At 51.8% G+C, this 68,568-nt stretch overlaps 4 protein-coding genes across 9 annotated transcripts in view; all 4 read right to left on the bottom strand.

Moving 5' to 3' along the window:
* Positions 1 to 3,521, bottom strand: part of LOC105816042 (cytochrome c oxidase assembly protein COX14) — a 9,387-nt gene extending 5,866 nt beyond the window's left edge. For both annotated transcript variants that reach the window (XR_001137777.1, XM_012651355.1), the window contains exon 1: positions 3,313 to 3,521. The gene's annotated coding sequence lies outside the window, so the exon portion shown is untranslated. The remainder of the gene's footprint in view (positions 1 to 3,312) is intronic.
* Positions 3,522 to 4,317: 796 nt separating this feature from the next.
* Positions 4,318 to 11,270, bottom strand: GPD1 (glycerol-3-phosphate dehydrogenase 1 (soluble)). Its single transcript, XM_012654051.1, has 8 exons — positions 11,046 to 11,270; positions 10,357 to 10,534; positions 9,419 to 9,559; positions 8,682 to 8,820; positions 8,328 to 8,440; positions 7,465 to 7,698; positions 7,147 to 7,253; positions 4,318 to 6,173 (listed from the first exon to the last, which is right to left on the bottom strand). The coding sequence occupies exons 1-8, from the start codon at positions 11,150 to 11,152 to the stop codon at positions 6,077 to 6,079; spliced, it is 1,116 nt and encodes a 371-aa protein (XP_012509505.1). The 5' UTR covers positions 11,153 to 11,270; the 3' UTR covers positions 4,318 to 6,076.
* A 2,681-nt stretch (positions 11,271 to 13,951) lies between these two features.
* SMARCD1 (SWI/SNF related, matrix associated, actin dependent regulator of chromatin, subfamily d, member 1) lies at positions 13,952 to 26,839 on the bottom strand. Of its 4 annotated transcripts, XM_012653888.1 has the most exons (14): positions 26,499 to 26,785; positions 25,678 to 25,865; positions 25,354 to 25,396; positions 25,140 to 25,262; positions 24,537 to 24,659; positions 23,344 to 23,460; positions 21,642 to 21,743; positions 21,220 to 21,381; positions 21,030 to 21,127; positions 19,706 to 19,841; positions 17,054 to 17,176; positions 15,840 to 15,941; positions 15,100 to 15,178; positions 13,952 to 14,622 (listed from the first exon to the last, which is right to left on the bottom strand). In XM_012653888.1, the coding sequence occupies exons 1-13, from the start codon at positions 26,673 to 26,675 to the stop codon at positions 15,107 to 15,109; spliced, it is 1,566 nt and encodes a 521-aa protein (XP_012509342.1). In that variant the 5' UTR covers positions 26,676 to 26,785; the 3' UTR covers positions 13,952 to 14,622; positions 15,100 to 15,106. The 4 variants fall into 4 exon arrangements, with proteins under 4 accessions (XP_012509342.1, XP_012509345.1, XP_012509336.1 ...); XM_012653891.1 differs by having other exon boundaries at positions 13,952 to 15,718; positions 26,499 to 26,839; XM_012653882.1 differs by having other exon boundaries at positions 13,952 to 15,178; positions 26,499 to 26,786.
* Positions 26,840 to 27,642: 803 nt separating this feature from the next.
* Positions 27,643 to 51,776, bottom strand: ASIC1 (acid sensing (proton gated) ion channel 1). Of its 2 annotated transcripts, XM_012651063.1 has the most exons (12): positions 51,494 to 51,776; positions 50,253 to 50,630; positions 49,449 to 49,644; positions 33,765 to 33,915; positions 33,006 to 33,133; positions 32,561 to 32,717; positions 32,165 to 32,221; positions 31,214 to 31,367; positions 30,684 to 30,775; positions 30,092 to 30,171; positions 29,904 to 30,008; positions 27,643 to 29,743 (listed from the first exon to the last, which is right to left on the bottom strand). In XM_012651063.1, exons 2-12 carry the CDS (start codon positions 50,612 to 50,614, stop codon positions 29,639 to 29,641), a joined length of 1,587 nt encoding a protein of 528 aa, XP_012506517.1. In that variant the 5' UTR covers positions 50,615 to 50,630; positions 51,494 to 51,776; the 3' UTR covers positions 27,643 to 29,638. The 2 variants fall into 2 exon arrangements, with proteins under 2 accessions (XP_012506517.1, XP_012506511.1); XM_012651057.1 differs by lacking the exons at positions 49,449 to 49,644; positions 50,253 to 50,630; positions 51,494 to 51,776 and adding an exon at positions 36,531 to 37,190.
* Between the last annotated feature and the right edge of the window lie 16,792 nt (positions 51,777 to 68,568).

Genomic DNA, 68,568 nt, shown 5'->3' with positions numbered 1-68,568 from the left:
GGTAGTAAACAAACACCTGGCAAAGAGTCCTCCAGCCCGCAACCTCCCCCTTGCTTATTCTTTCTCCTCCCATCCCGCACTACCCTGGCCAGATGCTAACCAATTACAGGACCACCTTTTCGAGGGGCTGGAGGAAAAGGGCTGGAAGCATCCACCAGCCAACAAAGAAACAGCTTGGCTAGAAGAATGATACAAGACCAACTAACACATAATCCTGGGGTCTAGAACCTTACTTCCTTCTCTTGTCTAATCCATGCTGAGGTTTCTCCTAATTTTGAATTAGCAAAAACTCCTCACAGACCCTGAGCTAAAGCAGGGGCAGTAGAAATGGAGAGAACAGGTGCAGAAGTTATTTTGGAAGTAGAACAACATTTATGAACTGAATGGATTAGGGCAAAGCTGAAAATACCTCCAGTTAAGGAATTTTTGCGGATTGGGACTTATGATAGACGTGAGAAGTGCAGCATATATACTAAAACTGGAAGGATACAGAGAAGATTAGCATGGCCCCTGCACACGGATGACATGTAAATTCGTGAAGTGTTCCATATTTTTTGAAGGACACCTGAATTACCCATGCTGTCTGGCGGATGTCAGAGAAACGCTCTAATGGGGGATAGCGGTTCCCAGAAGTGTTACATAATAAAACAGAAGTAGTTTATACAGGATTATACTACCCGGGGAGTGCAAGGAGTAGATACTCATGAGCAGGAAGCCTTTTTCCCCTAGGTCTGACTCTGGAACTGGATGTGAGGAGCTGCTGGATTCTACAGTGCCCTATAAACAGCTCTCAACTGACTGAGAAAGAGATTCTTGGTTTGTGGATGGCAGTTTCAAGGTACACTGGCAACATTCTATTTAGAAGGATGCCCCTCTGATCAAAGAAGGTAAAAATAAACCAGCTTGGTGGGCTAAATTACATACTGCTTTCCTGGCAGTGATGGAAGAATTGAACAGTGGTAAAAGCCCCTATGTTTGGGTTTTTACTGACTTGTATGCAGTGTCCAACAGCCTGGCCACATGGTCAGACAGAGTGCATTGGAAACCTGGTGTTTTAAAGGGATGCTCATATGGGGCATGGTCCTATGGAAATATGTGGGCTTCATTAAAGTAGGACATGTGATGACCATCAGAAGAGCCCCCTTCTAGCTTCGGAAGGTGACTGGAATCAGCAAGCAGATATCCCTGTATGCTCCCTTGAGGTGGCCACCTGGGTCCATGAAATGAGTGGATATGGGGGTACTGCAGTAGTGCAGAGATTGGGCTGAATCTAGACATGATCCTCTTGCACCCTCTCAGGCACAAAACGCCAAGGAGAACTGCTGTGTCTGCCAGCATGAGACAGAGACTGACTGCAGAAAGACCAGGACAGGATTAGAGCAGAGGTAAAAAAAAAAAAAAAAAAAAAAAAACACTTGGCATTTTTTCCCCTCAAGTGAGGTGCAGGCATTTGAGACACTCCAAAACCAAAAAAGTTTACTTATTTTAAAACAGACTTAATATGTATGTTTTCAAAAAACCAATCTCTCATCCCATGCCTTTTTTAGTGTGGAGAGTGTCTATATCATCTTTCGTTCTTTTATCTTGTGTCCACATAAACCAAACATTTCCAAACAGAACTGTATTTGTGACTTAAAAAAAAAAGCAAGAGAAGAAAGAGGTGTCACTGTATATACAGGGTGGTGGCAGTGTCAATCAACAAGATCAGGACTTGGGTTTGGACGTGTTAAAATTAAGATGCTTAATGTAACATTCATGTGATGTCTATCAGGCAGATGGAAATGCAAATCTATACAGATCTTGGGAGAGAAGCTTTCAGAAACAGATGGATACAGCAAGCGACACCGAAGCAGAGGATAAGACCAGAAAGAGAGGCCAAGGGAGCAATAGTTTGAAGAAGGGAACAATGAAGGAAAGAACACAAGAAATTCCAGAAACTTGTGGGGGAATTTTTATTTTAACTACATCTCCCTTGCTGGTTGAAAATCACTGCTGTATCAAATCACTGCCACTGGTGGAGGTGTGCTGGATCTTTCCAGTGCGTTAAGCTAGAACAAAAATTGGGTACCACTACTGCAAAGTTAACTGCCACGACAACTGGTCAGATGGGACCATTGGGTGGGAATGGGCCACTAGGTCACTGGTAAGCCTAGGGTGTCTAGCATTTTTCCAGCACAGAAAGAAAGAGATCATTAGAAGGATCATAACCTCCTCACCCAAAGACAAGAACTGATGACAGTGATAGGGCAGTAACTTGAGAAGGTAACACAATCAAGAAAATTCTAGTTTTGTTTTGCTTATTAATAAGGAAGATGTGAATATGTTTTAAAGGGGAGGAAGCTGGTGGCTAAACTGCGGCTAAAAGAGAGGTGGGCAGGATGGAACCATATAGAGGATGGCCCAGGAAAAGATGAAATCTCATGGAGTGATGGGGTTGGGCTGCAGGTTTCAGAAAACAGAAAAAGACATAGAAAAAGTCATTCTGAAAAATGTCATAGGAGTGCAATTTCCAAGGGCTTTGTGGCTTTTCTGTTTTTTTCTGCCCTGAACATGGGAGGACTTCAAGGTTCAGGTTACTCCCCTAGTAAAACTTATTCCCTCAAATGGGTCTATCATCTCAGCTTAGATTCACTCATTCATTTATCGTCTTCACGGCACTTAGGGCACATCATGCTATGAAGGACGTGGAAAAGAACATGGCTTCCGTTTCAAAGGAGCTTACAGTGTGATGGGGATAAGCTACGTAGCCTACCTGTATCGTTAGACAAAGTAGAAAGTGCGTGAGAAGAGACACTGTGAGAGTTCAGCGACAGGGTGGAGGCTCGAGAAAAGTTAGCAGAAAGGTGTAGGAGTGGGATGGGGTGGAGGTGTATTTTTTGAAGGGTAGGCAGGATTTACACCATTTAAAGCCCAGAAGAGAGAAGGGGAGAGCATTCCGGAGTGCAAAGCAGCAAAGAGATGGAGCTGGATAACCAATATGCACGAAGGGTGACTGGGAAAGCCACGTATCAGGGCTCAGGGGAAGCAAGGAAGGGGCATTTGGAGTGGGAGCGTTGAGGGCCAAGACGCCAAGCAAGACTCGAGGTTTAACAGGATCAGCGATGTGCTCTAGCAAGGCTGACCTACTGCCGCAAGGGGGTTGGGCAGTACGGACCGCAACTCGCAGTCTGCTGCGCAGCATACGCCCGTGACCTCAAGGGCATCGAAGCCTGAAGACTAGGGGATGAGAGGATGCGGTAAGCAGAGCCTGGCCCAGATGGGCGTGCACGCAGCGGGATCGGCGATCCCTGCTCTGCCCAGCCGACAGCGTACCTGGATGCTGCAGCTCCTTCGCGTCCAACCGAGGCCTTCGCAGGAAGCGTCTTACTGCCACGGTCTGCGCAACTTCCTACTGCGACCGAACGCATCAGCCCTCGAAACCAGACACGTGAGGGTACCGGCCCAGGAACAACCCTAAACGCCTCAGCTATTGGTGCGCAAAGCGACCTTCCTCCCACTTGCCGGTTTCAGCCTCTAGGACTCGGCTCCCGACGGGCCAGGCCCAGCATAACACCACCCACTAAGGCGGGAGCCCGCGCCTGCAGCCACTCCAGATAGTGGCCGGCTTTGGACTTCCGGCTTCCGGGCCAATTATCCTTAACTGCGCATCCTCAGACGAACCTTCTTCTCGGAGAAGCCCGTTGAATTCTGGGGGTTGTGGTTTTTATGCTCCGTTGAGAAAGGATGTTTGGTAACCCACGCTCTGGAACCGGAAGTTTTAGGACGCTGTCAGAGTCAGCCAATCCCCAGCGTAAGGCATGGTGACGTCTCCAGTAGCTAGGTAGATTCTCTCGGGGCCAGCCTTGTGGCGGTGGAGCGCGCGCCCCCTAGAGCCGGCAGCTGCCCTCTCCCAGGTGGCTGGGCTGTGGGCGGAGCTCAGGTAGGAACCCGGGTGGGAAGGGTGGGAAGCGCGAGGCCTGGACGGCCAAGGATGTGGCGGGTTGAGCCATGACCATGGAGTGGGCACGGGGGGTGAGTTTCTAATGTCTCTGTCCCGTGTGTGACCTCCCCGCCTAGCAGCCGGTGTGATAAAGCCCCTCAGAAGCGCCGGGAAGGCGGGGTGCCAGCTTGAGGGGAGGAGCGTGGGGGGTGCTGGCGGGAGACAGGACGGAGGGGACTGAGTGGGCACCTCTGCTGAGGGCCGGGAGTGGCTGGGATTATCAAGGAGGGACCTTTTTTCATTTTTTCCTACGGTCAGAGTGAAAACATACATGCAGTGATACACAACAGCACACGCACCGCCATACTCACTAAAGCTCCCTTCCCCAACTCTTTCTGTTTCTGGAAAAACCATGCTTTATTGGGTAGATAAGTAGGCCTGACAGGAAGGCCTCAGATTCACAGTTAACTGTGGAGTGAACAAAAGTAGGCAAAAATGTTTGAAGCTGCCTCTGTGCCCCCACCTTAACCTCCTGGGGAGGCAGCTCTGGATTCACTTAGTGCCTCCACCTGGACCTTTCGCTTTTGTTGCCCGATCTGGGCAGCTCTGCCCTTCGCTTGTAAGACAGTGAATTCTCAAGGGCTAGGAGCAGAGAGGAGCCTGCCTCCCTGGCTTGTCGGGAGTAAGGGAGGGTTAACATAATGCTGGCCAGAGCCACAGTATGCCAGGTGCTGCCACACAGGAAGCTGAGACCCCTGCTGGACCTGGACACAGGAGCCTCTCAGGCCCTCGGGGACTATTTATAGCTGAGGGCTTAGGCTGCTGACCCATGACATTCCCCTGCTGCCACCCCATCCTGGAGCAAGGCCAGTGCAAAGCACACTCCTCACCCTCCCCCTTGCTGTTCTTCCCTCACCCCAGAGAGTAGGCTGGTTTTTATTTTCTTCCTCCTCCTTGAGTTTCTCCACTTCTGAGGTGCTGATGTGGTCAGTACCTTGTGAGAAGGCCCTCATTGAACAAAGAAGAGCTGGCTTTGGAATATCAGGACCCACCAACATGGGAACCTGCTCACCCTTCCCCACCTCTGCTCAGCTTTTGGACCACTCCGGCCCCCTGGCCTCCAGACGCCAGGTGCTGATTAGCTTCGCTGGCTGGTCTGGGGCAGCTGAGAAAAAGGTACAGGATTTGGGAGGAGGAAAGGGGTAAGAGTCAGGGATGTCCTCTGGGGAGACAGCAGCAGGAGGGGCCCAGCTGAGCTACTGAGAAGAGAGGCAGGGCAAATGCAAAGGTCACAGGGAGCCCAGTGATCTGAGCCTACTGTGAAAAGGAATAGCTCTGTCAGCAGATTAAGTTCCTGCTCCCCAAAGAGGGTGCTGGCGGGGAGGGTGAGGGAAGGCTAGGAAAGGTCACACGGGGTGGGAGGAGCTGGCAAAGAACTAGGAACCAGGAAGTCCCTGGGGAGAATGGTAAGCCACAGGGCCAGAGATGCCAGCATGGCAGCCACTCTGGTGCCAGGGCAGCCTGGGGGAGGGGCAAAGGGGATGACCAGAGGTTTCTGAGGACGCAGATGTTGCTAGGAGAAGCTAGAAGGGGGTTGTTTGAGATCTTTGTATTTTGTTAACAAACACTGAGATCCATTTAAGCTGTGTGGGGCTTGGCAGAGGTCAGTCAAGGGGTCCCTGGGTCCTATGTCAGCTCAAAAGCCCAGAACCCTCCCTGGCAGCCCTTGCCTCATCCCTCCTTTGGCTAAGGTACCTCATTTAACAGGACTCCTGGTCTGTGTGAGGGAGCAATTGGCAGCCCCTGCCCTGATGCCCTCTTTCCCCACCCTGCCCCATACACACACAACTGAAGCAGGCAGCACAGAGGCTTGCTTCTACCCCTCCCAGAGGACAGGGAGAAAGCCCCACATCTGGAGAGGGACATGGCAACTCCATTTCTGGCAAGATGTGGTGGCAGGAGACTGCAGGCTGCTTGGCAGTTCAGGATCTCCAGGTGCGTAGCTGGGCCCACCGCCTCCTGTCCTCCAGTGAGAAGCTGAGAAGATTCTGCTCCATGGAGAGTCCCAGAGATCCTGGTGACTCGATGCCCCAAGCTTCTGCCGGTCTCCATTGGGGTAAAGAAGCTGCCTGGCCTGGGCCCTGGCCCCGGCCCCACTCACAAATGTTCTGGATGATTCTGCAGGCAGCGGATGAATTCACCCACTGGCTGGCCCTCATAGCACACCCTGTACACAGCCATGAACAAAGGGAACCTAGAGTGGAGAGAGAGAGGCTCAGCTTAGGCTTCCATTCCTGGTCCACCCTCTACCCCCGCCCCCAACTCCCCATTCACCATCTAACCCTCCACTCCCCTACTCTCCCACCCTGGAGCTCAGGCAGACTCTGGCTCTCGGTTTCCACCTGCTGAGAATCTAAACTCCCTAGCCTTGGGTTTTGGAGTCGGGTTGCTAATTACCCTGCTCCTTAACATGTTGAACTTGCCTGCATGTTTCCCTGGCTTGAATTTTTGTTCCAGTTGACTTAACCTCTCTGAGCTTCAGTATCATCAATCATAAAATGGGGCCAATATAACAAAGTTGTGAAGATATGATTGTGTATGTGAAGACATGATTATGTATTATGTGAAAGTGCTCAATAAACAACAGTGTCCTTCTTCCTATCCTTTTGCCCACTGCCCCCTTTACCAGGAGGCTTTACCCTGACCAGCCATGAGCTGATCTTCTGAACCTGTTTCATATGCTCTTCTTGGATTCTTTCCCAGACCAACAGAGCTCTACTCTGATCAGCCCTGTCACCCCTGCTGTCTTAGTGCTCCCTGAAAAGGAGCACCTTGAAGCAGAGCCCATCCTTCTCCTCACACCTCAGCTCCCAGGGCAGGATTCAGAGGACAGAAAGGTTGGCCTTGGGGAAGAGACTCAGACTAGGGGTGATAGAGAGGGGGGCAGTCAGATGAGCTGCCTCAGAGCTCCAACTCCCAGAGCAGAGGACAAGGAGGAAAGGATGCAGAGGGGTGCAAGTAATGTAGTATAAAGAGCACTAGACTGGAAGGAGCTCAAAGACCATGAACTAGCCAGGGGACAATGGGCATACCAGACTCTCTCCAAGCTCTAGTCTCTTTGTCTGAAACATAAGGTCACACTCCCCTCTCTGTCCACTTCACAGATTGTGGAGGGTTCAGGAAGATGATGAACAGGGAGAGCACTTTTGGCTGTGGCCGACACTTACTTGTCCACCAGGCCCTTGTGCTGGAGGATGCTGTGTAGCTCCCGGGCTGTCTGGGGCCCCTGCAGCTTCTGCCCATTCAGCATCTCTTTCTCCAGCTGCTCAATGGACTGTGCAGAAAACAGGGCACGTGGAGGGAAGTGGGAGAGGAGGGTTGTCAGTATGTCTGGGGCTCAGATGGGAGGTGGGGTCTTGGGAGGAAAGAAGGGTGTAAATGTTCACAATAGTCTTAATGTTTGTATTCAAGAGATGCCTCCTCTTGAGTGCCTCTATCTTGACACCCACCCCCTGTTCTCCCTTCTCCCTTTTTCCAGGGCCCACCTTTCCTGTACGGGCAAAGGCCTCGGCCACCTTGCGGTTCCGCCCTCCATAACAGGTAGTGATGAGGTCAGCAACACCGCAGCTCTCCAAGAATGTGGCAGAGGACACGGGGCCACTGCAGAAGAGCTTGGCAAAGGCGATCATCTCCATGAGTCCCAGCCGGATCACTGCTGCCTTGGTGTTGTCGCCAAAGCCCAGCCCATCGCAGAAGCCAGCTCCTACAGCCACTACATTCTTGGGGAAGTGGAGGTCATAGGTGAGAAAGGACCCTCCTCCTGCAGGCCCCACGTGGAGCCCTCAGCACCTACCTCATGCTCCTTACATCAGCCATGACACACCCACTGTATATGTGAAGTCTAATGTATGTGCTCCTAAAGTATTTCCACCTCTGGGTTTTCCCACTTGATGTACCCACTTTCTTAAACCCTGCCCCATACTCCCTCCTTGAGGACATTTTCTGAAAGCACTCTTCTCTCTAGCTGGCCCTTCCATCCATGACCATTCTATAGTCCTCATGTCTATAGCTATTCAGGATCCATAGTTCTATCAGTCTGTCTGAATGTCCTGGCTGTCTTGCCTCTCCTATCAGCCTGGGCATCTCCCCTTCCCCCAGGACCACCTCCTGGAGACAGGGAAAGGGGCAAAGGAAGAAGGAGGTTCAGGGTCTGATGATGAATAATCAGCAGGCCTGAACTGACCCTAGCTTTGCTTCTGCAGTTCTTCCTGTGTGTATGGGACTTGGTGGGGAAAGGAAGCAACTGCTCAAGAGTGAGAGCCTGGAGTACCAACAGCCCTGTAGAACTAAGCTGGCTCTCCTTTAGGACCTTCTCCCCACTCCATAGCTGCCTCTGTGCCCCTCTCACCTTTAAGGCCCCACAGATCTCGACTGTGTCCACCTCTTTCACCACTGTGATACGGAAATTGGGTGTCTGCATCAGCTCTTTCAGAAGTTGTCCCTGGGCTGGGTCCTTGCAGCCTAAAGTGGGGAAGGGGCAAGGCTTTGAGGGGGGACTCTTGAACTGTTCTTCTCACATCTTCCCTAAGCAGGACCTGCAGCCCCTTCCGTGGGGTGTCCCAACCTCCCTCACCTCTGATGCTTGGGTCTTCTTCCTTTCCCTGCCTTATAGGAAGGAGACAGCTAAGTGGGGTTGGAGGAGAGTATGGGGAAGGGATGCAACTAGAGCTGCCTGTGTATGTGGGTGGCGGGGGGCTCTCACCAATGGTTGTTTCACAGAACTTCTCATCAGCCACCTCGCTGGCAATGTTGGCCCCCATCAGCACGCTCATGGGGATGCCAAGGCGTTCCCCAATCACTTCGGAGATGAGCTTCAGCCCATTGGGGCCCTCGTCTACCCCCTGGGCACAGGATGGAGCTCAGGCCAGGTGCCCTTATGGCCAACTGAGGGCTTCCCACCCAGAAATCCTGCCCCTTCCAAATCCATTGTTCATCATTACCCCTCCCAGAGGTCCTGCCCATCCAACCCAGCTAAAGTTTGCTCTGAGGAGGGTGCACAACATGTGAAAAGTTCTCCTGCCACATACCTTTGACCTACCTCTCCAAGGCGATGTATCCCCTCCATATCTCTAGACAACTCTGTCCTGACTACCTCAAACAGGAGGTAGTCCATGAAGTGAGTCACTGCTCCAAACCAGCTCTCCTTTCACACTCCTCAAACCAGCCCACTTCTCACATCCCCCAGGCATCCCTTTACACCTCCCAAACTCCCTGAAGACCCTGGCCTTCAGACCAATCTCTCATCTACTTCCCAGCCAGCCTCCCTTCCAGCAGCCCCAGCCTCTGTCTGCTTTCTTTAGCCTCTCCAAAGCCAATTCCTCTCTTCTCTCTGGGCAACTCTTGGCCTACATCTGCCATTTTATGTTCTCCTTGCTTCACCCTCCCCGGGCCCCATAACAGCTGCTCTGTCCCCCACCCACATCAACGTGTCCCTGGCACCTTAATAAGAGATATGCCAATGGCGTTTTTCTTCAGGTGGCCCTTGAGCTGGTCACAGATCTTGCCAATGAACTGATGGGGCACCACAAAAATCAGGATGTCAGCATCCATTGCAGCCTGGACCACATCTGGGACAGCCACCTGTGGGGGTGATCAGGTGCTCATGGGCCTGGTAGATCTAGCCCCTGTGGAACCCCATTCAGGATATCTGGGAGCCAAAGAGTGAAGCTGGTGGGGGAGAAGGAAGGGTGGTTTGGGACAGAATCTAGAAGGACTAAACTTGGAGGAACAAGACACTCTATTCCCTCCCCCAGCCATCACTCGCCCTCGTTCCAGCTGTCCTGGGCTCTTCAGGACTAGAAACCTCCTCCCAGCATTTCTATCCCTTGGCTGTGGGACAGTGAGGGAAGTCAAAAGTAGCCTGGGCTTGGCAGGAGGAAGAGGCCAAATAAGATTTCATCACCCTGCTCCCTAGGGGCCCCAACTGGGAAGGGAGAGTCCCAGTCTTTCTGCTTTCCCCCGCTCCCCCTTTCCAGGTAGGGAGAGAGCCACATGGATGTGACCAAAGACCGTAAGTCCAAGGAGCAGCCTCCAAGTTTGTTAATAACCCAGTGAATAAGTAACAGGATTAGCGCCTGTGGCAGGCACTACCTGGACCCCAAGTCTGGGAGCCTAGCCTTTGGCTGCCAAGGAGACAGGCCTCCTTTCCAGTCCCTTCCCCACCCACCTGCCTGGGAGCCTGTAAGGGGGGAGGTATGTTCCAATTCTCCTCAGTCCTAGAAAGTGCCCACAGCAGCCCTCCTGAGATGCTTCCCAAGTCCAGCTTCCGCCTGAAGCTGCCCCCTCTCGGCAGGAGACCCTCTTGAGTAAGACCACACTCCTGGCTCTCCCTCTTTCTACTTCCCTCTCTCCTTTCCTTTCAAGGTATTGGGGCTCACCACATTTGCGGGCAGTTTGTGCCCTGGCAGGTATTTGACATTCTCATGCTGCGTGTTGATGATCTCTGTCAGCTTTCTGCCTCCGACATCTTCCTCAAACACCCACATGGTCACCCGTGGGTCAAAGCTTGCCAGCTGGGCTGTATTGCCACCCACAATCTTGGCGATGGCAGAGCCCCTGGTGGGAGGGGGAGCACACGAAAGTGGAGGAGTGAGGGAGGGAACAGTGGCAGGGGTTGGGGCAGTGCCCCATCTCAGGATCTTACAGCAGCCCACCAGATTATTTACTCCCACTGTCCGTGCCACCCCCACTCCCATGACAAGTGTGTCCCCAATGACCAGGCAGTAGAAAGGAGACTCAGTCCACCTCACGCTTTGCCACTAGAGAAGGGGGCCAGCCTTCTGATCTCCCCACCCCAAACCCAAACAGCTTTTCAAACAGAGCATGCCCTGGAGACTCCCTTCCTAAGGCGAACAGGTGCGGCTGCCAAGGCAGGCAGGGCCAGGAGCGGTCTGGGCACCACCTGTCCTGTGCCTGCAGGCACAGATGATAGCAGCAGGGGCCAAATGGGAACCTGAGGGCATTTCCCACCCACTCTCTGCCTTCTGCCCACCAGGCCTCCCACCCTAGCCCTTCTGTACTTACGGGGACCCACGCTGCCCCCACATCCCTTAATAGAGCCGCTTACCAGTTGCCAGAGCCTACAATGCAGACTTTCTTGCCAGCCATGGTTCTGCTTCTCTGCCCAAGCAGGCTCACCGCCACACTCCCCAGCTCTTCTGCCGGTGGGAGCATTTAACTCTGCCACACGTGGGTGCAGCCAAGCCCCGCCCTCCAGGGGTGGGTGGAGGCTGGCGCCCAGGGATATAAGAGAGTCTGGCAGGGCCAGGGAAAGGGGAGAAAAGGGTAGAGACCAGGCTCGGCTTCTCCTGGGTTTGCCAGCTGACAGTGCTGGCAAGCTTCTTCCATTGGCCCCAGCCCAGTTCCCCAACCCCCTCCTAGCCATGGTCTCCTTTTGAGGTCTGCCAAGAAATAGCCCATATAAGGAGCAAGTGACTGTTCCCCCTCACTCCCTTCTGTCCCCCAGCACTGAAATAAATTGCATTTAGCCTTTGCAACTAGGGGAATGCTTTTTCAGAGGTGGGAATTCTCCGCCCTTCCTTCCCTGGCCACATACCCTTGCAGGCCCCCAAATACTGTCTAGTTTTGTCCTTTAGCAAGCCCACACTAGCTCCACTGTAGGGCTGGGGGTGGGGGATGTGGGCCCACGTTTAAAGATAAGACCACATAAGAGGTAAGGGCCTGCTCTGGGGACAACCCAGCCCAAGGATAAGACCACAGGAGACTCAAGAAACAAGGTCATCTTGGTCACCCACAGTGGTCATCTCAGGGACTCACCGTTGGGCCTCTCCAGAGACAATCCCCACCAGAAAGTCATCTAGGGAAAGTGGGAAAGGTCAAAGTTAGGGGACTCAGGATTGTGGCCCACAGTTCTCCTTTTGTAGACTCTGGACTAAAGAAGACAGGAGAAAATAGGAGACAGGGCAAAGCGTACACTATCCTTGAGAGGCTTTGAGCTTCCTTCAGTTCCTCCTCTCATGGGTTTCCAAGCTACCGCACGAGGAGCTTCCTCAAGTTAATGGCTAGTTTGCAGAGGCCAGAGAGGGGGAAGTAGGACCTGGGGCAGCTGTGTCCTCTGGCGCTTTGTGGTCTCAGATACCTTACCGGGGAGTACTGTGGTGTGTGATTCTGGGGGGAGGGGGAGAATGGAAGGAACACATTCGGCACTTCAGGGCTCTGTTGCCCACAGCCATCTGTTTGACTAAGAGAGGGAGCTCTGGTTTCCAGGCTGATCTGGAGAGTGAAGCAAGAGACTTCTAACCTTGTGCACCTTGGCCTAGAGGGCAGATACCACTGTATGCTCATGTGCTGACCTCCTGTCTTGGCAGCCTATTAATAAGTGGGTGTCACCATCCCCTTGGCCTGCTACTGGCCCACAACTGGTAATAAGCACTGGGCTACAGGGGAGTCTGTATGCAATCAATGGGTAAGGGTAAGTGGACAGGAGGTCAAGACTTGAGGTCAAGTCTGACCACTTACCACTTATTCCAGCAGAAATGGTTTTCCAAGTTTCAGGGACTGCCCAGGAAAAGCCCACCATATTCTCCTTCAATGGCCAGGGAGTTCCCATAAGGGAAACATACATGAATTCAGTAGTTGGCTGTTCTCCTTAGAACAAAGTTATACCTAACACATAGACAGCCTCACACAGACCGCTCCTTTATTGCGCTGGCACTGACAAAGGCACCAGTGCCAGGCTGCCAGCTGGGAGCACTGATTATGGGTGGTGAAGAGAAAGGATGCTTCTGTCCCTGGCACAAATTATAAGAACCCCAAAGAATGGATGTTTATGCATAAAATAACCCCCTTGTTTTTGCCTAAATGCTTCCCTCTCTCATTTTGCCCCTATAATCATTTTAGGTAGCGTGTAGACAAAGAATTTGCTCATTTATAGGGATAAAGAGGGTGCAGAGATTCAGAATTGGCTCATCGTAGGAAGTTATCTGTGTCACTACAGCTCTTTTCCCAAGAGCAAACCGTAGATTATTTGCTTGAAATTAATAATGGTTCATCAGCCATTCATTACACATGTAATTAGCCTGGGCAAAAACAGATGCCATTTCCATGTCCTTGATATCAATTTTCTCCACTCCAAGTCATCACCCCAACACATTCTTCTCTCTGCTTTCCCCTCTCAAGTCTGATAAAACCTCCAAGTTCCAGACTGGGAACAGTGGTTGTATTTTTGGTGGGTTTGATTGCATATACCAAACAGGCAATACTAGAGTGTCCCCATCCGTGGAGGCAAAGGATCGTTTTTAAACTACAACTTTGGAATGTGGTTGCACTCATCTTATATTCTAAACCCCCTTCTTGGATAATGGCACAAAGGAGAAAAGTAATGAGGCACCAGGTGGGAAGCAGACAGAACTGCAGCAGAATGTCATGCATTTGCTAATAGGAGTAATCACTCCTGAGCAAAGTCTTCCAAACTCTGCCAACGAGGGGCTGGTTGTCTATAGTATGGTAACATAGCGCTCCCAGGCCGGTCTTAAGAACCTGAACTCTTACTCAGAGTCACAAAAGTGGAACCTCAAAGAGTGGCAGACACAAAAATGTCTTTAGTCATCAGGCCCTGGCTGCTATCTAGACAGAAGCCCTGGGAGAGAAGTGAAAGTCCTTGTTACATGTAATGGATCATAGGCACCCAAGGACAGGTCACTCCAGCCAGCCAGTTCCCTGGGGAAGCTCAGAAGGAGAAGACAGTGCCACTAACCTGTTAGTACCTACTTAATAAGGGAACTGGGGGCAGGACTCTAAGATCCAATGAAGCCCAATAATCCCAGCCAGCACCTGGCCTCCTTGGACCACTGAGGCTGAGAGAGCAACCCCTGAGGTAAGATCCTGAGGTCCACAAAGGTAGAAATCTTGTTTTCTACTGTCCCCAGCGCCTAGCACTACAACTGGCATGTAGCAGGTGCTCAATAAGTATTTGTCAAATAAAATGAACAAACACTACAAGCATGACTAAACGTATTGAAACAGGAAGAGCTCAGGGAAGTGTGCTCTTCCACAGGAGGTAGGGGGACCCATCCTTCAGAAGATTCTTTTATTAAAACTGGGTGACATTGATAGGGGACAGTACAAAAAAAATTTTGGCCCATGAAAAAAACATAATAATTCAGTTAATAAAAACAGTTATCTTCAACAGGGACACTGTAGGAGTGCTGAGCTTCCTTCTCATGGTTCCAGCCAGGAGCCGGGCCAGTGCTCAGCTGCCCCAGGTTGTCCAGTGTCACTGTGGGGAGAACCTCTCAAGGGAGGGATAATGGCAGGAAAGGGAGGATGGGGAGGTAATTCTGCTGTCCCCAGTGCAGAACAGGCAGGTTAGATAAGGGGCTGGGGGGATGTGCTCGCAGGAGCCTGAGGAGGGGGTGGGGAAGCAGGGGCTTTGTCAGTTCTGTGGGTCTAGACCCCATGCGGAACGGAATTCCCCCTCTGTGCCCAGCTGTCTCCCACCCTGCTGTGTAGAGTCTGCGAGCCTGGGATATGCTAACTCGGGGGTGATACGACCTGGAAGAAGAATCTGAGGCTCTCCTGGAAAGATGCAAAATCATCTCAGTTCCAAGGGGCCAAGATCACAAGGTCCTGCTGCTACCTGAGGGGTCTGAAGCTTTGAGGGCAGGGGCTGGGGAGTCACAATCCTGTGAGGCAGGGAGAGGGAAGAGTCACAAACCCAACTCAGCACTATTCTCCAGCCCTAGGTGCTTTCACTCCTCAGTGCCCTAGAAGTCACCAGTGGTGTCAACTGGGCAGGCAAGGGACAGGAAGACAGGGAGGGCCCAGGGCTTTTACCCGTTTGATTTTAGGCCTGTTTCTCCATTAAGGGATGGGGTAGGGGGGCAGGGTGGAGTGAATGAGTCACACCTCCAAGCAACAGCAGGAAGGAACAGCCTCTGCTGGCAATGACAGTACCCCAGATTAGCTCCCTGGGGCCCTGAAAGGGAAAGGCAACACTCCCCCACCCAAATGCCCTGGGTTAGGGTAGACATGAGGGAATCCTAAAAGGGCAGCTACAGGAGTATGCTTGGGGGGAGCAACAGTTAAAGAACAAACTCCAATACTGATGTGGACCCCTTACTAAGGAGATAGCAGGCCAATCCAGAGGGCTGGGGACTGACCTGGGGCTCAGTGGAGCCCAAAAGCCAGGGTTCCTTTAGTGCTAGAGGGCAACAAGTGAAGGGAGAGTTTGCTCCAAACCTGTGGAGGGAAGGAAGGAAATTGGATTCTGTTATCAGGAGAGCCAAGATCAACTAGCTTATAGAGTGCCCCCAGGCCTGAGTCTTGGAGAAGGGGCTAAAGCTCCCAACTCCTCGGTCTCTGAAGGGCAGGATCAGTGTAGCTGGTCCCCTTGAAGACCACCTGGCCTTAGGCTCAATTCATTCCGAGCACTGATTACCACTACAGGTTCTCTCTCTAACACTATCTAGAGGTCTAAGGGTAGAGGCACGTGGGAACTCTGTGGGGCAAAGGGAAGCTGGGGGTGGGAAGGGATGGGGTGAGAGAAGAGGGTAATAGCTGTCTTGTGAGACAGAAATGTGAGACCCTCTTCATTCTGGTTTTGTCCTTGAACCAACAGCATCCCCTGGAATGCCCCAAGCGAGACCAAGGCAGGTGCTATGAGGCAGGCAGCACAGGGCCCAAATAAAGAATCGGTGCAGCCAAATCAGGGCTGAGGGAGAGGCCCTATGTATTTCGGATTCCCAGGGCTTGCTCTAATTCTTGTCGTCTCTGCTGCACCTAGGGAAAAAATAGTGGAGGGAGTGCAAGATGAGACCAACCAGAAGTTGTTATCTAACGCCCTCCATCCCCGCCAAGGGCGCAGGCCCCTTGCCTTTTCCTGTGCGCCCCAGGTACCTACCTTGGAGTAGAAGTATCGGCACACGGCCTCCTGAGCCCAAGGCTGGAAGTAGAACTCAGCTCGGCGCTCTTCCTCCGGGTTACCCACCACGTCGGTCATTGTCTGAGGAAAATGTGGGTGGGGGGAGGAGGAGGAAAACGGAGAATAGACTTGTTTCCTTCCTTCACACCTGTTATTGGCTGAATTGTATCCTCCCCCAAAATGTGGAAATCCTAACCCCCCATGTGAATGTGATCTTACTTGGAAATAGGGTCTCTGCAGATGATCAAGTTGAGATTAGGGTAGGCCCTAATCCAATATGATTGATATGCTTATAAAAAGGGGAAATTTGGACAGACAGACACATATAGAAGGAAGACAATGTGAAGACAAACAGAGAATGCCACCTACAAGCCAAGGAACGCCTGAGGCTACCAGAAGCTAGGAGAGCCGCATGGAATAGATTCTCCCTCACAACTCTCAGAAGGAACCAACCTTGCTGACACCTTGATTCTGAAATTCCAGCCTCCACAACTGGGAGATAAACTTTTGTTTAAGCTACCCAGTTTGTGGTAGTTTGCGGCCCTAGCAAACTAATACAACACCCAGGGTCACCCTCTACTAACAAGTCATTGCCTCGTTCAGGGATCTCTCCTGGCACCCCTTTTCCCTTGCTCGTCTGCTCAGCCTCTGCAATTATAGTCACAGTCACCACAGGGTAGATGAGAACTGAGGGCACATTTCACACATTCTGTGCCCACTTCTATCTTCTTGCCTGAGCTTATGGTGCAACCCTTTCTGGGAAATATCTTCAAATCTCAAATTTTCCATGAAGCCTTTCCCAGCAATTCTAGCCTCATCCATTATCCCTTCTCCTTTGGATTATCTTACTGGTACTGGTCAGTACTGGTCATGTCTTATATGGTCTTCTACTTTTTATTGTATTAGCCTAGTTTCTCCAAAATAGAATGCATGCTGCTTTTGAAAGCAGAAATTAGGCCTTCTACTCTGTAACCCCGACAATATGGAACACAGTGATAGCACAGGAAAGTTAATCAACACTTGATAGTTCTGCCTCCATTTCCCTACCTAATTGTAAGATGGACCCTGAAACATGCTAAAGAAAAACCTGGTCCCTCGCTTCCCCGTCGGGCTCTTCCATTAGCTGCTACAGAAGTAAAGCAGAGGGTAACTCACTGACCTAAGTCACTTTGGACCTTTCCTAGGTTCTTTACCTTGAGGTCCCGGCACTGGGACTGAAGCCAGTCATTGATGAAACCCTGAGGGTCTCTGGCAAAGCTCAGCATAAATTCCCGCTGGGTCTTCAGCTGGTTGATAGTTTCTATTGTCTCATGGATCTGAAAAGAAGAAGGAAGCTCATACCATTTTCAAACTAGGGAAATGCAAAGTTAAATGGCAGACAAAGCCTGACATCTCCATGTGCCACTCCCAACCTAGGAAGAGTGCTGCCCACAGCTAGCACTACCATGCTCCGGCCCTCAGCATTCTTTCAACAGGTAATCTGCACTTGTTTCTGTCTCTCTGTATACTCCACGTGAGGAAAGTTTTCCTTTTGATCTACTCACTGCGCACTATGGGCAAAGCTACATTGTGAACACTTAATCCATAGCACAAACGGGTCCAAGAGCACTCTCAGGTAGAAAAGGAGCAGTATAGAGAGCTGTCTCATAACCTCCAATCTCTAGGTTTTGTTCTTAGCTTCCTTTTCATTCTACATATTCTTCCTGGCAATTTCGTCAACTTGTATGTCTTCTATTACCACTGACGGGCTGATGAATCCCCAGTCTATAGTCCAGAGTGTCCATTTTCTTTTTTCTTTTTTTTCCGACAGGGTCTCACTCTGTTGCCCAGGCTAGATTACAGTGGCCTCATCATAGCTCACTGCATACTCCAACTCCTGGGCTCAAGTTATCCTCTAGCCTCAGCGTCCTGAGTAGCTGGGACTACAGGCATTCACCACAACACCCGGCTAATCTATTTTTTGTAGGGATGGGGTCTCGCCCTTGCTCAGGCTGGTCTGGAACTCCTAGCCTCAAGCAATCCTCCTGCCTCGGGCCCCCAAAAGTGCTAGGATTATAGGCGTGAGCCACCACACCCAGCCCAGAGTTCATTTTTTAAACTCCAACTAATCCAACTGCTTTCTTGACATCTTAAGGCACTTTACACTCAGTATCTCCAAAACTAAATTCATTACCCTTTACCCAGTTCCTGTTCCCAATCTTAGTGAATACTACTATCCCCCCAAGCTAGAAACCTGGGAATCATCATAATGCCTCCTTCTCCCTCACCCCCATCCAAACAGTGGCCAAACTCCTTCAATTCCACTTTGATACCTTGCAAATCTGTCTACTTATTTCCATCCTCACTGTCAGTAACTTAAGTTCAGGGCCTTGATATTTCTCACATGGATTACTGCACCAGCCTCCTAACTGGACTTCAATCCTCCAGATCTGCCCCCATCCAGATCTGCCTCTCTTACAAATCAGTCTCCACCTTCCTGCCAGTGCCAGTAATCATTCTAAATAAAAACAGCATTAGTCCCTCCACCGGTGATGATGAGGCACCCACCTCCCTATCCAGCCTCCTTTCCCAAAACATCCCATCCCTGGCACCCTGTGCTGTATCTAGCACACTAGATGGCTTGTACTTCTTGAACATACCAGGCTCGCACTTTCCTCTTTGGACCTTTACACACCCTGTTCCCTCTTTCTGGAATGTTGTCTGCCTCCCATGCCCCCAGCACTGATTTCCTTTCTCCCCTTTTGTTAACTCCCGCTTTGTCCTTCAAGGTTTAGTTGAGGCATCAATTCTTCCAGGAAAGCCTTCTTTTCTCCTTTGTGTTCCCAGAATATTTTTGGCTTTATTTGCAGGGACCATGTCTAATAATAATGATGGCAATAACAGTAGCAGGAGTTATCATTTATTCTTTTGGTTTTTTTTCTAGACAGGGTCTGCGTGGGCTGGAGTTCAGTGGTGCAATCACAGCTCACTACGACCTCGAACTCCTGGGCTCAAGTGATCCTCCTGCCTCAGCCTCCTCAATAGCTGGGACTACAGGCGTGTGCCACCACGTCTGGCTAATTTTTTAATTTTTTCTAGAGACAGGGCTGCTATGTTGCTCAGGCTGGTCTTAAACTCCTGTCTTCAAGCAAACTTCCCGCCTCAGCCTCCCAAAGTGCTAGGATTACAGGTGTGAGCCATTGTACCCAGCCATCATTTGTTGTTTTTATGTGCCAGACACAGTCTCATGTCTTTGCGTACACTGTCTCATTTAATCCTCATAGTAACCTTAGTAAAACCAGTACTACTTCACAAATCAGAAACTAAAGCTCGGCCGGGCGCGGTGGCTCACGCCTGTAATCCTAGCACTCTGGGAGGCCGAGGTGGGCGGATTGTTTGAGCTCAGGAGTTCGAGACCAGCCTGAGCAAGAGCGAGACCCCGTCTCTACCAAAAATAGAAAGAAATTAATTGGACAGCTAAAAATATATACAGAAAAAATTAGCCGGGCATGGTGGCGCGTGCCTGTAGTCCCAGCTACTCGGGAGGCTGAGACAGTAGGATCGCTTGAGCCTAGGAGTTTGAGGTTGCTGTGAGCTAGGCTGAGGCCACGGCACTCGCCCCAGGCAAGAGAGTGAGACTCTGTCTCAAAAAAAAAAAAAAAAAAAAAAAAAAAAAAAAAAAAAAGAAACTAAAGCTCAACACTACTAAAAAGTATAGCCAGAAATCAGATCTTATGTGAGTCTGGCTCCACCAAGCATGTACTGGATGTCACTATATTTTGAATGAATACTGAGAATCAAAAGGAGGCCTAGAAGCTGTGATGGGGGCTAGTGGCACCCAAACTACCCAGGGCAGAGACTCCTACCTTGTTGTCCAGAGTAGCAATCTCCTGTTGGCTGGCAGTGGACAGCAGAAAAGAATTCATCTGGGTCTTCAAGGTATCGTCCACTTCCACATCAATGTCATAACAAGCTGTCTTTTTCTGATCATTTGGGTCAACACTGGGGAAGAAATCAAAGGGGCCTGGTAAAGAGCCTGTCTCCTTAGGCTAAATACAGGGTCAAAAGATGGGCCAGGGATGAAGAGAAAGGGGCTGACTGAAAAAGCACCCGAGAACTTTTGGGAGTGACAGAAATGTTCTGTACCTTTACTGCAGTACTAGCTACATGGTGTATACATCTGCCAAGAGTCTTCAAACTATACTTTTTCAGTGGGTACAACTTATTATATACAAATTATACCTCAATAAAGTTGATATCTTTAAAAAGTCAATGGTAAAAATTCAATTAGCGCCAAAGGCATCCCGTGAAAAGTCAGTCCCTTCCTCCCCAGAGGAAACCTCTGCTACAGTATCTTCTGTAACTTTTTCCCTTTTAAACTAAAATTGACCCACAAAGTCATGTCAGATAAAACACACACGCACAAAATAAAAAGTGGCCTAACTTTAAGCACAGGAGTACAGGTCAGACTGGCTTCTACTGAACCAAGTTATAGGTTGTAGGAGTTACCATTGGGTGAGTCACAATTCAGGGTATAAAGAAAGGAAAGTCTTTACTGGAATTAATATGGAGTAAAGGAAAGAAGGCAAAGAGACTACATCCAACTACAGAGACATGCTGCTTTGAGGAAGAAGTACTTTTCTTCATGCCCTATCTGCCTAGAGATGCCTTGCTTTCCATCTTCTGAACAAAAAAGTGAATAGAAGTAATGGATCTGGAGTCGCAGACCAGAATGCCCTACCATCACTGATGCAGTGATGACTCGGTAAATGTTTGACAACTGATCCTCCAAAGGAGCGGAGGTGTGGCGGATGGTTCTGATTTTTAGCATTTGCTGATCTTTGTGATCTAAATATTCCCAACACGGCTAATTTCAACCTACCAACATTACATCACTGTTCAGGGAGTTGGGAAAAGATGTGCAGTAACACATCATTATATGGTATTTCCAGCATACAAACACCACAGACATAAATAACTTCAAGGGCACAAATACTAGTAAAATAAAATAATTAGGAAATAAATTTTGGGTATATATTACCCTCATTTTTAATATATTTAAGTTGATATAGTTTAATTTTAAATGACGGCTGTGTTTAACAACCTGCTTGCAAAATTCTTGAAAATTTGACAAATAGCTCATGCAAGGTGGTACAAGTCAGCTCCAGCACACGGCACACATAGAATTACCTGATGACATGATTAATGATGATAGGTTCCGGTGGCATAAGCAAGGCATGGAGTCGTTGAGGGATCTCTGAAAACTTCATACGCTGAGACTCAAAGATCTATGGGAAGAAAAAAGAAAAAACTAGAAGTTGGCATTTTGAGTATAACAGTACTGCAGTGGTTCCAGCAAAAGAATGAGTCCTTTACTTACCTGCTGGAGGTATTTGTCACAGATGACAAACTCCCGCTCATGAGGGTCCTGGAGCTTATGTGTCTTAATATATTGCCACAATGCTTGGATGATCACGGGACGAGTCTGGGTGTGGATGCCCAGGAGCCGAGCCAGGCGAGGGTCTAATTTAAACTGGGGAGGCTGCAGAGAACCAAAGGGTATAGAGGATGAAGCCAATTAGCTGGGTCTATATGCAGCACTACATTCAAGCTATTCAACAAACATCAACATAGTGCTTTCTCTGGGGTAGGAAAATACTAGGAGGAACTAAGAGATGACCAAGACTCTATCTCTATAGTAAAGTGGCAAACTATTCACAGCTACACACAAACCCTTAAAAGGCAGACTGATGATGGGACGTGACTGCAAAAGCTGGACCCCTGCACACCACCACAGAATACCTGGTAATCCAGCATCAGTAGAACAGTACACCGTACATTCACGTCTCCTGGCCGCTTCACCTGGAAGCCATCAGTCTCCTGGGTAGTGGCGGTCCTGTGCCACTACAGAGAGGAAGATATCAGGGGGTGCTCTCCCAGAGGAAGAGCTGGGATGGGAGGGAAGAGCTTCTGTAATGACTGAATATTCAACTTTGATTACTGAGGCTATTGGAGAAGAGCAATAGCATGAGGCATTTTTAAAAACTGCATATGGCTTTGGGATTATTGTCTGTGTATAAACAGATTAACCTTTTGACTGTTTGGGATCACACTTAAATTAGCCCGAATTTTCAGTGATAATTTTATCCACAAAAGGGACGGTACACATGTGAACAGTAACATAATGTAGCTATCACTTACTGAGTACTATGCATGAGAATACTCTAAGACATTACCTGGATTATCTCATTTAATTCCCAGACATCCATACAAGATAGGCATGACTATACCTATTTTACAGATGAGAAAACTAATGCTTAGCAGAATAAAGTTAACTTGCCTAGGTCAAACAGCCAATAAGCAATGGAGCTGCGATTTGAGCTCTGGTGTGTCTGATTCTACAGTCCACATTCTTAGCGACTATACTGCTATAAAATTAAGTTAAATATATTTATAAATTTCTATTGATTCTATGACTTACTTCCCTTATTAGATGATAAAGACCTTCCCATGTCTCTTAGTGGTTGAGGTTAAGGGGCTGCAGCTACACTGGCAAAGAAAGGAGTAAGTTAAGTTCACTTGGAGCGCTGGACTGCCATTCTGGTTTTGACTGTATCCCAAAGAATACTATTGCTAAACATGGTATTCAAAACACTGCACATTCAGACTTAGCAATAAAGGATTTTGGCAATTTGGAATATGAATCTAAACGAAGCAAAGACCAAGAGGAAGTGCCAGATCTATAAAGGTAACCTTGGCAAGTACTAAGTGCTCTATCAGTCAATCCTTTAACTAAAGGAACTGCCACCAGGAAAAAGTATGAATGGCGTGTGGATAACTACATCTCACCATTATTAACAAGCAAGATGCAGAGATGGCCTGGCATGTACAAGAGGCCTCCATTAGAATTTCCCTTGAATGTGGGGATAGCAACCAGGATAGTAACATTAAAAAGGTGGGACAAGTTAGAGTGCAAGAGCTCTTGAGTCCAAACTAAACATAACTAGTGCCACCTGGAGTTTGACATGCAAACTGCAACGGTGGTACTGTACACCAGGAGTAACCTTTTTTTTTTTTTTGAGAGAGAGTCTCACTGTGTTGCCCAGGCTAGAGTGCCGTGGCGTCATCCTAGCTCACAGCAACCTCAAACTCCTGGGCTCAAGCGATCCTCCTGGCTCAGCCTCCCGAGTAGCTGGGACTACAGGCACACGCCACCATGCCCGGCTAATGTTTTCTATATATTTTTAGTTGTCCGATTAATTTCTTTCTATTTTTAGTAGAGACGGGGTCTTGCTCTTGCTCAGGCTGGTCTCGAACTCCTGAGCTCAAACAATCCGCCCACCTCGGCCTCCCAGAGAGCTAGGATTATAGGCGTGAGCCACCACGCCCGGCCCAGGGGTAACCGTTTACTTTATGCCTCCCCTCTCCCTAGACATTGAAGTTTGGCTCCCAAGTCCACCATCCGCCAATATAGAGTCAAAGCCTAGAAGGCAGAACTACTCACTTCTACCAGATGGTTGTCTGGCCCATATAGGTCTTTGTCCAGTTCAATCACCAAGGACTTAAAAAAGGAAGAGAACTTCCTCTTTTGTTTGGTGGCATCGTATTTGGACAAGGCTGACTAGAGGAGAGAGAGGAAAAATCATGTTAGAAAAAGCCAGAACAAATTTCCCAACACAAAGTCCTATAAAAAAAAGGAACCCTCAAGAGCAATGGAAAAAAACTAAAAAATATCTTCCGACTATCTCGCAGGAGATGGCATAGTAGGCATCTGTGGATATTAAACCAGTCATGGTAGCAACAGAACCCTGAGGAAGCAGCCTATAACACATACAGGGTCACTGACTTACACACCTCATTTGCCCAACGGAAATGAGGCAAGTTAAGCCAAATCATTGCACATGATAAAGCAAGTTTGAACAGAGAAAAGTCTGACTCTAGAGGGGAAATGAATCACAGGCAATAAGCAGCCAGAACAAAAACAGCTTTATTTGGACGGAATGACACCACCAGCAGATGGACTGGACCTATATAGAGAAGAAGGAGGCTTTGACACTGAGCTCTGGTTCTCCTGCAAAATTGCATTTAAATAAGCTTGCCTGTACACAGCTAAAAATGGAGAGCCAGAAAATGTAAGGGAACGAGAGGAAGGTGAGCTTCTCCAAGGAATTGCTGGGGTGGGAAGTTTGGGGGCTAACAACCATCAGCGGATGCTCCCCATAAAGCAACAAAGAGCCTGTCCGAGAAATCTATCCTACTTAAACTGCGGAGTGTCTCCAACGGAAGCTGGAAAGATGGAGATGCCACAGTGGGAATTAAGGACCTCAAAGACTCAGAGAGGAAACATGGCCTCAAATGCTAAGTACAAACTGACTTGATTTAATAAAAAAAAAAAAACTGAACTAAATAATTTGCAGATACTGCTAAATCCAGTAACCAGCAGCACTAGGAGGAAGGTAAACAACAAATCAGATCCCAGGACAATAAGGTTCTCGATATGACACCAGTGAGGGCCAAAGCTGTGGGACCCAAACACAAAGGACCATTGTCTTTCAGTGCAGTGAACAGAGTATCCCTCTCTCTGCTGCTCCCAACAGGAGCTGTGAGCACCAGTCAGGCTTTCTGCTGACCAGACAACACTGCTTATTCCCAAAAGCTCCCACCCTAGATGCCAACCATGCTGGACCTTGAACTCACATCCTCCAGGAGCCGTCCTTCTACCCGAAGCTCCCAGGAAGCCACCGTCCCTTCCCCATCCTCGGCATCTGACTTAGCCGGATTGAAAGTGTTAGAAATGAAAATTCGCAGCTTCCGTTTTTGCTGAGGAAGGCAGAAACAGGATTGATGGTGGGGCTTCAGTGGTTTGATGTTGAAGACAATGGTCTCCCTAAACCCCAAAATTACTCCTAACAGGCTGGCCTACTGTCTACCCAGTCCCTCAGGTGAGTGGATAAAGATTCCATTTAGAAGAGGAGTACAGGCCACTGGCCTGAGTACAAGTGTGTACACTGGGATGCCAGGTGGACAAAGTCATGCAAGGTGCCAGGTTCCCAAGGTAGCAGAGCAGTTACAGCAAAAACATGGACAGGGTATATTTCTGGTGCAAGAGATATCAAAAGCCTCTCCCCCTTTGGCGTTCTGTTATGCTTCTAACGTAATTCTCAGTTTGTAGGCGGAAGGGAGAGATGTAATTTAAATGCCAAACAGAGCTGTGCTGCGCCTTTGATTTCTCATCCTAAGCCTGCTGAAGGTTCCCAAGTCCTCTCCTTTGGCTCTCTGCCCAGTGCTTTTCTGTGTTACCTTGATGGGACGTTTCAAGGCCTCCTGGATATCTAGCCGTTTCCTCATGATAGTCTGGTCCAGTTTCCTTTCAAAAGCCAAGAGATCCATATATGCCTGGGATTCTGGTACCAGTTCACGAATCTTAGGAACAGAAAAATATAATCGGGATCTAGAGATGATCATCTCTATTCTCAAACTCACCACATCTTCAAGACCTATAGCCTGGACTCACCCTTTGAGGTAGAATTTTGTCAGCCATCTTCTTTTTCTTTGCACTGTTTGGAATAAATACTATTATCAGGTTGGGACAGAACTAACCAGAACATGAAAATAAGCTGTGAGCACCCCCATTTACAGTAAAGTGAAGGGACTGTAAAGCTTCCCTCAAATCAAAGAAACCTCCCCCGCCCCAACACCACCACAAGACACACTCGAAGATGAGTCCTGCAGCACCATCTGCTGACACAGCACCACCGCTTCTTGATTCAGGTACTCCCACCACCTGCTGCCTCCTCCCTCCCTCCTTCCCTCCCTCTGCCCCAAGGGGTCACCTTACTTGTGGTTTCGATTTTGGACCGCCTGCTGCTGGACCTGCTGGATCTGCTGAGGCGCAGGTCTCTTGCGGGACTGGTCCATCCCTGACTGGGCCAGGCCAGGTCGGACTGAAGGGTTCCCCCCATAGCCAGGGGGTCCCATGGAAGGTCCCTGAGGTGTCATTCGGCTGCCTGGCAGCATACCTGGTCTCTACAGAGAGGAGAGGACCCAGAGATGTCATAGTTTCCCCTGCTAACCCTACCAAGAAAGGGAAAGTGGGGGATGTCGGGAGTTTTGAATGAAATAAGGGGAGGGGGGTGGAGGACAATGAGAGGAGAGCCCGCTGCCTCTGAAATATAGGTAACTGGAGCCTTCTTCTGCTCCTGTAGTGATTCCATAGAAAAATAGGGCCTAAAAACTAAGAGATAGAGCATACTCAAATTCTCCCCACTCTATCTTCTATATGACCCATCAGACATTCCACATTTACTCTGCTAGCTACTATCTCCTTAGAAGCTGACCTCAATTTACCAGATACACCTTCTGTGTTCCTCTGAGCACTGGAGCTGCTCAAGCCCCTTTGCACTGCAGCCCTCATACGCCCATCCCTAGCCCCGCTTCACCCACCCACCCCGGTTCTCCACCGACTCCCCACGGAAACAATGCCCCTAAGAGCAGGTGGGAAGGCAGTTAGCATTCCTCCGCACTGCCTCCCCCGCCCCCACCCAGGGCACAAACCCCTCCCAGGGGAGTCCCTCCTACTTCTCCCCCCACCCCTGACACTCCCAGGCCCCCGCTCGGCCCCGCCCCCGGCCCGCGCGCCCCTCCTCCTGCCCCACTCACCGGATAGGCCGCTCCCGGCATCGGGGAGCGGTACAGCCCTTGACCCGGCGCCGGGCCCATTCGCACGGGAGGCCCCGGAGTTCCGCCCGGGCCCAGTGCAGCCGCCGCGCCCGCTCCACCAGAGGCTCCGGCGCCGCCGCTCGGAGCCACAGACTGGAAACCAGCCCGGGCCGCCATCTTCCCGGAGCCGCCGCTGCAGCTGCACAAAGAACCGGAACCGGAACTCCCCCCGCCCCCCAAGAGCCCCCCAAGCGCCCGCCTGTTCTCCGGGCCAGCCGGCCGGCGCGGGAGGCTCAGGGCATCGAGACTGTGGGCTAGAGGGGGGCGACTAGCGGAAAAGGCGTGCTGGCCACTCCCTCCCGCCTTCACGGTCCGGGAGGGGAAACCATAGAGTAGAGTTATGGGATAGAGAGGCCTCGTGAGCGGGCGCCCCCAGGCCGACGGGCGGAAGACAAGGACCTGGAAAGGGGGACTACAGTCCCAGCCCGGGTCCCATCCCTGACTCCAGCTCTCGGATGAAGAGGGCGTTGGAGTAAGGACTTCATCTTGGGCAGTACATTTAACTTTCCAAAGCGCTTTGATTGCTTTCCGTTTCGTTCTCTTACTGCTATAACCACGGGGGCTGAAGAGGGTAACGTACTGTTTATTCCATTTCACAAATGGGAAAGCTGAACTCAAGGAAATGACTTGCCAAAGGTCAACCAGCAAGTTAGCAGTAAAGTCAAAACCAAGAATCCAGATCTCCTGACTCATAGCCCGTGACTCATTCCACAGATAAAATATTTCAATAACTACCGCATGCAGGAACTTTGACCCAACTCTGTCTTTGACCTTTAACCCAAACTGCTTCCAGATTTTAAGTTGCAGTTTATCTTAAATGTGGTCCTGCCCACTCTCCAAAGAATCTTTTGTGTCGGGACTTACGTTTCAGGTCTTTGTTGCCTTTGACCCCTCTCTCTTTCTCTGCCTGGTGATTTAAACCATTTTTGGTATGATGTTCAACTTGTCCCATCCCAGGAGGACCAGGGTTTCCCTGCTCAAACCTCCTTACTCCTCCCCTGATTGTTTGGTCCCAAGACAAGCTCAGCTTTAGACCCTTAGTGGGAATATCTAAATACTTTTCAAATAAGAGAAGAACAACACTGAAGAGATGGTTGAAACCCAGTTTATTAGACCAGAGGCATGCGTCACCCAGAGCCCTGCCTGCTGTTTTCTATCCAGTGCACGCTTCTTGGCCTTGTTCCTGCTTCCTTCTGGGAAGGTATGATCTCTAAGGAACTCCTAGAAACCAGGAGTTTCCAAAGATCCTATAGCCTTACTCTCCAGCTCCAGACCAATGCACAGGTGACCTGCCCACAGGTCCTGTTCTGGGATTGGAGACCAAAAGACGTCTGGCAGAGAAGGCCTGGGAAGGGGTTGGGGCTTTGGCCTGGGAGGAGTGCCTGGTGGAAGGGGTAGGGCAGGCCCTCCACTTTACTAGTCTCTCATAAAGGTAGGGAGGGACAGAATAGCAGAGCTTTCCAATTCCTCCTCTAGGCCTGTATCTTTCCTCCCACTACCAAACCCTACCTCACCAGAAAATATAAGTGGTGGGCTTGGGTATCAGGTGAGGAAAGAGGGCTGGGCACCCAAAAGGAAGGAAAGGCCACCGACTGAGGACCTCAGCTTCTGCCTGCCAGCAACCTGCTGCCCCAGCTTCAGGAGTCACCAATCTCCAGCTCTCTTCTGTTTCTGACACTCTTGGCTTATTGTTCAGAACAGATCTCCATCCCCTAGGTAGGGGCTATCTTTGTAGCAACCCCTTCCCTGGGGAGGCTGCAGTCAGCTGGGCAAAGGGCATTGGGATGCGTGGAGCAGGGGAAGGGAATGTTAAGGCTGCAGGGAGCGCAGAGGGTGCCCAGATTGTGGGGAGAGGATGAGGCCAGAAAGAGGCAGAGCTTGTGATTCACAGCTTCCTTTGTCGCCACCGAGACAGTGCGAAGGTTACAATGCGCGTGTCGTCTCCTTGTGCTTCTCAGAGGGATGTGTGTACACAGTACAGACACCAGGGGAGAGAGTCCAACTCTTTATACAGGCGAAGGCATTCAGAGACCAGGGAGGGGGCAGAAACATAGAAGGGGAAACTTAGGGTGGGAAGATAGTTCTCAGAGACAAGAGGGGATGGGGTAGAGACAGACAGGGTTAGGGGAAAGTATATACAGAGATATAGCAATATAGAGTCTGTATCATATAGAAATAGAAAATGCAGATGAGGTTGTTGAGAGAAGCAAATGAAGTTGGGGAAAAGGACTTGGGAGAGTTCCATAAGAAAATTTATGGATGTGGCCTCTGCAAGGGCCTCTGGGAGAGAGACCAGTGAGGTCAGGCACCAGTGCTCCTCTCCCTGAGCTGGAAGCTAACCAGCCAGGTCTTTTATGGGACGGTAGAGAAGGGCTGCCTCTTGGGATTTCTCTCCAGCAGCTTTGGGGTGGGGGTGAACTTGTGATATCAGGACATGACCTACAGCACCAGGGCCACATCTTGTCCCTATCTCCACTTCTTCAGTGGATCCCCCACTCCCACCCCCTAGAGATTCCACATAGTGTAAGGGAGTGGGACTGGGGTTTTATTCCTGCCTGGCAACTTGAGTTTGGGGGCAGTCACTGGGCTGAGAGGGTCTCTTAAGGCTGGGGAAGCCCCCCCCACTAGCCCTCCCCCTTAAGGTACATTCTCTGGTTTGGGGCCAAATTCCAGACCCCAGGGATCCCTTCTACCCCTCACTGGGAGGGGGCTTTGGTGACTGGTGGCAGCAGAATGTAGGTGGACACTCAGATGACAGACAGCCAGACAGAATTCAGGCTGGGAGCTAGGGGAGGCAGCATGGAGGAGAGAGGGGCAGCCTGAGGTCCCTTGCCCCATTCTCCCTTTTTAGTTTCTTTTTTAGATTTAGATTAGTTTAGTTTTGTTAAACATAAAAAGAATGGGATCGAGGCAGGGAGAGGACTCCATGTTTCAAGACTCCTTCCTCACCACAGACAAGAGGAAAGGATTGCCCGGGAGTGGGGGGCGAGTCCCCAGGGCAGATGTGGGGGGGCAGCTGGGGGCCCCCTCGCTCTCCTAGCCCTCCCCATCTAGGCCTTTGGTTTAGTGGCCTGCAGGGCTCAGCAGGTAAAGTCCTCAAACGTGCCTCGGGCCGGATGGTGAGGTAGGATGTTGGCAGCGTACGTCATCCCGGCAGGATGGCCCCGGAGGCTCTCGCACGGGTTCTAGGGGAAGGGCACGGACAGGAACTAGTTATCGGAAGGGCCACAGGCAGCGCTGGGGCGTTGGGGAGGCAAAGGAAGAGAAGGCGGCATGGGGGTGGGGGGATCCTAGGGTGGTGGGGGAAAGGGCAGGCCGGAGAGAGCCCCTCGTTCGCTCCCTCACGTGTCTTTTGACGTCGTCCAGGCTGAGGGCCACGCCCTTGTCCGCGCTGCTCCTTTTGGCCTCCTTCTGGCACTTGCCTCGTCGGCACAGCTTGTGCTTGATGACCTAGCACAGGGGCGGGGCACGTGATTGGGCTGTGTCCCCGCCCCTCGCGTGGCCACGCCTCTCGGCGCCCCGCCCCCGCTTACCTCGTAGGCGTAGTCGAAGAGCTCCAGGACCGTCAGGATGCTGGCCCCGATGAACAGCCCCATCTGGCCCCCAATGTCACCTGCGGGGGTGAGGGGCGCAGGAAGGTCAGTGGGGTCAGGACAACGTGAGGGCGTCAGGGCTCACTGGGACTGGGGCAGGCAAATCGCATTCGCAAAGGGATTGGCAGCCTTCGTGCGGAAGGATCGCAGAGGCAGACTCTGGTGGCATTTTTATTTTCTTCTCTATAATTATCGCATTTTTCTACTTTTCTAAAACGAACAGGTGTTTTTCAGGCAAAACAATTGTTTACAAAATACTCCAACACTCTTAGTCTCTGGGCCAATTTTAGGAGCATGTGAAATAGTCTCCACCTCCACCCCCACCCCACCCCGCCAACGCCTGTCTTTTCCACTTTGCCCTAAGAGAAGGCTCAGCCCCCTTTCCTCACCACATACCAAGACAACGGGGTTTGGGGGAAAGGCACTGGGGTGGGGGGCCCTCATGGGACAGAGGTGAGCACCCTGTTTTGGGTGACAGGGAGCCACACCATGCCCATGGCATGGGAAGGGGACGGTGCCATTGGCAGCTCACCCAGGAGCCCTGCAATCTCATAAGCCTTCTTCTGTTCAATGGTCTCATAGTTGAGAACTTCAAAGAAAATGTCCAGCACCAGGATGTTCTCCCTGCACAGGGGTTGGGGGAGGAGACCTAGGTTCAAGTCATATCTCTGCCTCTTATTAGCCCGGTGACCTTAGCATGTCAGCCTCTCTGAATCTCAGTTCCCACATCCATAAATGAGATGCTGATGGCGTTCCCTGCATTTTAGGTTTGTTGTGAGGATTAAATGAAATGGCATGTATGAAAAATGCTCGGCAGACTGGCTAGTATGAGGTGATCCCAGTTATGGCAAGAGGATGAAGAGGAGGGAGGAGAAAGGGGTGCTTCCCCTGCTTATTCTTCCTCTGATCTTCCCTCTGTACCCACCCTAGACTCTTTGGTTCCCTCTTGGATCTTCCTTGTGTCATCTCAACTTCCTCCTGCCTGCCGGCCATCGTCACACCCCACTCATACCTTTCACAGTCTCAGCCTGAGGGCCTTGCTCTGCATAGTAGAGCCCTTACCCTATGTACTGCTCAGACTTGTTGAACTTCTTGGCCAGGTACTTGGCTGAGGCTTTGCTGGGGATCTTGACCATGGACAGCTCCTTGCCATAGCGGGTCAGGTTGCAGGGCATTTCACACACGCAGTACTCCTGGTCCTTTTCCACCAAGAAGTCTGTGCCCAGCCAGGTAAGAGGTGCCAGTTGAGTGGTGGCCTTCTGCCAGCACCTTCCCAACCCACACATCCTGGCCCTGCGCAGAGGAACCCTGGACCCCCTCCTCTTTTCCTGACCTGCTCTTCACCTCAGCCCTGTGCCCACCCTATGCTAATCCTCACCAAGCCTTCCCAGGGATTTTTTTTTTTTTTTTTTTTTTTGAGACAGAGTCTGGCTCTGTTGCCCTGGCTAGAGTGCTGTGGCGTCAGCCTAGCTCACAGCAACCTCAAAGTCCTGGGCTCAAGCGATCCTCCTGCCTCAGCCTCCAGAGTAGCTGGGACTACAGGCATGCGCCACCATGCCCGGCTAATTTTTTCTATATATATATACTTTTAGTTGTCCAGATAATTTCTTTCTATTTTTAGTAGCGCTCTTGCTCAGGCTGGTCTTGAGCTCCTGACCTTGAGCGATTCACCAACCTCAGCCTCCCAGAGTGCTAGGATTACAGGCGTGAGCCACCAAGCCCGGCCCCCAGGAATATTTCTTAATCCTATATCTCATTCTCTTAGAGCCCTCCAGCGTCAACCAGCTGAGGGGCTGATGAAAGAGGGTGAAGGCCCTTCCCAGGTGACCTCCATTCATTTTCCATAGGGGTCTCTAAAGATGCTATTCTTAGCCTTAAAGTCGGATACAGGTGAGGGTGCAGACTAGTCCAGAAGTCATCTGAAGCTTCTGGGAGCTTGGTCGGAAACCCACGTGCATGTGGCTGGCAACACCTTTTCCCTCCCCCGGACTTCCCCAGGACAGGGCATCTCACCCAGAGCAGGATCTGCACACTCCTTGTACTGCTCTGGAGTGCAGTATGGGGCATCCCCTAGAGAGGAAAAAAGACAGTGGTGCAGGATAGAGATTAAAGGGGTCTTGTGATGGTGGAAGGCCTAGGAGGTGGAAGCTGAGAGAGAGTGGGAGGGTAGGCTTAGCCAGCCCCCAATCTGCCCTGGAAATGACCCACCCCCACAGTCCATCCCTACTAGGCCCTTCCCACCTATTCTTTTGGAATAGGCAAGAGCTAAGGTCAGAGACACGAGAGCCAGATGGGTATGGGATGGGGCAGGCTGGAACTCGGGTGAGGAGGTTGATATGGATGGGAAGCTGGTGAAGGGCAATGCAGGTCAAGGGACCCCAGACTGTGCTTGGAGCCTTGGGGCCTGACCTGGCATGTGTACCATGCGGCAGTTGCAGTTCTCCACCAGGTAGCGCGTCTCACAGTCTATGCGGCAGGCGGTGATACTGTAGGAGTCGAAGAAATCCAAATCCGAGTCCGTGGTAACAGCTTTGCAGGTGCCCCAGGGCGGGGGCAGGTAGATGAGCTGCTGGGAGAGCCGGGGAGCTGGGGGAGTGTGGGGACTTCTCCCCAAGTTACCTTGATGGACCTCTCTGACAAGATGCAGAACTCAGGAGTTCTGCCTCTTCTCCCTCTGCAGCCTCCGAAGGTCTCGAGTTTACAGAACACTCATTCATTAGATAATTTGTGCTTCTGACAAGCCAGATGACCACCTAGGCCCTAGTTCACCTGTCCTTCCCATTCTTGTCACCCACCACTCCATCTTGACCCCTCAACACCCCACCCCAGGACCAGCCTCCCATAGTCCTCTCACCCGCTGCTCCTGGCAGGCCACAAAGGTCTGGAAGCCTGGAGCCACACCAAAGCCCAGCTGGTCGATGAAAGGAGGTTCATCCTGACTATGGATCTGCACTTTGATGCCCGCTTCGAAGGACGTCTCGTCTATGGGAATGAGAGGGTGTGGGTTGGGAGGGCTTCTGACTCCCCAATCCCCTTCAGAGCTGGGGGCATTCGACCTCTCCTGGGAATAAGCACAGCATACACTGAGACTGGGATGGGGGAGTCTGTGGATCTCAGCCCACCCCCAGCCTCTTTCTGTGTTTTCCAGATCCACGCCACTCTGATGACCCCTGCGTCCTACACACTTCTGTCCTTACCTGGCTTCTGCTTTGCATCTTGGTGTTTCAGATTCTTTCTCCCACAGTGTCACTGTCTCAGACGCTCTCCATTTCTCCCCCTCCCTTTCTCCCTTCTCCCCCATCTCTCTCTGCCCCAAGGCCCCCGGAGACCAGACAGGCAGGCAGCCCGAGAAGAGAGGGAGTTATTTATAGAGTGAGTGGCGGCCGCTGATGGAAAGGATGACTGGTTACCTTGGAGAGTAACTGAGCCAGGAAGGGGGAGCCAGAGATATGTGAGTGTGAAAGTCAGGTAGAGTTGGAGATGGAGGTGGCGAGACTCTGGGGGAGGGAGGGGGGAGCTCGAGCCCTGCTGGGTCCCACAGTGGAGCCCAGGAGTCCCCTGGCAGAGGCTGGGGCCAAAAGCTGCGGAGAGGGGCCCCTGGAGGGTGACATACCAGTCTCCCCCCACACCGGCAGGTACTCGTCCTGCTGGATGTCCAGCATGATTTCCAGCCCATTGCCTGTCCCACCCTTCATGGTCTTCAGCCGCGGCCGCCCATCTCGGCCCGAGTTGAACGTGTAGCACTTTCCATACCGTGTGAAGACCTGGCAGGAGCAGAGTGGAGAGCCTGAGAGTCCTGCCAGCAACCCCTCCTCACCAAAGGCTGTCCCCACATCGCCCAGCTGCTGGAATCTCAGCACCCTTTGGGAATGATTCCTCCTGCTGCGTAGCTTGTTCTCCATCTGTTCCTCTCTCCCACCTGTTCTCTGCCCTTCTTTGCCCCGCTGTGCCCTGGAAAGCTGATCCAGGAGGGGTACATCGCCTGAGCTCCTTTGCCACCTGGATGGGCTTCCGGTTGGGTTTGGCCAATGGGAGCATCAGTGAGGGATCAGAAGACAGGAGGAAAGACTGATCCTTCTCCACCCCTTCCCTCTGTAATTCTGGCAGTGTCTTAGGCCCTCCGTGACTACAAATCCTGCCAGGAGAGCTCCCTGCAGAGCACTGTTTCCTTTTGTGCTCCTTCAGCCTAGACGCGATAACAATTTCCTACTTGTGCTAGCTACCTTAGCCCCCCTCATTGGTTTCCTTAACCCTGCCCACAGCTGTCAATAGTCCCTTTGTTAAAGTCTTCTCAATAGAACCATCAAGTGGTAATCTTTTCTCTGCCAGGGCCCTGACATATGCACCTTCATCACCAGGATCCTGTCCGTCCCATTCCTCTCGTCCCTCCTTGGGACCCTCCCCGCAGGCCCAAGCTCCTGAGGCCTTCTGAGACATATCTTCTCTTTTCCTGGATTTCACCCCAGGTGTCTGAAATCCTGCTCTCCCCAAGACCCAAGCTAACCTTTTTTATTTCCTTCAGCCATTAGCCCCTTATGTCTATCCCATTATCACTAGAAATGGAAAGTAGACCCAGTTGCCATGCCAAGGACCATGCTCACCCAGGCACCAGCACCTTTCCTCCCAGCACCAGGGACTGAGTACCCAAGGCATGGCATGTTTGACGATGCTTTTGCAGAACTAGGAGGGCCTCAGAAGGTAACTCAGGCCCGGGACAGTCTCCCCAGTCCCCCTACTCCATGCCCCAGCACAGCCCTCATCACAGCTCTGATCACACAGCTGCAGAGAGAAGCGTAAACCAATTCTTCACGGCCCTTTTCCTATAGCCTCCATGAATGTCCTCAGGTTCCCACAAATGGGGTAAATGTGCTTTTACTACTGCTGGATGGTGACAAAGTTCACAGAGTGAGTCATAAGGTGAGTACAGACACAGCTCAGAGAAGGGAAGAGACAAAAGAGTTTCAGGCTAGACTGGAGCAGCAGGGGCAGTAAGGGCTACTAGGAAATAGTCTTTACTGCCTCCCTGCTTCCTAGAACAGCCTTCTCCACGCCCCTCTAGAAAAGAAAACATGCTGCCCTCCCCCGTTTTGTGGGGAGGTCCAGAGATGAGGCTAAGAGAGAACTCTGAGGGCTCCTAACCCCGCAGCCCCACTACCAGGTCTTGTGGCACTCAGCCACAGGCTGCAGGCTGGACACCCCAGCTCCAATGAGGCGCCCCAGCCTTGCTCTGGCTTAGAGGGCCTGGCAGCCGAGCAGTGGGTTGCTGCTGCCACCTGGTGGCTCTGGGCGAGAAGTGTCTGCTCTACCCTCAGGCCCAGAGGAAGCCAGGTTGACCCCTTCTTTGTCCCATGTTCCCATATCTGCTGGCCTTCCTGAGGCCTAGAGGCCCAAACCCCCAGGTCTCTCTGTACGTCTACAGTCATCCCATGATGCACTGATACGACGACACGCACCTGCTCTGACACTAGGGAAGAGGTGGGGGACTGAGGGATGGTGTGTGGGGAGGGAAGGCCTAGCATCTGGACCCTGGGGGGCCGTAGAGCCTTCAGGCCGGACAGAGCTGGAAGGTGAACTGAGAAGAGAAGGGGGCCAGGTGGTCCCTCAGCAGAGAAGGCCTTAAAGCCATGAGTGGGAGGGCCAAGTGGAAGGACAACTCTCCCAGTGGGGCTTCTCTGGGATAAGGGTCCCAGGCCACTTAGTCGGAGCCGGGGGGAGGGGGAATGACACAGAGGAGACCTGTTATTCACCCTCAGACACACACACACACACACACACACACACACACACACACAGCTGGGGGGGGGTGGGGCACCCATAGGAGAGAAATAGGAAGACCAAGTTAGGGTCTCTGAAGTCCCTGCTGTGGGAGCTGCTGACAAGGGGTGTGGTGGGGTGGAAGTGGGGTGTGTCCTCACCTCTCCATTGTCTGCCTTCCACCCCCTTCTCCTGCACCTCCAGGGACCAGGTGGCACCCACCCAGCTTCAGTCCAGGGCTGACAGTCAAAATAGTGAACAACTGGCCAGGCACAGGCATCTGCCAACAGGTCAAAGGTTGACCTCACAGATGAAGCAAGGTCCGGGGGCCCTGCTGGACCATGAGGATGTTTGGGGAGGGGCAAGCGAGGATGGAGACACCAGGGGTCTCAGGACAGCAGCTAATTACCAACTAGGACAGACACTATTCAAGATTCTAACAGGAAGCACGGTACTGGTGTGGACCTGGGAGTATCAGCCAGCTCCAGACCCTGAGCGCTGGCCCAGGTGGGCCGGGCGAGGTGGGGGCAGCATGGTCATTAGCCCCAGCCCCAGGAGGTGATGGTCAGGGAGAGCCATGGCAGACACTCTCAGGGTGCTGTACCAGGCATGGGCCCCCACTCACCACTGAGAAGTTGTGGGGGCCACAGGGCCCTCCTTGGTAGGAACAATAGAGCAGCATGTCCTCCAGCCGGTGGCAGGAGCGATTGTAGAAGCGGTGCAGGTTAAAGGGCTCCCCAGAGAAGGCCTCAGGCCCTGGTGGAGCCAGGGGCACCCCAGGGTCATCACTTTCGTCCAGCCCCAGCATGGGGGCCAGATAAAGTAAGTCAGGGTAGCTGAGCTGGGACAGCCGCACGGCATTGGTGTTGCACAGGGTGACCGCTGGGAAGGCCAGCTCCGTGGTGGTCACTTCATGTAGCAGAGTCACATGTGGGTAGCTGAGGTAATAAGCAATGCGGTCCCCTACCTGGCACAGGAAGGCACCCAGTGCCAGAACAAAAGCCACTGCCCACAGGGCCTGCTTTGGTCCTGGACCCCCCTCCACAAAGACGTGGCTGGCGCCGTGGAGAGTGCAGCTATTGGCAAAGGCCACCAAGTCCACGGGCGAATCCCCCTCGTTGACCTCTTTCCTCGCTGCCTCCTTTTCCTTCTCCTCTTCCTCCTCTTCTGACTCTGAGTGGTCCCACTGCTGCTGCTGGTGGCAGGGACCCCATGCATCTCCCAAGGGCCCTGGAGCCTCCTCTCCAGAGGAGAATGACACAGAGCAGAAGATCTGGATGGGCATCTTCTCCGGGGGCCTCCTGGTACCAGGAGAAAAGGGGAAGGTGCCGGAGGGGAAGGACAGGGTCCAGCAGGGCCCACCACCCAGCCTGCCTGCCGGGTGTCCACTGCCGCTGGGGCTGGCCGTCCTTCCTAGCCTGGCCTCTGGGGCAGAGTGGCTGAGATGGGCGGGGCGTGGAGAGGAGGACCAGCCTGCCCTGCCAGGGAGGGCGGGCGTCTGGCTGATGAATAATTGATGGCAGTGGCAAAGGGAGGCTGATGGAGAGGAGGGGTCGCAGCCCCCTTCCTGTCAGCAGCTCCACAGCACAGAGGGGGTTAAGACAGAGTGGAAACCCTGCAAAAGGGCTGGGACTCCTGCTACCCACCTCCCCAGGTGAGGGGGGACCCAGCTCAGTCCTTTGCTCCCAGTGCCATGATGACCTCAGCGGACAACAGTCCCCCCACCCAGGACACCCCCCTGTGCTCTCTATCATCCTCCAGTCTGCTCCTCAGCACCCCTCAGTCCCCCCATCCCAATTCTGGGTCTTCTCCCTCATTCTCACCTGGCTGAGTTATTCCACTGGGATATCTGAGCTCCCAACCCCCGCATGCTCTCAGATCTCTAATTCCTCTCTAATTTCTCTTGACCCACAATTCCCCCAATTATTTCACTGACCCCCAATTCTCCCAACCTACCCTTAGACCCTGATCCCCTCTAATTCTTCCTTTGATCCCTAGTTCCCATCCAATGCCTCCCGAACCCCCAATTCCCATTGATCCCCAAGTTCCCTTCAGCCAGTCCCTGGCCCCCCGGCTCTACTTCAGGCCAGCTCTGCCCACCCCCATGCTGAGCTGAACTTAGATCCCTTTCCCTTCCCCCACCCCCTTCTGTGGCTTGTGGGGCAGCCCAGGTTCCATTAGCAGAAATCTTTCACTGACCACAGACTCATTTCTGGCCAGTTCCTGGCACTGGGGGGAGGGACCCTGTCTCTTGGAGCTGGAAAGCTTCCTAGCAGCTTGCCACTGCCCTTTCAGCTTGCCGACACCCCAAGGTTCGGAATAGGAGTTTGAAGAATCTCCTCTGGTAGGTGGAAGAAATTACGATCAGTGCAGAGACAGGGTGATCCTGGGTCAGGTGGAGATATCACAAACCAACCTGGGGTTCTCCTTAAAGGCCCTAGTCTTGCAGACCCCCTGACCCCTCAGGCTCTGAGGCTCCCCTACCCCCAATTTACTGCTCCCTGCCCCCAGGCCCCTGGCCCCTCTGTGTGCTCTGATTACTCAGGCCCACTGGTTGAGGAACTTGAGCCACCAGCCAAGTCTCTAGGGCCAAGAAGGTGACCTGAGTGGAGGAGAGGAAGAGAGGAAGGGAGGTTTGGCAGGTTAACCCTTCCTCTGCATGGCCAGAGGAGGAGCAGTGGGCTTAGACAAGTATCCCCATTCCTTAGCCATCCCACAGCCCCAGATCACATTCCCCTTCCTCCTTCTCTCTGCTCCCTCCCTGTGTGCCCATGTGGCTTCCTTTCTCCATTTGCATGCAGAGCCCCTGGAGTGTGCTGGGTTGGGAGTGGGGTGCCAGGTTCTAGCAGAACTGACTGCTGTGGAGACTTGGGCCTTAGCTTTGCTGCCAGGAACACAGAGGCCCCAGGAGGAGAGGAGCCTTGAGCTCGGGCCCCTCCCCACCCTTATGCCCTCAGACTGGCCTCATCCTCTTTTGCCTACACAACAGCCCTTCCACGGGTCTCCCTGCCCCACTGCTGCCTGCAGTTTCTCCCCACCTTCAGTGCTTGCTTTGTGAATCTGACCATCCTCCTGCTTAAAGACCTTCTCTCACTCCCCAGCGCCTCCTGGTAAAATTCACCCTCCCCAAATGGAACAGTTTCCTTTCCAGCCTCATGTCCTACCACTGCCCCTGCACCTCAGGCCAGCATCCAGCCACCATGACCCTCCCCAGACACAGGGGGCTTGTCCACAGTTCCCTGTCTTCCCTCCCCAGACTCCATCTGGAGAACTCCTACTCATTTTTCAAGGCCCTACTCACATGCTACCTCCTCTGAGAAGCCTTCCCTGACTCCACAGGGCCCAGTTAGTGTCCACCCAGGGAACAGACTGAAGGGTCCAGTTCTGCTCAAGGCCCTTCATGGATAAGTAGTGACCAGTAGCTCCTAGAGGGCAGGAATGTGACAGTAAAAGAGCAGGACCCAGAGACTATGCAGAGAAACAGGAAGCAAGAAAGACCAGGAACAGCCAGGACAACCAGAGACATGTCACTGCAGAGATTGAAGAAACAGACCCCCACCTTCAGCTGATGTCCTTAGGTGTCTGCTGTATGAATTCACGTTTCCTGCCCCGTGTGCATTTTCCTCCTACCTACCAGACCTCAAGCTCTCAGAGGGCAAGGGCCTCCTCCTTTGTATCTTCCCAGGAAGTGGTCCACACATGGGTTGTGAGGTGGGGTCAGCCTAGGCTGAGGCTTGGGCTGGGGAAGCTGCAGCTGCCCATGTGTTCCATGCCCACTAGAGGGCATTGTCCCCCTCCTTCAGATGTCCTGGAAGGAGAAGCCCATTGGATTTCCAGAAGAAAAGAAACTGAGGCTTGGGGGCCCCTCCAGAGAGAAGGGTGTGCACACACACAGCAGCTTCAAAGGACAGTGAGTTTGGACGGCCGGATACCTCTTCCTCCACACCAACACTGAGACCCACACAGCACACCTGCACATCACTGCACATGCACACACACACACATACACACACACACACACACACACACACACACAGCCCAACTGCACTTCCCTCCTGCTCCATCCCCTGTATCCTTGCTGCTCTAGCATTCTCTCCCACCTCCATCTCGTTCAAGTAGACAAAGCCAACATTTTCACAGTAATGAGGAGGTGAGGAAAGTGTCAAGGGCATACACAGACCCCCAGGCATACACAGAAGGCCCCAGGAGAGGTGCCAAGCAGTCACGTGCACAGAGCCAAGCTCAATTCTGAGCCCTCTGTCCCAGCCCAGAACTTCTCTTCTCTTCAGCAATGTGTGGGGCCTGAGTGGTTTCTGACTTTTTCTATGTCTCTTTCTAAATTCCAGACCACAATGTTTCATGGTTTTCAATTCATATCTCATGGGATCCTGACACAACCCAATGAAATAGCAGGTATGAGTAACTTCACCCCCATTTGACAAGTGAGAAAACTGAGCCACACCAGCCTATTCAAGGAAAGCAAGCAGTGGGCTGGAGGCTAGAATTAGGTCATCTCTCTACAAATCCCTTGATGCTTCATTCTTTCATTTCCTCACTGCCACAGTGGAGAGCAGACAATAGACCTGCCCTAACGGAGCTTACTGTTTAACAAGGGAGACAGACATCAATTTAAAAAATGAAAAAAATAAATATTTAATTGCAAACTATTATCAGTGCTATGAAAAAAATAATATGACTCTGCAGGGATGAATGACAGGGGGACTGACACAGACTGGGGAATCAGGAGGCTTTCTCTGAGGAAGTTATCTTTGAATTGCAATCTGAAGAATAAAGAGGAGTAATTAGGTAAAGGTGTGTGTGTGTGTGTGCGTGCGTGTATGTGTGTGTGGAGGGGGGAGAGTATTCTGGAGACAGAACAGAGTGTGTGCAAAGGCCCCAAGGGGACAGAGCTAAGAGGAGGCAGATGTGGCTGGAGAGGGGGGTAAGGGCAGGCAGGACCCAGATCACTCAGGGCCTTGAAGGCCACAGGAAGGATTCTGGTCCAAAGATAACAGAAGGATTTCAAGCGATCAGAGCTGTGTTTTGGAAAGACTGCTCTGCTGCAGAGTGGAGGAACCAGAGGCGCTGCCGGAAGGCCTGTTAGGGAGCCATTGCAGTGGTCCAGGTGAGATATGCAGTGGGGGGATGGCTTGGAACAGAGGGTAGAGTGGAGATACCTAGGGGTCAAAATTGGCAGATCCTGCCAAGGCAGGTGAGGGAGATGGGAGGTCAGGGGTGACTTCTGATTTGCATAACTGGGTGAGCAGTGGGGTGGCTCCCTAGATCAGGCACACAGGTAAAGGACTAGTCTGGGAGGTAGAATGATGAGTTTGGTTTTGTACATGCTGGTTATGAGGAGCCTTGGGGACATCCAAGTAGAGATGTTAAGTGGGAATTGGCCACTGGGGCTGATGCTAAGAGGAGAGAGCTGGGCTGAGACATAAATTTGGCAGTCATCAGTGTGTACATGGCATTTGAAGTCATGAGTGAAGTTGAGACTGCCCAAAAATAGAATACAAAATTTAAAAAAAGATAGAAAGAGAAAAAAAGGCCTGATTTGGCAGCATGCACTAAAGCTAAACAGAATCCTACCCTATGACTTAACTATTGCCCCTAGTTATATACCCAAGAGAAATGAGTGTATATGTCAACCAAAACACATGAACAAGAATGTTCGTAGTAGCTTTATTTATAATAGCCACAAACTAGTCACAACCCAAAAGTCTAGCAATAGTAGAAGGGATAAATACATTGTGGTCTATGCATATAATGAGATACTATACAGCATTGAAAAAGAGCCAACTACTGCCACACACACAGCAACATGGCTAAATCTCACAGACACAATCATAAGCAGAAAAGACAGACAAAAGAGTATATACTGTATGGAGGATACATATACTCTAGGCAGTTCAAGGATAGGTGAAACTTATCTACACTGATAGAACAGTGGTTAACTCTTAGGGGTAGTGTTAACTAGAAAGTACCTGAAGAAACTTTCTGGAGTGCTGGAAATGGTTTATACCCATGTAAAGACATACCAATATAATATGCAAAATATTACATTGTAAGATATGTCAGCATAAAAATACACCAATGTAAAAATTCTTCAAGCTGTACCATTAAATTGTACTCTTATGGTTTAAAAGAAGAGTAAAGCTTGGGACTGAGCCTTGAGTAGTGACAACATTCAATGGCCAAGTAGATGAGAATGAACTGGCAAAGAGACAGGGGAGCAGCTCAACATAGAAGGAAAACCAAGAGAGTGGTTCACAAAAGAGGTGGTGGTCTACTATTTCGAATACTATTGAGAGATCAAGGATAAAAAATGTTTGCTGGACTAGGCGACATGAAGGTCCCTAGCGGCCTTAGCTAGAACCATTTAGGAGGAGTGGTAGGGATGGCGAAGAAGGCAGCCCAGAGTGGATCAGAAAGTGAGTTAGCCATGAGGAAATGGAGACAGTGAAATATACACATCACTTCTAAGAACTTTGTGAAGGGAAGCAGAGAGATAGTATAGGAGCTGGAGGGCGCTGTGGAGTTGAGAGATGTGTGTGTTTTCATTTTTATCTTAGCCCAAAGCCTCATATGTAGTAAGTACTCAACATATGTTAGCTGTTGTTACAGCTATGTATTTTAAGATTGGAGCATCTTAAGCATGTTTCATTGTCAATGGGGCGGTTTCACTTGAGAGGGAGAGACTAAGTGTAGAGCAGGGAAAGGGAGAATTAGTAGGACAAAGTTCCTAAAGAGGCATAAGGGGATCAGATGAAAAGAGTAGGTGATTTTAGCCTAGATAAGGTGGATGCTCCCTTCCAGGGGTTAATACCCAGATGAAGGAGAAGATCTTGTCTGAGGCTTCTATTTTCTCAGTGAAGGGGGAGGCAAGGTCATCTGCTGAGAGTGAGAGAGGAGCTAGGAAGGGTGGTTGTTTGAGGAGAGTAGAGAAGTTTGCAGTAGTCAACGGGGAGAGCAAGTCGACCAGGAAAACACAGTGGGATTGCCGGCAGCACTGCAGGCCCATTTAAGGATGTTGAGAGCATGAACAAAATGTGACATCGAGCTGCCCTGGTGTGTGACTTCCTCTGGTACAGCCTGGCTCCCCCGGTGCCACCGTGGACAAAACCAGTTGTGGGTTCATCCAAGGTTGGGACTTGGCTAGAGGGTGCAGTGAAAGGCAGAGGTGTCCAAAGACTTGGCCCACTCAACATGGCACCTGTTCTTCCCCTTCTTGCCCCACCACACTGCTTCTCAGCTGAGCACCCTCCTCCACACACGCTCCTGCTCCTCCAGCCTCTCACAAAGAACCTGGACTTAGAAGATCTGAAGTCAGGGTCCCACTCTGTCATTTCCCAGCTGTGTGACCTCAGGTAGGTCACACAATACCTCTGAGCCTCAGTTTCCTAATCTTTCCAATGAAGACATTAGCATTTTCCTACCTCCCAGAATTACGAGCATCATATGAGCTACAGTAAAGGGAATTTGTAAATTGCAAAGCACGACTGAAAGAGATGATTAATTTTGCTGGTGTGTGCTCTGAATGCACCCAGAAGTTTGCCTGCACAAAAGCTTTCTCCCACAGCCACACACACTTAGCTGCGTGTGCCCACACACCCCTCCACACACTTCCACTTCACACTCCAGTCGACATCCACATTCTCCCCCAGACATGCACATGGAGGTGCACATGTGTGCTCGCACACTTGGGGCGCGCGTGCAGTGAGCGGGTTGTAAGGAAGGCTGTGTGAGATGGCTGCTGTCCATGGTCAAGGCCACTGCAGCAGTGTCTCCCCTAGGGATGTTCTCTGCCTGGCACACTGATGTGACACACCAATTAGAGACACATGACACTAAGCTACACGGCCCAAATCCCCAGGCCCCTAGGACTCTCAGCTACATTGAGGGCATGCAGATGAGAGGTGGGAAAGGATTTTCCTTCCAAGAACTCAGGATCTCAGAAAGATCACAGCTTGCTCTCCCTCTCCCTCGTGAGTGGCCTTAGAGAGCCTGGAGTAGCAGAGTCTCTGTCTTTACAGTTTCTTAAGGAAGCTTCCCCTTAAGGTGAATACACAGCTGTTTTCATGCTCATTTTTAAATATTCTACAAGGAAGATGTCTAACACGTGTGTCCAGGTAAATTGGCCATGCACATCCATTACACCTGGGCCCTGGTGGGCTTGGCCAGAGAATTCCAGGGGAGGGGCTTCTCTGGAGGCTGAAGGAGGGGCTGCCCTTTGACAATGAATAATGTTACAACCTCCTTACAGAGCCCTCTCCTCACAGGAAATTGGGCTTAGAAGATGCGAAATGGAGCCAGATGGAACTTTGCCCAAAATAGAACCCAGGAGCCCTAATGCCCGGCCCCCTCCTCTACCCCAACTAGGCACTACTTCTTGTTCTTTCTGTCTCCTTCCTAGTTTTCCCTCCCAGAATGCCCACCCAGGTGTCCTGACTGGAAAGTTCTCAGCCAGAGGATAAAGACTTCTGGAGCAGCCACTCAGACATACGAGTGCCAGGCAGGAGAATGGTCCCTGCTGGAGAGAACTGGCTGGTTAATCAGCTGTGGAATATGGGGCAGGGGAGACACTAACACATTCTATAAAACTGGCATTTTCTGAGAAGCTGAGCTGGGTGGGGGAGATTGGGAGGACTCCACCTGGATGCCGAGGTCATCTCATCCCTAGTGTGTTTCTCCTTATTCTGAAGCCCCCGGCTTTAGTGCCACCCCTGCCCTCAGCCCTGAGGCCCTCAGCCCTGAGACCCCCGTGCTGCACTGACCTTTCCTAGCACAGGACTTGGCATTGAGAGGTGGCGCTGACTGTTACAGGAATGAGTCAAGTGGAGCTCAACACTCCCCATCCTAGCTCCTCATTCCTAATATCCAATCTCCCTCGCCGTCCCCAGAATTGAAATTGCTTTCCATAAGTGAAAGCACACTCAGAAGCAACCTCTGCCCACAGCAGAATGCACCGACCTCTCTGCAGGCCTCCCCTCTGCCTCCTGGACACACGGGGTGGGGGTGGGGGTACAGTGGCCACACTTAGGGGTTCTCCACCAAGGCCCAAGTCTTGGAGGCCTCCTCCTCCCCAGCCCTCCACTTCCAGGCTCTGCCCCCAGAGGCACTTAGTCACTTACATCAATTCCCTATTACTTTAGCCAACAGCCAGGAGATCAATTAGCTTTGAGTAGCCTCTTAGCTGATAGCAGTCGGGGGAGAGGGGTGGAGTCAGAAATGGCTGGAGCTGGGGGAGAAGGGGAGGAGGTGAGAGAGGAAATTAAGTTACCCAAAGGATGTCTGTGTATATCTGTGCATGAGAGAGAGGGCAAAGGAGAGATCTGAGACCCCAACTCAGGGTCCATTCCCCGTGTTCCTGCTCCAGCCTCCTCTCTCCGCCCTCCTATGTTCAGTTCAGGCACTTCCTAGGGAGGGAAGGGAGCGGGGAAGGATAGGGCATCCCTAGGGCTGGACGGCCCCTTCTCCAAAGTGAACCTCTCCACTTCAGCCTCTTCTATCCCTCTGCAATCTGTTCATCTTCGCCCTCCCACCCCCAGCCCTGAAGACCACCAGGCCCCTGGGTGGGGCTACCCATGACCCTGCTTCCTCTCTGCACAGTGGTTGGACAGCCTTTCCCTCAGCGGCCCTCGCTTCCTAGCTGGAGGTTGTAAGGTCAGGCCTTCCCAAGAGACTCCCATGCTAGTCCTGGCCCTCCCTGGGCCCTGCCATCCCTGGCTCTGCTTGCCTTAAGATGATCTCCCTGTCCTGCCTCTGGGTCCCAGGATCACCCACCACACCCACCTGTCATGTTAGCCCCTCACTTCCCTGGGTGCTCCAGGAGAGTCCTGGTCCCCTCAGAACCTTGGGGGGTTTCTGTGCCCACTCCCTTCACTCCACTTCTCCTCTGGGGGTTCTTGTCTCCAGGATCCTGGGGGAGACTCCCGTGGGCCCCCTGGGATTCCTGTCCCCTAACCCCACCCTCCTGAGAGAGATGATTATCTGCTCCACACACCCTCCCCAGGACTTCCATTGTCTGCCCTCTTCTTTCTCCTCTCCTAGGGTCCAGAAGTGAATTCCTGCTTTTCTCTCCCCTAGGCAAAGGGTCTGGGTCTTAGCCGGAGTAGGGGTGGCACAGGGCAGACTGGGCAGCCATCTGCTGCCCCCCCCGCCACTGCTGCTCAGCATTCCAGCCACATCAACCGCTCCCACTGCCAGGGACAGACAAGGTGCAGCTGGAGGCTGGCACCAGCTGCGACTGTGCTCACTCCCGGCCCCCACCCAGACACCAGCAGACAGCTGCGCCCCCCACCCCCTTCTGTGGAACCCCTGCCCTGCCTTGGCCTGGCTAGCCTCAAGGTGGGGTAGGAGAGAGGAGCCTCAGCCCCTGTTGCCTTAGCAACCAGGCACCCCACCAGGAAGGAAAGGAGGTGGCCTGGGAAGAGGGGGCCTTTGGTTGCTCTTTTGGTAGCTCAGGAGGGAGCCACTGAGGCCCACCCAACCAGATTGCTGCAAGATACTCCTCCCATTGCACTTCTGCCTCTTCAGTCCCAAAGGATTTCCAAACCAGTCTCTCCCAGATTCAGCTCAGGTTCCCCATATTCTTGCCTACCCTCCTGAGCTGACTCGGCCACACCTGGAGGACGGACCCCGGGCAGACACTCTGTGACCACCCATCCATCCCCTGAGGTTGAGCAGGATTCAGAAGCGTATCTGGGGGAGTTCCTGTTACTGTGGATCCTCGTCAGAGGAGCTGGGGTCTTTGAGGGACCAGAGTAGCCTCCTTCCTACACCCTCCCTGAACATCCCTTGAGGGACAGGGCTCTTACTGTTTGGACGAGGGTTGCCCTTAGAAATCCACAGAAAAGTCCACATTTGCCCCCACACACTATCTTTTGCAGACACTTTGAGCAAGGGCCTGGACAGCAAGGACAGTGAGGGGAGTAGCCCCCCAGCAATCCTGAGCTGCCAAAAGAGCAACCAAAGGCCCAGCCTCTCCCTTGGCCACTTCCTTTCCTCGGCTAAAAACCTCTACTCTTGAGGCTGCAAAAGATGTCAAGATGGTCCCCCCAAACCCTGACCCTATAGACAGATGTTTTCTTTCAGTGCAGCATCTGCCCAGGGGCTGATGCATATTCCCAACACACCTCTGGGCCTAGCAGAGAATGGCAAGGATGTTAATCACGAGACCAAGGAGAGGGGAGAGAGGTGGAGCAGAGGCAAGGAGCGCGTGAGCCCTGAGGACTGGGGAGCTGGGGAGGATGCCTGCCCGGCCCCTCTCCACCAGGGAGGTGTCAGGCACAGACACAGCCAGACTCCCATCCATGCAGGAACATCCCCATGGGCAGAAGTGGTGGAGTTCTTGACATGGAAAGGGGCTGGCAGTGAGGTCAACTAGAGAGGGCAGAGGGAGGGGCCACGAGGTTTGGGTCCAGCCAGATTCAGGGTCAGTCTTTGACACAGGCTGAGAAACAGCAAAAACCTGGCCTTCCCTGACAGTCCAGAATCAAGAAGAGCCACAGTTGGACCTGCAGGATGCTGGCCTATATGTCTCTCCCCCTAGCAAAAAGAACTCAGATTGCTCAGAACCTTGTGAACCAATCATACCTCCACCTGACTACTTAGAATGTCCCCTCAAACAGCATGGACCAATTGCACTTCAGTACCTCCATCACTGTGAGCCAAACACGTCTCAGCATCACCACTTGCAATCTTTCTGGACATGATGGACAAATGCAGCCTCAACTGAATACTTTCTGTGACCTGACTGTACCCCAGCTTTATACCTTAGCACCTTCCCGAGTTGAGCCAAGCACTTCTCTCCCTCATCTAACACAACAAACCATCCAAGCTAATAGGTTTTCTCTGTTCTTCCTGGTGATCCCTTCTGTTTACATGTTGGGTGTGTTGGAGAGGGAGAGGTCTCTGGCTTTCGCTTCCACCTTCACCTACAGTTCTACTACTCTTGGAAACACAGTTCGTGAGCTTGGGAACTCTCTGGTCTCAAGCTCTGGGGAAACAATGACTCTCCTGTTGTAAAGAAAGAAAGGAGAGAAGGAAGTGGTTCTCTCGAATCCAGGCTAAGCTCCCCATCAGCTCGGCTCAGCAGGGAGTGTGGCCATGTGACCTCTGTCCAGCAGGATTGACAAAGGTCCATGAAGTAGGGCGTAGAGAAATTGGGAAGTCTTTGTAACCTCAGCAGGAAACACTAAGCATGACCATGACTCCAACCTTTCTACACAGACAAATGCAGTTCACGCTCCCGTAATACCAGGAGGAAGCAAGCAGGTGGGGGAGAAAAAGGGTAGGAAGAAAAGAGGGTCTGAGAGTGGAGAATTGGGAGTAGGCACAGAGAGCAAAGTGTCCTAGAGGAGACTGGGTTTTGAAGGAGCGATGGCCAGAACTGGAAGTGGACATGATAGCTCAGGGTCAGCTCTATTAATGAAGAGAGGCTTTGCACTGAGGCTTAACAAGACATGAGTTCAAATCCCAAATCTGTCACCAACCAGCTGTATGAGCTTCGGCAAATCATTCTACTTCTTTGTGTCTCAGTTTGTGCACGTAAAACAGAGATAATATGATTAGTTATCAAGGGCATTGAGGAAAGCCCAGAAAGCATTTCTAAGAGTTACAAACATTGTGCTCTCCTTTGATGTTATTCATACATAGCTCCAGGTCTTTTGGTCTCTTTCCAGCCTCTGTCCAGGTCTTATCCCTCAGGAATCTGTGTGACTTGCCCAGGATCACCTAGCACATCAGATGCCAAAGTCGGTTCCCCTACACCCTCCCTGAGGTGCCGGCCTGAGGCAGCCACACCTGTGGGTTATGGGGTGTTTGTGAGGCATCTCCATTTTAAGAAGCAAAGGGAGCCTCCAGTTCAGCTATGATTGTATATCGCGATGGTCTCTCCTTCCTCAGACCCTGGCTGTGCAGCTCTTGCTGGCAAGGGGGGAACCTAAGACAGTGTGTGTGCGTGTGCATGTGTGCAGGGTGCAGCTGGCATGGCCAGAACAGCCCGTCTGGCTATTTAAGAGGAAGCTTCCCTTTCCATGCCTCATGGTGTTTCTCAATCTTTAATGTGTATCTGTAGATCTTACTGGAATGTAGATTCTGATCTAGTAAGTCTGGGAAGTGGGGTGGCAAAGTTCTGTATTTCTTTCAAGCCCCGCAGTGATGGTTCCTATATTCACTTGGGTAACAAGGCTCACCCACCCTGCCCAGGTCCGACACCTGTGGCCCAGACGGTAAGATTGGTCGGTTTGGGGCTATACCAGGCCATGCGTGCATATGTACGTGTGTGTGTGTGTGTGTGTATGTGTGTGTGTTGTACACCGTAGGCTCTCTTTCCTGCCATCAGGGATGGCTCAGGCCCTCAGGTAGTGCAAATGTGCCCCTGTGCTGAACAAAGTCCCTTCCTACCAAAAGCAAACCCCAGGACACACAACTTCCTCTTCCGGAGTAGCAAGCACCGTGAGAGGCCTGTCCTGTTCCTTGTTACCTATCCCTCTGGGGGTCAGGCTGACTCACATCCCACACCAGGGGACTCACTCACCACCTTGAAGTCTTCTGCGCTGCAGACCTCCCCCCGGAAGTGGCAGGAGAGCAGCATGTCTCGAATGTCGTGCCCGGCTCTGTCATAGAACTCGCGCATGTTGAAGGGCTTGGGCTTGAAGCTGCGGAAGTTGGCCTTGTCCTGCAATATCTCCAGCTGTTTTTCGTCTGCCATCTGTGTGTCTGGTATCTCATACCTGGAGTCCGGGGTTGAGCAGCACATGGATCAGCACGACCACTAGTGTCTTACACCCAACGTTGGGGGGAGGGGAGCAGCATCTAGCCTTGGGGATCGGGACCAGGCATAGGCAAGGAAGGAGAGCTGGGCATGTCCAGAGGACCTGCCACACAGGGTCTGAGACAACAGAAGGATTTGCAGTGGCTGCGCAGGAGCTGGGCATCTCAGCACATGGTGGGGAGGAAGCATGGATAAGGGTGGGGCGGGCAGAGAGACAAGGCAGGAGCAATGGCTTTTATACTATAGTGTCCACCCATTAAAGATGATCTGTCCCCATCCCCCAAGTGAGGAGGTCAAGATGTAGTGGCCAGAGGGAGGGCAGAGCTCACTCCAGATAGGGTGGCAATGTCTCACAGCTCAGGCTGGGTGGGGGTAGAGCTGTGTTGGACTATGCTGGGATCAGAGACTGAGTGCCCTTAATTGGGTGCTCAGCAGTACTCCAACTCTTCTGCTGTGAGTGGCAGGTTTGGGGGTGGTTAGAGGGCAGGATTGTCTAGGCTCTGTGGTGGGGTAGGGAACTCGTGCAACTCCAGGAGCTGGGCTGAGGGGTGGGTGGGAGCCGCCCACCTGTTGTTGAGCAGGGCCAGCAGCTCCCCGGCATGATACAGGTCATTCTTGGAGACTTGGCTAAAGCGGAACTCGTTGAGGTTGCACAGAGTGACGGCAGGAAAGGTGAGCTGAGAGGCAGCCACCTCGTCGAGCTTGGTGACGTGGTGGTAGCGGAAGTAGTACTGCACACGCTCCGTGCACACGCACAGCAGCACAGCCAGTGAGCCCAGGAAACACAGGGCCCACAGTGCCCGCTTCAGAGACAGCCGCTCGTAGGAGAAGATGTGGGCCAGGCCGTGCAGCGTGGAGCTGCTGGCGAAGGCCTGGATGCTCACCGGCTGGACGCCACCCACCTCCTCCTCCTCGGCCTTCAGTTCCATCCTTGTCGAGGGAATCCTGGGGGTGGGGCGGGGGAGGACAGTTTGTCATTGTCCCGGAATGAGAGTACACATGGGGCCCCTCCAAATGTGTCCATCCAGAATCCCCATCTCCAGAGGTCACCACTCCTGGGACAGAAGACTTCCCTGGTGTGCAAACTCGGAGGTGGCTGACCAAAGGACATATCCCAGGACAGGGTTTCTCCAAATACAGAAGCTTCGGGGGGGAGGTCAGCTCAGGCCAAGAGAATGCTCTTCCAGGGAAGCTTCCCAGGCTAGGGAGACCCCAGATATAGTCATTTGAGGGTGAAAGGGAAGTCCTGATGCTCTCGCAGGCAGGCACGAGAGTTCCCTCCAGATGTGGGGTCACTCTGGGACAGGAACGTCCACCCCATCCTGGAGATGAAAACTCCCCTAGACGGGCTGAACCCTGGGTCAGGAGCTCCTCTCCTGGTCAAGGGTATCCCCAGGGCTGGGCTCTCGCCCATGAGTTAAACCTGGGCCAGAAAACCCCCAGGGAGGTAGGTACATCTGGGCAGGGGCCCAAACTTAGTCCTCACCCGCGGGTGTCTCCAGTTCTTACACAGGCGCAGGCGGTGTGTGTGTATGTTGGGAGTGGGGGGTAAGGGGTGGCGGGCTGCCCGAGGTGGATGCATGGGGGGGCGCGGTTCCTTATGACAGCGAGCTGTCCCCGCCCCGGACGCACCCCCCACCCCTCCAGTCCAGCATCTGGTCGCAGTCAGATCCCCTGCTCGCCCCCGCCCCCCTCCCCAGCCACCGAACCGCCCCAGCAGCAGCTGGGGAAAGCCAGAGCGGAGGAGAGTCCTCGCTGCGGGGCGCTGGGGAGCCCGGCGGCCAAAGGCGGGGGGATCGGAAACCTACCTGAGGGGGCTTCGGGAAGCCGGCAGCCGGTGGCGGGTCCTGGGGCGCGGGACCGGTGGCGGGTTCAGCGCCGAGCCGCGGAGGGGCTCATGGCCCGAAGCCGGAGCCGGCTGCAGCCGCGGCACGCCGCGCAGAGCCCTGCAGGGAGCGGCCCGCCCGGCCGGCTCGGCTCGGATCTGTTCGCCCGCCCGCGCGCTAGCTCGCTCGCTCGCCCGCCCGCCCGCCCGCCTCGGCTCGGTCCGCCCGGCCTCGGCGCGGTGCGCGGTGCTCTCAGCCCCGGGATCTGCAGGGATCCATCGTCCGGCCGGGAGGCGGCGGGAGGGGAGGGGGAGGGGGAGGGGAGAGGGTGCGCGTGCGCGCCTACGAGTGTCTGCGAGGGTGTCTCTGGGCGGGTGTGCGCGCGGGGCCCTCGGACCCGGGAGCGGGACCGAGGGCTCCCCCCACTGGTTTGCCCCCTCCTCGCGGCCGCTCTCGGCGGCGCTGCCTCCCTTCGGTCCCGGTCCCGGTCCCGGTCCCGGAGCCAGCCGTCTCCCTGCCTGCGAGGCCCTATGGCTTGTGTGTGTGACTGTGTGTGTGGGGTGTGTGTGCGCGCGAGTGTGTGCGCGCAGGAGGGAGGGTGTCTGCCCCTAGCGTCCCCCTCCCCGCGCTGTCTCCTTCGGATCGATGCTCCTGCCTCTTGCTGCTGCTTCCTCTGGTGGCACACACGCTCGTGCACACACACACACACACACACACACACACGCACACAAGCTCCGAGTCACACTTGACTGATTCAAGCACTTGGCCCATATGGAGACATAGAGACACATACAGCCCAGAGTCACACCACACCACTTGCAGCCACACACACTCCCCCACACAGACACCCACACATCCCAGAGGCCTGACCCACATGGCAAGCACTCACCTGTTCTTATCCCTGCTCCCCACCTACATGTGACACGTACACACATGCACACATGTGAACAAACACATGGCCCTGGCCACTCAGACCCCATCCTTCTAGCCTTGAGCTTGACAGGGTGGAGGGATGGGAAGGCTGGGGACATATTGTAGCCCCTCACTACCAAATTACTAAAGAAGGAGCAGAGAGAAGGAAGGAGAAATAGCCAGAGGTCAAGGGAATTTGGACAGAGGTAAGAAAAGGAGTGAGGAAGCAGGATTAGGAGGGGCTGGAAGGGGGAGCTATGCTCAGGGATGGAGCAGGAGTCTGGGCACTGAACCCAGGCTGAGGTGCTGCTCCTGTAGCTCTCACCTTTCTCCTTCCCTTCCTCCCTCCTCCTTTCTGAGAGGTGGGGGGGGTTGGGGGGCTCCCTATCCAGTTAACAGAGAAGGAGCAATCAAGGGGAAGTTGTTAATTTGCTGATGCTCATTAGGGGCTCTTAGCACTGAGACTGTTGAGGTCTGATGGTGTCAGATGATGAGGAGGAGGGTGAAGTGCGGGGGACCAGAATTCTATCTCTAGTGGCTCCTTCGTTTCACTTGCAGGCTGGTGCAGTTCTGGGGGAAGGAAGGTGAGAAGCATGTTCCCAGGACGTGGTGCCTGGCTTTAAGTTGGAAAAGAATCTGCAATGAGAAGGGGATGGTACAGTGGAAAGAAGTTGGATGAGAAGTTGTGAGGGGTTGAGGGTAGGGGGCACATGGGAAACCAGCGAAGGGATCTGGAGATCCCTAGATGGAGTGTGGACTAAAGACTGGAGAAGGGAGGTTATGATCCATCTAGGGGCTGGGCACCGAGCTGTCAAAAGGAAGAAGGGAGGATCTTCCATTCAGATCTTGGGTTGGGGAGCTGTCCAGCAGCACCAGGAAGTGCCGGAGGGTTGCCATGTCCCTGGGCAGCCACTGGGTGGCAGCCCTCTCCCAGATACCTAGAATCAACTCAAGGGGGCATTTGGGAGTGGGAATTCTCCAGGGAGGGTCCCAAACAGGGACCTTAGGAAGCACTGGGCAGAGTCTGATTCCTGATTCCCAAATGTTCTCAGGGGAGGGCAAGACCATCTTGGAGCATCTGTAATTCCCCCACCTCCCCACCCTCACAGGCTGAGTGACACATGGAGCCTCTTCAAATGGCTGCAAATTGCTTCAGTCACCTGGGATGTTACTGAGGGAGAAGCGGGGGTGGAGGGAAGGTGATGAGGTGAGGTGGAGGCAGGCAAGGACTGATCGAGGCCAATGAACAGCTTCGGGAAGAGTCTGGAGGAAGATGGGAGGTGTGAATCCCACGATCTCAGAGCCCAGACCTGGCCTTGCCATTCATCAACATGGTCAGGTCCCTTGACCGTTCTGAATCTCAGTTTCCTCATTTGTAAGATGGAGATAATATTTATTTCTCAGGATTTTTTGAGGATTACATGAGCTAATGCATGGAAAGTGCTTAATACATTGGCTTGTACTTAGTAAATCTTTAATAAGTAAATAACTGTTGTTATTAGCATTAGTATTTGCATCCAGTGGTAAAACCACCAGTGCAGCTAAATCAGGGCAGAATCTAAGTCAGAGGTTCTCAACCCAGGCTGCACATTTGAAACCTGGGGAAATTTTTAAAATGCTGATGCAATTACCCCACCGTAGACCAATTAAAGCAGAATCTCTGGGGGTGGGGCCCCGATCCCCCCTTTTTTTTTTTTTTTTTTTTTTTTTTGAGACAGAGTCTCACTGTGTTGCCTGAGCTAGAGTGCCTTGGCGTCAGCCTAGCTCACAGCAACCTTAAACTCCTGGGCTCAAGCAATCCTGCTGCCTCAGCCTCCCAAGTAGCTGGGAATACAGGCATGCGCCACCATGCCCAGCTAATTTTTTTTTCCTATATATTTTTAGTTGTCCAATTAATTTCTTTCTATTTTTAGTAGAGATGGGGTCTCGCTCTTGCTCAGGCTGGTTTCGAACTCCCGAGCTCAAACAATCCACCTGCCTCGGCCTCCCAGAGAGCTAGGATTACAGGCGTGACCACCGCGCCTGGCCTGAATCTCCCAACTTTTTAAGAGCTTCTAATATGCAGCCAATCTTGAGCAAACTTGCTCTTCAGAATCCATGAGTCTAAATCAAGTCTTCATAGTATCACAGTCCCCAGTCTTAGGAAGTTCCTTCTTGTGCACAACCTAAATCCCTCATGCTGTTGTTTCTTCGTCATTTGAGAAGAAATGGGTCCCTACACACACATATTCCCCCATCCCTGCCCTGTTCATTGCAGCAAACCTTCACTGAGGTTTTTCCTGTGTCAAGTCCCAAGATTGGCCCTGTGGACGAAGTGAGGAGTGGCGTAGTCCCTGCCACCTCAAATATCCCACTGTGAAAAGAGAGACGAACACGTTGACCAGTGACTCCCGTGCAAAGGCCAATAGTGAAATACAGGGATGGGCCAGGACTGCCAGCCTAGAGTGGCAGGGGCAGTCATTCTGACAGGGGTGTGTGAGGCAGGGATGAGGAAAAGAGGAAACTGGTGTTGTGGGCCTCTGTAAGATAATGCTTGAGAGATGGATCCAAGGGCTATAATTAGTTTCCCACTGCTTCTTTCTGCTTCTCTGGCCCACCCACCTCTTGTCCAAGCCCTGACATACCCTTGCTCCTTCAGCATCCTCCCAGCTTCATGTTGCACTTCATTATTTCTGGCCCCTGCAGTCCCTCGACCTTAGGACCCTTCCCCACCACCCTGCCCCAGGACTGAGAGGGAACTACGCTTGGAGATATTCCTCCTTCCACTGGTTAGAGGCATCTAGCCAGGACCCACCCAGGGCTTTGGCATCCTGCTGTCCTGAATTCAAATCTCAGCTCTGTCACACCAGTGCTGTGTGGTCCGAGGCAAGTAACTTAGCCTGAGTCTCACTTTTCTCCACAAACCATAAAACCCAGCTAATGCCCACGCTGATGAAACAATGTGTGTCTAGCAAACAGTGGGTGTTCCATCAATAGTGGCAAGCATGACAATTGTCCCTGAAAGGCTGATGGGAGCAAATTCCCCATGGATGCTTCCGTTGCAGATGGCCCCATCTGCTCTAGGTGCAGAAGCACCCTCCAGCCTCTCAGAGATGGGGGGGGAGGGTAAAGGGGGCACAAGGCCCCCTGGGACTTCCAGGCAGCTCTTCTCTGCTCCCCCGTGCGTGAAATCACACGCACCCCAATCTGGCTGTATCCACTTCATCTGCTAGCTCAGCAAATGCAGAGACAATTAAGGAGTTAATTAGCAGGCGATTGGGAAGCGGCTGTAGGACCCAGCGACACACTGCTCCCCCACCCCCTTCCCCGCTCCATGCTCCATGTTATCCCCACCCATGACCCTCATCTTCTCCCCCTGTTTTCTCTCTTTTCTGGTCCAAATGCTCCTCTTAGCCACCCCCTTCCCCCCACTATTTCTCTGCTACCCTCACCCTTTTTTCCCCTACCCTGTGCTGTCCTTTCCCCTTTCTTCTTCCCCATTCCTCTCTCCAATCTCCACTCTCCTCCTACACTCAGCTTTCCCCTCTTCCCACTGAAGTCATTGTCTCTTCCATCCTTCAAGGGGTCAAGCTTTCCTCCTCCCCACTTTCTCCCCCTACCCTACCCCTCCTTCACTCTCTTTAATTTTTTTAATTTTTTTTTTTTTTTTGAGACAGAGTCTTGTTCTGTTGCCCCGGCTAGAGTGCTGTGGCGTCAGCCTAGCTCACAGCAACCTCAAACTCCTGGGCTCAAGCGATCCTCCTGCCTCAGCCTGTGGAGTAGCTGGGACTACAGGCATGTGCCACCATGCCCGGCTAATTTATATATATATATATATATATATATTTTTTTTAGTTGTCTAGATCATTTCTTTCTATTTTTTAGTAGAGATGGGGGGGGGGGGTCTCACTTTTGCTCAGGCTGGTCTCGAACTCCTGACCTTGAGCCATCCACCCGCCTCAGCCTCCCAGAGGGCTAGGATTACAGGCGGGAGCCACCGGCCATCTTTCACTCTCCATCTCTTCTCCCTCTCCCCTCATCATCCTTTCCTCTCCAACTTGAATTTGGGTCTCAATAAATATGCCTTGTCCACTGGCTCTTGAGTGTGGGTTTCTGTACCTGCTACAGGAGTCTGGGCTCCAGGTTGCCTGCCAGGCCTGGTGTCTGCCTCTGCAATCCTGGAGGAGCCTCCTCTGGTCCTCGCCCTGTCCAGGAACCTCTCACCCCTGGCTCTCGGGGCATCTCAGGCTCTCTTTCTTTGCTGGTGCGTCTCTGGGGGGCTCTCCCCCCCATACTACTGCCTCTGTCTGGGTCTCAGCAGTTTGTACATCTAGGACTATACTGGATCCTTCTTTTTCCTCTCCTATCCCCCTCCCTAGGGAGGGGGGCAGATGGCCACCTTTCTTGTATCACACATTCTGATTTGTGTGTGAACATGTCATTTGGGGAGTCATGATTTCAGAAGGGAGGGATCATTAAGGAGACCATATACATAAGAGAGAGAAAGAGAGAAGAGAGGTGGAGAAATCAGGGACAAGGCAGAGATGAAAAGGGCAGATGGATGCACAATATGGCCCAAGAGGGAGGAGTGGGGATAGAGACTGAGAGAGAAGGGGTAGGTAAGGAGAGACAGAAATAGAGACGTCCTCAAGACAGGGAAGAGACTGCTAAGGTCCTTCCCTGCTTTAAAATTCTGGGTCTTTGAGAAGAAGAATGAGGGAAGGAGAAAAACTAAAGGCCCACAGAGTGCCTGGGGCTTTTCCTCTGGCAGGAAACTTCCCAGTTTAGTCTCCCTACCCTAGCACTGCCCTCCAGCACTGACCCTATGCCTCCTGCCCTGGTTTCTGTTTTGGGAGCTCTGGTCGCCCTGGGAGCAGGTCTGTCTTCTGTCCTCCTCTTGCACCCCCTTGAGGTGGGGTGCTCCCCCATAGTGAGCAGCTGCTGTCTTGACTTCCAGAGGAGGGGACGGGGAAAGGATTGTGGACAAGAAGGGCCCCGTGAGTGGACTGTGCTCAGGTCCAAACACAGCCTGGCGTTCAGTGTGTGCATTGTATTGAGGGCACCCTCAGGCAGGGACTAGCTTTCCAGCTGTAGGATGCCAAGACGACCTGAATGTGGCAATTGCAGCTGCTCAATACTGTTTAATGAGTTGCATAAATGAGGAGAAGCCCTGGGGGCTCTGCTGGGTCTGGGGGTTCCCCAGACCTGGGGACGCCTTCCTTCCCCTGCATCAGTTGGCCCTGCAGGGCGCTTGTCTCTGAGCTGTCCCTCAGCTAAGCCACAGTCCTCCCCTCACCCCTGCGTCCCCAACAGGAGGGGCCCCTCTACAGCTTGCTACCATTCCCCACGGAGCCCCCACCCGCACCCTACCCAGGCCCCTCTGGAAGGTACAATCTCTGCGCCCAGGGCGGCGCCGAACCGGAGGCGGCAGTGCCGGTGAATAATTCATGGGGCTGGGAGGCCCTTATCTCCCTGGCCGGCCCCACCCGGGGCCCCTGCGCTGGGCCGCCGTCCCGCGGCTCCTCGCTTTATCTCGACGCCCAGCTTGTAATGCAGCCCGCCATATCACAGGCAGAAGGGGAGATTAATTTTCTGGTTTTGCATGGGCGGGGAGGAGGAGGGGACGTGGGGAGGTGCTGGGGAGCAGAAGCTGGGATCTTTCCGATTTCAGACTCCAGCGGCTTAATCCTCTCCCAGGCCTGCAGCAAGGGGAGGAAGAGGGTGTTGCAAGCCAAATTTCATCATCAGCGGCAGCCCCAACAGAGGGAGGAGGCGGCGAGGGGCAAACAGACTTGAGAGGCAGCGCGCTGGCGCGGAAAGGGGAGTTGTTTGGAAACAGGGTAAAAGGCGGCCCTCTCAGCCTCGGCTCCCAGACGGCTCAGCTCGGTAGGAGCTGGAACTCCAGGCCGTGTGAGGCGCGCACACAGGCACGTGTATGTGCACACACAGGAGATCCGGGCTCATGGGCATACCTCTTGGGGAACTGACACCAGCCTGGTGTCTGCTGCACCTCACACAGTGCCTGGCACAGAATAGACTTAAAAAATGTTGACTGAGTGACAGGCTAAATGTCTGGGGGAATGTTGATGAGTTGAGTAGACACAGCTCCACACGCTCCTGGAATCTGGCTCTGCCGTCTCCTTGCCATCTGCCTGGTGGGCCTAGGCATGTGCAGACTGCTGGCTTCCTCGGTTTCCTGTGCTCCCATGGTCTACATAGGTCAGTGAGGGTGACCTGGGGAGCCTGCAGGTCCCTGCTGCTTCTACTTAGATGACACAACTACCCAGAGCTGGAAGAATTGACCACTTGTTATCTGAGCACATGTTACAGGCAAGCTCCTGGGCAGGGAAGCCCTGTGTTTTCCAAGATCAGTCAGAAGTGGGTCCTGCCTTCAAGGAGCTTATGGCCCAACAGGGATGACCAGACACCTAGGTAACTGACTCTGATACAAGAAAGGATGTGATGCTTGCTAGGAAAGAGTACTATTAATAATAAAGTGCTCAGAGGAGGGAGAGAGTTGATGGCTGGGAAAGCCATCTGGGAAGAGGTGGCATTTGAGATGGGTATGAGTTTGAACTGGCTGTAGGGGTATGGGAGGAAGGCAAGGCATTTCAGAGGGAGGAATAGTATGAAAAATGATGTTGACGGGGGACCAGGGTGAAGCAAAGAAATAGTAATTTAATCTATCTGGTGGGTGAGGGGAAATAATGAAGGCCAAGGTTGGGAAGCAGGAAGCTGTGAGGCCATGAAGTTTCCCGACATCGTGGAGAGGAGCCTGGATTTGTGCTGGGGTCACTTGTGCACAATTGAAGGGTTTTGAGCAGGAGATGGCATGACCAAAGTGGTACTGGGGTAAGATAAAGATAGCCAACATTTATTGAGCACTTGTGTGCTGGGCATTGTACTAAATGCTACAGAAGAAATTATCTTGCTAAATCCTCACAACCATCCTCTAAGGTAGTAATATCATCCCATTTTATAGATGTGGAAATAGAGTCACAGAGGTGTTGGCGATAGAATGGAAATCAGTTGGAAGATCCAGAAATTAGAGATAGGAAGTTTAGGATAAATTCTTTAATGTCTCAGGCACTTTGGGGTAAGGAAAGGAATGCTCATTATTTTTTATACTTTGATGTCCAATTTATTAATCTCTATTCAATCATTAACATTCCCCTAAATATTTTCATATGATGTATACAATCAATAAATCAAAAACTTATGAATTTAGCAGATTATATTTCTTCAAATATTTAAGCATAGGTTGCAAATGAAATCAAACTCTTCATAAATCAATCAGTTTTTCTTAAAGGATTTAACATCTTTAAACACAAGACAAAAAATATAATATTACAGTGATTGCAGGAAAAAAAACACCCAAAACGAAAACAATTTCATGAATTTAAATTTCTTTGTTGACTGTTTCTAATATTACTTTATTCTTATTCTTTTTCTTCCCAGGGATAGGATTTTCCTCACTTAAACTAGGGAGTCGAGGTTTACCTTCTCCAATAGGCTGGGGCCGCAGACAGAGGTTGGCTAGAGATGGTTTGGGGGCACACAAATCCTGGCAGGGCGGGGCTGCCAAGAAGATTCTCCTGGAGTTTGTTATGTGGCCTTTCACCTATTTCATCAGGAATTGTCCTCTTGATGCTCAGACCAATCATAGGTTCTAATTTTTTGTGTGTGACCCTAATCTTTTCCCCCAAAATGATTCTGGTTTTGAGTGCCTTATCTTTACCATACAGCCCGCTGTGAAACCACTGTTCTCAGTGGAGCCTGGTCTGGTTCAGTTAAGTCGAAAGCTCTTGGTCAATTGGTTAACTGGAACTACATCCTTTCCTTCTCATCAGCTGCTAAGACCTACAATATTGTCAGCTAGGGCACTGAAGCAAGGATCTAAGACGAGGTATTAAGCGCTTGAATTAGGGCAGTAGCGATGGAAATAAAAAGGAAATGACAGTTTTCAGAGACTCCATGAAGGCAAAATTGACTTCTATTAAATGGGGGATAATAGCTTACCTCACAGAGTCAAATGAAAATACATGTGAAGCTCTTTGTACTTTATAAACGCCATTAAATCCCAGTTGTTTTTGTTTTTGTTATTATGTTACCATCATGAGATGACCAAGGACAAAACCTTAGGAGATTCACCCAAATTTAAAGGCTGAACAGAAAAGGGAGAGGCAGGTAAAGAGTCTGAAAGACTAAGGGAACTGAGAAAGGTGGTCAAGGAGATGGGACAAGAACCAGGTGAGAGTGATGTCCTGCAGACCAAGGGAGCAGGAGGCAAGAGAACAGTTAGGTGTGTTACAGTTGTGTGTTACAGAGGCCCAGGAGAGAAGTGGTGAAGGTCTGAACTAGGTGAGGACAGTAGGGGTGTGTCAGGAGACAGAAAGGAATTAAAAGAGGCAAGGGATATCTTAGAGAGAACTGGCAGATAGATGGTTACTGGCTAGAGGTGCTAACGGGGGGCAAGAGGGGACACTGGGGATTCTAAGGTCACACACTTGGGGCCTGGGCAGGTGCAGAGGGATGGAGTGGCCCTGGGTTCCTATGGCCTGCAGAACAAAGGCTCCCCACTGTGACCAGGTTTGACTCTCCTTTGAAACAGAAACTGGCATCTCAGCCATACGGCCTTTGGCCTTCTAGTGCAACTAGCACCTTTCCACTTACCCTCCTCCCTTTCTGTGGGAAGCAGAATCATAGGCACTTAGAACTGACAGAGTCTTTAGAGACAGTCTAATCCATCCTCCACCTTTGCCAGTTAACAGATGAGGATACTGAGGCCAGAGAGTACAACAGGCATGATTAGTAAGTGACAAGGCTAGGATTAGAATCCTGGTCTCCCAACTGGCCATCTAGTATCTTTTTTTTTTTTTTTTGAGACCGGGTCTCCCCCTGTCTGGCTAGAGTGAGTGCCGTGGTGTTAGCCTAGCTCACAGCAACCTCAAACTCCTGGGTTCAAGTGATCCTCCTGCCTCAGCCTCCCGAGTAGCTGGGACTACAGGCATGCGCCACCATGCCTGGCTAATTCTTTCTATATATATTTATGGTTGTCCAGATAATTTCTTTCTATTTTTTTTTTTTTAGTAGAGACAGGGTCTCGCTCTTGCTCAGGCTGGTCTCGAACTCCTGAGCTCAAACAATCCGCCCGCCTCGGCCTCCCAGAGTGCTAGGATTACAGGCGTGAGCCACCACTCCCGGCCATAATATCTTTATCCCATCACTCAACCTGGTGACCCAACTGCAAGAGGACTTTGCTCCCATGGTACCCAATATCACCTGGCTGCCTGAAGAGACTTTTCCACATAATTAGGCTTTATTTCGACTTGCCAGGCTTAAAAGGGGTAGTATTAATATTAGTGGGCTTGGTGATGGTCATTGCAGGGATGAGGCTTCAGAAAAGAGGAGCCCTTTCTGTGCTTATCAAAGAACAGGGGTGATGATGGGAGAATTTCAAGAAATAGGAGGTAGTCAGGAGCTGGGAGGGATGAGAGGCAGGAGATGGAGGCAGGGAGACTCTAGAGAGGAGGGGCTCCCCGAGGAGTGAAGCTCTGGCCTAAAGCCTATGTGAAGAATTGAGAGAGGGGAGATAAAGAAATGGTGGGGTGGGCTGTGTCTACAGGAGCGTGGCACCTGGAGACTAAGGGTATAAGGATTCAGTATAGGATAGGGTGGATGGCTTTATCCAAATTGAGAGAACCACAGCCCAGTCTCCCAACTGGCAGCACCTCTCTGTCTCCTCTGGGCCTTGGACCACTCTCTCACCCTCCTCCCCTTGACTGATAGTGGTAATTGCTCTCCATTTGGTGACTACTTCGTTCATTAATTATCTAAAGGAGAGCAGCAGCCTGGAGTGGGGTGATTGGCAGAGAGAGTAATGGGTAGTAAGGACTCTAGGGGAATGTGTTTGGGCTTGGACCTGGAATGGGGCTGGAGCGTGGTGGAGGAGAGTGCGTCTTGTATATCTGGCTCCAGCCAACTGGATTTCCCTGCTCAGATCCAATTCGGAGGAACTACTTTTCAACTCTAATATGGACACCAATACTTTTATTCTCAAGTACCTTACCATCCCTGATCCAATCATTACTATCAGTACCACCACTCTCCAACTTTCCTTTACTGTCATGGTTGCCACCATTGTCATGGTGGTAGGTAGCCTCTAAGGGCCTCTGAGATGGCTCCCTGCCCTCTAGTATCTAGTATTCCTGCCTTTGTGTGATCCTACCCCTCTGAGTGTGGGTTGTATTTAATGATTCACTTAGAATTCAGAAGAGGTGATGGAGTGTTACTTCAAGATTAGGCTACAAAAAGACAGTGGTTTCCATCTTGGGCACTCTCTCACTTGCACTGAGGAAAGCCAGCTGCCATGTTGTCAGCTAGCACATGGAGAAGCCCACATGGCAAGGAACTGAGGGAGACCCCAGGCCAACACCCAGCAAGATCCAAGAGCCTAAGAGGAACTGAATCTTGCCAACAATCATGTAAGTGACCTTGGAATAGATGGTCCTCTAGTCGAGACAACAGATGGGACTGCAGTCCCTGCTGACACCCTTGGTAGCAGCCTGTGAGAGACCTTGAGCGAGAGGTACCCAGCTAAGCCATGCCCAGATTTCTGACCCATAGAAACTATGACATAATAAATATGTGTTGTTTTGAGCTGCTAAGTTTTTGGGGGTAAATTATGTAACAGTAGATAACTAATACAGCCACTATCACCACTGCCACCATCATTCCACCATCTTCAAACTAGCATTATCAGTATTACCATCATCACTACCAACACCACCATACTCTTAAACTCACCACCAAAACTGCCATAACAGCCATCATCATTGTCACCACCATCACCACCATTACTTTAAACTCACATGTGGATTCTATCATGAGCACCATCACCACAATCATTGCTACCAGCTGCAAAAATCTTTCTAGTACTCAATATGCGCTAGACCCTATGTAAGCCCCAGGGTTACCAAGAGGTAGTAGACATAGTCTGTGCCCTCAGAAGATTGGGTGGGTACTTGAGTTGAGGAATCAGGACACATTCATAGAAAGTGAATGCTAAGTCAAGGAAGTCTACATTTATTGCCACTGTGGATCAGGGTGGTAGGGAAGGCTTCATGGAGGAAGAATTCTCTAATCTAAATCTTGAAGGATCAGAGATCTGGATAGACAGTGGGGAAATGGGAAGACATGAATCAACTTGATGCTTCAGGTAGAAAATGAAGTGAGGAGATCTAGTCTGAGGGGAGGGCCATGGGCCATGCAGGAGAGCAGTGGGGAATGAGGCTGGAACCAGAAAAGAAGCATATGGAGGTATAATGCGTATAAGTCTGTGTATGGCTCTGTCCTTTCCAAAGCATTCTCTGTCCTAAGTTAGTTCATGAATGCCCTCCTCTTTCACAGATGAGAAAACTGGTTTAGAGGGATTTAAAAATCTGCCCAAATTTCCAGCTCAGCCATGGGGAGACAGGCCTGGCACTTAGACCTCGAGCCCTTCACTCCAGTAGGAGGCAGTGTGGAGTGACGGGATCTGGCCTAGCTGAGTCTCAGTTCCTTCCAGCTGCTAAGAGTGAGCAAGTTATTCGACCTCTGTCCCAATCATACCCACCTCTCAGGCTGTGGTGCAGAACAGATGTCGTATGCAAAGCACTGCATGGTGCTTGGCACATGGCAGCCTGGGAATAAATCTTAACTCCATGCCCCAGCCTCCCTCTACTCTCCCTCCCTGGCACCTTGTCCATTTCCTGGAGGCTGCGTAAAGTTTTCTCGCTTTGCATCCAGGCAGACCTGCCATGCTGCACAACTGCAGGTGGCACTATTCACATGTGGACACGAGGGTGGGAGGAGTTAGGAAGGAGACACTATTGACCTGTGGCTTCTACAATTTCCTCCTCCAGAATGTCTTTCAGGATTGGTGTGAGGAAAGTCGACGGCTACTCCGCTCAGCTCAGGATTGTTTGACCAAGAAGTTGCCTTATCCTCTTTCCCAGAGAGACTATGCCCTCCGTCTGCTGCAGGAGGGCCGGGCCCAGAACTGGGATCCTAGGACTAGAAGGAACCCTCTGGAGCTTTGTGAAGCCCAGGTCCAGTGTTCAGCCAGGGAACACACCATGAATCCCTGTGTCTTAAAACACCAAGACAATGCTATCCTCATAATTGTTTGCAACTTTCCTATCCATGGCTTTGTTTATACCATCACCCTAGGACACAAGCCTTACATTTGCTTCACCCTCATTTTACAGATGAGTAAACAGGAGCTCAGAGAGATTAAGTGATGTTGCCCAAGATCACTGAAGTGGTGAGTGGCTGAGCTGACCCCAGGTCTAAGGATGCCAAATGCCATGTTTTCTCCCCCACCCACACTGCCCCAGGCTTAGAGAGGCTCAGTGACTTGCATGAAGTTCCTGGGCTTGGAAGCAGTAGGGGGATTAGAACCCAGGCCTCCCCTCCAACCCCTAGAGCAGTGTTCTTTCTGCTCCATCACCCTGCACCTGGTAGAAAAACTGCTGCAGGGAAACAAGTTTGGCAGTGGAGAGGGAGAAATGATGGGAGGGGAGGAGGAGGGAGCTTGGCTCGGTGGGGTCGATATGGAGATGGGAAGATTGGGACACCAGGGTCCCCAGTTGGCCCAGCCCTCCCCACTCCATCAGGCCTGGGGCTGCAGGCTGCCAGCGCTCCTCCATTAAGACCCCCGGAGAGCCCGAAATCAAATATTCCTCTTCCCCTGCTCAGGCAGCCTTATTGCCATTGACAGCAAATGTATTGCTCTAATCTTTTCTCATTTTGCCAGGATGGGCTCCATTCTGACCTCCCTCCCAGCCTTGAAGGCTTCACAGAGGCGGGAGGGAGGCGCTGAGGAGCAGAAGGATTGAGGTGGGAGGGAGGTGCAGAGGTTGGGCTGTAAGTGGGACAGCTGCAGCGAGCCCAGATTTGATACGGCCTTGTCTCTAGAAGGCTGAAAGACACTTAGAATTTGGAGGTCTCTGGGGGAAGTCAGCCCTCCACATTCCCAGACTGAGGGTTTCCCTGTGAAAGCAGACAGGAAAGGTTTGATAGGCAGTAAGGAAGCAGGCCCTGGGGCCCCAGGGAAACAGACCTCGCTGGACAGGCTAGACAGGCCTGCTGTGTGTGTGCGCGTGCGTGTGTGCACGACATGGTTCTGTTGAGGACAAGGAGGCAGAGTGTGTGCACCCTCTCCTGAGCAGCTAGGCTGACCGCCGGTGGTCCTGCTTGTCATCTGCTACCCAGAGAAGCCTCACCAACGTGAATGTCCCTGTTCCCTTGGCTGCCTCTTCTTCTGGCCTTCTCTGCTTAGGAGCACTCACTTGGCAAACCTCAGAAAGGCATTGTGGAAGGGTCAGAGGTGTGGGAGGGTAGGGGGAACAGGCTTTGGAAGCTCTCGGCCTGGGAGACAGGGATGGTGCCCTGAGCCCAGGCAAGGGGCAGAGGGGTGGGGTAGGGCAAGTGAGTGTGCGAAGGAATTCACAGCTCTGAGACGGCTGGGAATCCATGAGAAGGGAAGAGCAGATGAGTGGGGCTTGGCCAGGGAAGGGCTCGGGTGGCTCATCTAGAATAGTAGTGAGGCAGGCAGAGTCCAATGCCCTGGCCTGAGAAGCTGGGAGGCTGCAGGCCCTGGGTCCTTCTTCCTTCATTCTGCTAAAATCAGCCCTGAGCTTGTGTGTGTATATGTGTGTATCTGTCTGTCTCTCTCAGGGCAGGGTAGAGTCCCTGTGTCCCATCATGGTGGGCATCCCTCTGTCTGGGTGCATCTTCAGGTTGGGCTGCAAAGTTTCCCGGATCCTGACAGTTTATGAGTGGGAGAGGGCCTCAGCCTCTGGGTGTGTGTGTGTATGTGTGTGAGCCGGCTTCTCTCTTGGGTTCTCTGGCTCCTCCCAGGGAGAAACTCCTGACTGGAGAGGCTGAGCTGGGTCAGAGCTCTGCCCAGGGTTCAGCAGGGGAAGGGTGAAGGGAGAGGGAGGGGGAAAGGAATGGAAGGAGGGCACTGGCCTCTCCTGACCTCCCTCGCTGGCCAGAGCTGCTGCCTCCTATTGCCGGGCAAGATAGGCCCCACACATTAGCGAAGTTCTTCTCAGAATTATCCCCTTTTTAAACAGAACTCCCTGCTTAGCGTGACCTTCCTTCTCCTCTCTGATTGCCCCAATACCATCTTCAGAAAGGCTTCCCTGACTCCATAGGTCACCAGCAGTTCCCTCGTGTGAAGTCCACTTGCTTGGGATGGCCATCCCTGGCTAGTTAGGTGGCTTTTCTTCTCTCAGCCCCGTCTCGTCTGATAGCTGAGGCGAAATCTGAGATACTCTGTTTCTGAGGTCTAACCAGACAGGAATTACCACTCAGTACCACAAGTGCCCACATGCAGGTGTGTGTACAGTGCTGGGTGACACTGCCCACTCTGGGTCCTTACCACCCTCTCCAACCCCACAACCAGCTCTGGGGATGCATCTCCCTTACAGAGCCTATATGTAATAGGCCTCAGTTGTGGTCTATAGACCCTGGACTAGAACCTTGGCCCTACCCCTCTCGCAGTTTAGAGTAGCCTCTCACCCACCCCATGAGCCTGTTTCCACAGTGCACGAGGGCTGTGCCGCCCTCTGGTGGCCTAAGGCCTTTTGTCCCACGTGGCTGTGTAGGATGGCAGCTAAAGGGCCGTTAGAGGATATTTAGACCAGAGGTTTCCAATCCTTTTAACTCCAAAAAATTTTCCATGACCCTGACATGGTAGTAGTTGTATTTTTGTTATCTCTTGAATGAGAAAATACATAACGACTAATTCTGAATCACATCATTAAAACTCATTTATATTCCATCCCTCAGCAATCACACAGTTACACAATCAGTGACACATAGATAGGAGCCTAAATAGTGAGGAAGGTGCAGGCAGAAGGTTGGGAGAAGGGGCAGCAGAATAGAGCCATCTCTAAGAGGTGCAGGGAGCCACCACCCTGTCTTCTTACCATTCAGATTCAGGTAAAATACGCCTGTAAAAGGGACCTCTGGGGAGGAGATGTCAAAAGAATAGAGGGATGCGTGGAGAGGAACAGCCAGTTCTGCTTAGAGCCCCTTCCCCTATATACCTGGACTGCACAGACTCTAGGCAAGTCGTTTAACCCCTCTGAGACTCAGCTTTCTCCTCTGTAAAATGGGAGGAAACTGTCTTTCTTACCCCTTAGGACTATTGTGAGAACCCAATTAAATATGTGTGGAAGGTTTGGTAAATAGCAAAGTGATCAGGGAAGGGAACTTTGCATGTGTAATCTCCTTTTTAATCCTCAAATCAACCCTGTGAAGTAGGTTATACTATTCTCGTTTAACACTGGTGGTAACAGAAGCCTAGGGAAGTTGAAGAGAGAGGGAGGGAGTGGAGGTTTGACTCCAGGTCTGACTGGGGAGAACTGGCTCTTTGCTTGTCTTTCAGAGTTAACAGCAGAAGTGGTCCTTGTTTCAATTTACATAAATCTCTGGCCTTTTTTTCAAAGAACCAGTTACTTTCCTCTCCTTTTTCTGAACCTGTCTCCCTATAGTTTCAGCTACCTTGAACCCAGAATAGCAGGGTGTCCCCTGAATAAAGTGCAGACAGGCAGAGGCCTTTGTGTGGGGCAGTGTTCTGCGTAGCTGCAGTGGGCAGAATGCAGTGGCAGTAGAAGGCCAGTGAGACCCAAACTTATTGGCACATCAGTATCACCTGGGAAATTTTTGGAAAATCCCTAAGTCTCACACCTCCCAAGTCTAGGCCCTGGGTCCATATTTTGGAAGCTGATGACCAGCTAGGCTTGGGAAGGGGAGGGTAAGACTACTTCACCTTCTCAGGTGTGGCCACTCCACATGTTGTTATAGAGCAGTGGTTCTCAAAGTGTGGTTCCCAGATCAGCAGCATCAGTATTGCCTAGGAATATGTTAGAAATACAAATTCTCAGGCCCCACTGAAGACCTGCTGAATCAGAGACAGTATGATGGGATCCAGAAATCTGTATTTTACCAAACCCTCCAGGGGATTCTGATGCATGCTAAGGTTTGAGAAGCACTGGTATAGAGCAAGGACCTCCTGAGGGTCAGGCACCTCGTTAGAGAGGGGACAAGATGAGGGTGAACGAGATATGGTCTCTGTTTTTGAAGAGTTTGGAATCTAGTAGAGACGAATTCAA

Source organism: Propithecus coquereli, unplaced genomic scaffold, assembly GCF_000956105.1.
Source record: "Propithecus coquereli isolate 6110/MARCELLA unplaced genomic scaffold, Pcoq_1.0 Scaffold111, whole genome shotgun sequence".
Classification (NCBI taxonomy): domain Eukaryota; kingdom Metazoa; phylum Chordata; class Mammalia; order Primates; family Indriidae; genus Propithecus; species Propithecus coquereli.
The sequence above is the reverse complement of the archived record's forward strand: the minus strand, read 5'-3'. Positions and strand labels throughout refer to the sequence as shown.

Bases quoted from the DNA above. Each gene is read 5' to 3' on its own strand.
- GPD1 (XM_012654051.1), bottom strand. From the start codon at position 11,152: ATGCTCCCACCGGCAGAAGAGCTGGGGAGTGTGGCGGTGAGCCTGCTT. The intron at 8,821-9,418 runs GTGCCAGGGACA...TCCTGTGCCCAG, and splicing joins TTGGCATATCTCTTATTAAG to GGGGTAGACGAGGGCCCCAA. The intron at 8,441-8,681 runs GTGAGAGCCCCC...TCCCCACTTTAG, and splicing joins GTTCTGTGAAACAACCATTG to GCTGCAAGGACCCAGCCCAG.
- SMARCD1 (XM_012653882.1), bottom strand. From the start codon at position 26,675: ATGGCGGCCCGGGCTGGTTTCCAGTCTGTGGCTCCGAGCGGCGGCGCC. The intron at 25,263-25,353 runs GTGAGTCCAGGC...TCTGTTCCTAAG, and splicing joins ACAAAATTCTACCTCAAAGG to ATTCGTGAACTGGTACCAGA. The intron at 21,128-21,219 runs GTAAGTAAAGGA...TTCTTCCCATAG, and splicing joins GTGACAAATACCTCCAGCAG to ATCTTTGAGTCTCAGCGTAT.
- ASIC1 (XM_012651057.1), bottom strand. From the start codon at position 37,190: ATGCCCATCCAGATCTTCTGCTCTGTGTCATTCTCCTCTGGAGAGGAG. The intron at 30,776-31,213 runs GTAAGGGCTCTA...ACCCCTGTGCAG, and splicing joins AAGTCTGAGCAGTACATAGG to GGAGAACATCCTGGTGCTGG. The intron at 30,172-30,683 runs GTGAGCTGCCAA...TCACCCCCGCAG, and splicing joins TGAGATTGCAGGGCTCCTGG to GTGACATTGGGGGCCAGATG.